Here is a 62129-nt window from a genome sequence, read left to right on the forward strand (position 1 = left end):
GAAATTGATTTTCAATGGTTCGTATAAAAGCTAGACAGATTCAACTAATTTTATATACAAATATTTTCTTATAATTTTGGATGAAAATTTTAAAGGAGAATTTTTATTTCCTATTATGTATGCACATATATGTTGATCAATGGATTCTTATTGGAGATGCAATATGTTGGAGACCTTTAACCAAGAGGCATCATGTCATGGATCACATGGGAGCTCATTTTTTGATATGTTGGATCTAATACGCCTTAGTTTGTATGAAATTTCGGTCCAAACTAGATCATAACCAAGAGTTTTGGCAATTTGAGCCCAACTTAGTGGTAAGGATATAACTTTTATACAAACATTGTATTGGATCCTGAGGAGTATATGTTATGTTTTATCACATGAGGTTGCATGTACAAAAGGCTTTGTATATATATATGTTGCATGAATTGTAATCTTCTACCTTTTCTTGTTACTAACTAATACCAAATTATAATTGTAGTATGGACCAAAGCAAAAGTGTTACACCAAGGAGCAAATTGACGATGTCAGATGTATGTGGACAAGGCAGTTTCAATTTAAATTTTGTAATGCTCAATATGGATTTGTATAATTTTGTATAATTTAGTGTACATAAATTATTTATACTGTTGTATAGTTTTGGAATTATGAGTTTAAAAGACCTCTGTTTAATCTTTCTCTGTTTTGGAATTCTAATTTTAAATGGCTAACAAAATTAGAAGCTAGCCACAAAAAAAAAATGGGAAAAAAAGAACAATTCTACATGGACATTTAACTAAAATCCGTGTAGAAAGGTATTTAAACATTAAAAAAAATTGAAAAAAAAAACAATTCTACACGGACATTTAACTAAAGTCCGTGTAGAAAGGTATTTAAACATATACAAAAAAAATAAGAGAGCTACACGGACATTTAGCTAAATATCCGTGTAGAAAGAGTAATTGTACACGGACATTTAGCTAAATGTCCGTGTAGAAAGGTATTTAAACATATAAAAAAAAAATAAGAGAGCTACACGGACATTTAGCTAAATATCCGTGTAGAAAGAGTAATTGTACACGGACATTTAGCTAAATGTCCGTGTAGAAAGGTATTTAAACATATAAAAAAAATAAGAGAGCTACACGGACATTTAGCTAAATATCCGTGTAGAAATAGTAATTGTACATGGACATTTAGCTAAATGTCCGCGTAGAAAGAGTAATCATACACGGCTGTTTATGTAAATATCTGTGTAGCTCAGTTATTTTGAGAGCGACGCTGGCAAGCGTTTGTACACGGTTGTTTATGTAATAATCCGTGTAGCTCTCGATAATCGCACACGGGTAAATATCCGTGTGTAAATATTCAGGGATTTCTAAACCCTCACATTCCACACGGTAAGAAATCCGTGTAGCTCTTCTATTTATGTCCGTGTACAATCACTTATTCTGTAATAGTGATATAACATAACGATCAGATCATTCTGTAAAACTATTTCTTCTAATTTACTTAATATTCAATTCTATCTGACAATTAAATTATTATAGTAACTATTATATATCTTTAACATTACGTTAATTAGTCTAATTTCTCATATGATTATTATTACATGTTAGACATATATGAATTAGTCAAACTAAATTCAACTTTTGAATAATGTATCAATTATTATAGCTTGGTTTTCTATAGAGTAATTCATACTGAATAATATATCGTCAAATTTATAACATGTGTTTTTTTAATTCATATTGGATTTGTATATTCAAAACATTGATCATTGCTGATCTTTTTTCATAACAATTGAGATTTGTGGCTCAATATATTTTTGGGAGTTAATAATAGTATCCGCACAACAGTATTCGTATTTTACCTGCATCATAACTACTATAACTATTTGAGGGGACCGTAAAAACTCTGGTACTTAATTTTTTTTCTAAAATATTAATACCGCAAGGAAGTATATATACATATACACAGAAGTATTATACTTACAAGACGAACAATATTTACGTAAATAATTGTCTCTCCAATAAAATCTCTCAAATGTCTTCGCACAATAAATACTTATGAGAGGGCCACTCAAAACTAAAAAAGAGAGGTTGCCACTCAAAAAAATTAATTATATAATATTAATAAAAATATATCATGATGCCATCATAGAAAAAAATATATTACAACTAATTTTATTTAATGCATGCCTAAATATAGAGCATATCAGTAAAAAAAAAAAAACTAAATACATCCAGAAGAAGACAAACTAATTAACTGTCATAACTAATTAAAGAAAATATATAATTAACTAGAATAATAAAACAGTTGGCCAACTCATTTGCACTCTCTATTAATTTAAGGTGGAGGTTTTGTCTTAATGGTTTTTGACAAAGTCTTATCTAAAATCGGACTTAAACCGTCTGATTTACATCAAAATTTGTACAGACATTTAGATTAAAGAATCCATTTAAATTTATTAAGTTTTAAATATGTTTGCATGAATCTCAATGCAAATCAAACGTTTAAGCGTACGTAGTTTTAAATAAGACTTTGTCCAAAGCCCTTTGAACAAAATCCAATCCCATTAATTTATATTTATAGATATAGCAAGTATTCTCATAAAATTAAGTTGAAAGGCACCATGGACACCAAACTTATTAAAATTGTCATATGCATTGTAATTTGTAATTCTAATATTTCTTTTAGTTGTTGAGGCTCAGGTAGACAACTGCGACGACATAGATAGATGGCCCAGATGGTGAAATCTTCTCCATTTTGTGCATTGATACCTCACCGGGCATTGTTCAATTCGCAATGTGTTATGTGCTGCTCTCTTTTAAGAAACAACGGTATCCCCGCGCGCATTAAGGGGTGTTTCTGCAAGAGATTCAGGGAAGGAAAGGAAGTGATGGAAAAGTGCCAAATCAAAGATGTCCCACGAGAATGCATGTCTTTGAAAATTAATGCAACTCCTACGTGTAATTAATTAATGCGGAGGACACACACATTCGTCACACCTATTCTTCACATGCAAAGTGTTGTGATTCTAATTATTGGATGATTGTATTTTATATTTTGTGTTCATGAATTGAATTGTTTATATTATTTTTTCTTAAGTATTTTATCATTTTATAAGTCATTCAATTTGAGAAGTTCAATTGTAAAATTATATAATGTGAATAATGATACTCTTAACCATTATAAAAATTAGTATGATGATTAAATTATGATTATGTTTTACAAATCATAGATAAAGAGTTAAAACTCTAAATGAAACATTGTATGCATTGTGATTCAGATTCATGTCACTAAGTGTTTCATGTGCTAATTTTATTTATTTCTGTAAAATAATCTTTAACACCAATTAAATTATGGGGATGTTGGATCATGTGCTAATTTTATAGTTATAATCATCGTTATAAATTATTGAATTAAATTGGTCCATAATAAATTCAAATAAATTGAATAATAATATTTAATTATAAACTGCATAATATATAACACCATTAAACTGAATAAATAGAAACACACGTATTACATAATTCTGTCAAAATTAATTCTAATATGAGAATTTAATTTCAAATTTGCATGTAATTAAGATTACTCTCTCCTATCTAATTATAAATCATAAGCAATTAATAATCAACAAAAGAAATCCCAATTCAGTAACAAAATTTCAATCTAGTTGCTTTATTACATCCAGTCATATATACAAACTCGAAAATAATACCAAAAGTACTAAAACTTCACATGAAAATAACAGAAAATAACAGGTATAATAATATAACAACTCTTATCTGTTCTATCTGTGGTGTGAAATCACACAAAAAAAAGAAAGAATATGTAGAATGGAAAAATGAACTCACAAATACTTGTATATACAAACAATCAGATAATCAGATATATCATGGATTGTTCATGGTTGCCTTAATCAACTGTACACGTGCTTTGAGAGCATCCATGTCGAGTGGAAAAGTTAAGGGAGCAAAAGTAGGTAGTGAAACGCTCGCCTTCTCCTCTTTCTCCTCCTTTTTCTTCCCTTTGCTTTTGTCAACTGGTGATGATTTGATTGGAGCCTCCTTTTCCTTTTCAGTTTTCTCCATAGGAGGTTCAAATTTTCTAACCTCCAATGGTTCCTCTTTGGTTGTTCGTGTTGGCCTCGAATCTCTGACACTGTTGCCAACTACTCTCCTGTTAAATTCTACTGGCTCCTGGTATGGTTCCTCTTTGGTTGTGTGTGTTGGCCTTGAATCTCTGACACTGTTGCCAACTACTCTCCTGTTATATTCTACCGGCTCCTGGTATGGTTCCTCTTTGGTAAAGCGTGTTGGCCTTGAATCTCTGACACTGCTGCCAACTCTTACAGGCTCCTGGTAATCTGATTTATTATCACGAAAACCAAGGGAACCTTTTGAAACCCTAGATGAACTCGGTGGTTCCTTTGATTTTATTTTAGCTGGCCTGAGCACCTCCTCTTCATCTTCCGAATTGCCATAATCTGGTACCCTCAAAGAACTTGGTACCTTAACTTTAATTTTGGCTTGCTTCGCCATCTCTTCTTCCGATTCTTCTTCTTCTTCTTCATCAGAGTTCCTTCTATTTGGAGTAAAACGAAGCGCACTTCGCCGTGGAGCTTCTTTCCTTCTATCATCAGATTCTCTACTGTTTGAATTATGTCGTCTGTAGATACTCTCTTCTTCCGTTTCTTCTTCTTCTTCATCAGAGTTCCTTCTCTTTGGAATAAAACGAATGGCACTTTGCCGTTGAGCTTCTCTCCTTATATCCTCAGATTCTCTACTGTTTGAATTATGTCGACCGGAGATCCTCTTTTCTTCAACCGACGAGTCAGCCATGGATTTCATAACACCATGTCGGTTTGAAGGTTTAGGTTCCTCTTCTACGGGTTTTAAACTGTAAGGCGGTTGTGAGTATCTAGGTCTATTTCTACGGCCACCTATTATCATATTTTCAAAATCCAAGGACTGCTGCTTTCCAGAGGCATCATCGTCATCGTCAGAGCTGTTCTCTTTAGGAGTATACTGCAACGGGGCATTTTCTGCTTTAGCCCTTGGTTCTTTTGTAATTATGGGCTGTACCATTTCACTGCGCTTTGTACGCATGCTTAGTGCTGATTTATTTGTTCTCTCATTAAGAGACCGAGAAGTGCTGGCAAAAGATTCTTCTTCTACTACTACTTTCTCTTCCTCTACATCAGCAGAAAGCACATCTGAGTCAAAATTTGGGCCGTTGTCGAATTTCGGGCCGCTGTCGAATTTCGGTCCAGAATCTTCATCAGCTTGAGACTGAGGTCGGGCCCGCCCACTCAAAATAGAAAGAAGAGTTGAGTTCTCATCATCAAATAAAGAACTGCTGCTAGGTGATTTCAGGCCTTTGTCGAACTTAGTACCTGAGCCCTTGTCTACTGGTGATCGAGGTGGGTCCCATTCACTAGTGTTCGAAGTAAAGAGAACTGAAGAGTTATTCTTACTTGTAGAACCACTTCTAGGCAGTTTAGGGCTGGAAAAGTTGTCAGAGGAGTACCAAGCGGCACCCCCTTCATTAGCAAAAGAATCTTTGCTTTCAAACTGAGAAAATGATTCTTCCTCGTATACTGGCCTATCATATGTATCAAACCTCGAATCATCCAAGGAATCAAATCTTGTATTAGAAGTAGAACTGAAAATGTCGGGCTCTTCGTCATATCCATTATCATCATATGTGGGCCCTTGAAAGGCCTTACTCTCTTGACTATTGGTATTGTTGTATCTGGTATTAGTACCAGAAAAATCGTACTCTTCCACCTTTTGCACCACACTTTTTTGCTTAGTGAAAGGACCTTCATTAGAGTATTCTGGAGATTTACGGGAAACTGATCTCGGAGATACCTCGCATGACTCACCATAGCTGCTAGAAGAGATGCTCGATTGAGGAGATGGTGGAGCAACAGATGACCTGTCAGGGGTACGTTTGAAGGGGGGGCCCACTTGGGGGCCTTTAGCATCCCATGATGTATTTGTGTTGGAACTCACCTCCTCCATGTCATGTTTTCGAGGTGAATCTCTCGAGCTGTAAGATTTGATTGAGACATTGGATTGCTCTCGTGAAAGACTACCGTGCCTTGCCATGGCAGCAGCAGCCTTGGCTGCCTTGCTGGCCATTTCTGCTGACTTGGCAGCTGCGTCAGCAGCCTCTTCTATACTCGCATAATATGCATTATGGTCTGGTAAATCTTTAGTACTCTTTTCAGCTTCTTCTTCACTCGCATACTGGCTATCTACTCCAGGAAAAAAAAAAATTCTTTATTAGGTGAATGAAAGCAAAATAGAAATAAGGAAAATTCAATTGTCATGTAAATTAAGGAATAATTATGAAAATAATAGCACCTCTGATATTCTTACCTGAATATCTCGAGTTAGACTGAGTTCTGACGACTTGTACAGGAGGATCCGGGGTCCCACTGGAGGAGTTATTGAGTCTAGTCGGCTGATGATGTGTATAATTTTGTGGTTGATTGGTTGTGACAGGTGGCGGCATTTGGGTAGGGCCAGGTTGTGCTGGTGCCACATTCTCAGGATGTTTATAGTTTTGTTGTTGATAGGTTGTGACATGTGGCGGTGTTTGTGTGGGGCCAGGTTGCACTGTTGCCACATTCGCATGATGTGTATAGTTTTGTGGTTGATAGGTTGTGACAGGTGGCGGCATTTGGGTGGGGCCAGGTTGCACTGTTGCCACATTCGCATGATGTGTATAGTTTTGTTGTTGATAGGTTGTGGCAGGAGGCGGTGTTTGTGTGGGGATAGGTTGCACTGCTGCTGTTTCACTCACCTTTAGAAATTTCGAGCTCCCATCCTTTCATATTAAAAAAAAAAAAAAAAAATAGCTAGTCACGGTACTGGAAACATACTACATTGATACTTTATAAAATATTATCTAGTTAGTTATTGGTCAACAGTTGATGATTAATCCTCAATTCAAAACAAAATAATCAGGAATTATAAATAAATAAATAACTACAATTAGATAAGAATCAGCAGTGCAATGGAACTTACCAGTCGCACAAGTTGTGGAGCTTTTGCCTCATCCTCAAATCCTTTTGCTTCCCACTTGACATTGTTTTCTTCAGCAATTGATTTTAGAACTTTGACTTTCATTTCTATGTTTGCCGAACTTGCCGATAGTTTGTCGATCATCTACATTTTTCAATCCAAGTATTAAACATAAGATACTAGATCAAAGACTGCTATTTGGGATTAATATAAAAAGAGATATCGTACCAGTGGGGAAACACCGCTTCCTGGTCGAATTTCAAGAGCAGCATTAATAAACTCTTTCCCATATTTTGCTTGAAACTGTTTTGAAACTTCTGACAGTTCTGGTACATCTGCACATCTTGGTGCAGCAAACACTACAGTTGCTATTGCCTCTTTCAAATCAATTGGGCAGATCCTAAAAAGTTAAAAAAAAAAAAAAAATCTTTTACTAATTGCCAAGTATTTTAAATAGAGGTTTGAAAGATTTTCTTAAACTTTCAAGTTTTCATCTGTAAGATGGTTCATTTGGAGTAACCAAATGATAAAGATTTTATGAGAAACTACATAGTTGTAACAGTAGGTACACAGTACAGTCCCAAATTAGAGATTTCAATTCCTATTTTTATCAAAAAAAAAAAAAGTGAAATTACCCTATCTGTGGCTCAAATTACTAAAAAAAAAAAATTTTTTTGGATTAATCTTAATATTTAGTGATATGATTTGTATGTGTTTACTATATAATACTGCATTTGTAGTTTATTTAATATTTCCTAATTTACATGAAAAAAGAGAAATTATTTAAATTTTGACTCACTTTTGCGAATCGATGATGTGCAACCGTTGTATAATCAGCTCACAGTATACCTCCAGCAACTCATATGCTGATATTGTCTTCTCATCCCTTATCACATGGTCAACCTAAAGAGATGCCAAGTAAAGAAAAGGTTTAAAAAAAAAATTCATTGTGGCATTTCATCGAACACCTTGTAAGCAATTTTGAGAAGTAAATTCAACAAACCCGAATTCGAGCAGTGTTTTCATCCCCAGATTGTAGAAGCTGAGAAACATCACGCCTGATTCTCTTCACTTCCACATCTCTCTTATTTCTCATCAGCTTCATCCGAGCCATCGATAGTTTTATTGAGGTTTTGCTGAAATTATTTCAAAACAAAATCTCTCAGCATACAAATTCGACTCAAAATCAATCAATTGAGCTCTAAAAAAAACTATATCTGTTCAAGAATATACTGTTCAAGAATATACCATTTGTCCGATTTGAATCCTTTGGAGAGAAACCCTTTCACCTTCGCTGTCTTGGAACCCATCTAGTAGCTCTCTCTATATGATCAATTTTGAGATCCAGAACTAATTTCAAGCGTTTGTTTGCGTTTTGGTCGTCCTTCTCTCTCTCTCTCTCTCTCTCTCTCTCTCTCTCTCTGTGTACCCGTGTCTGTTGAAATTTTAGAGAGAGAGGCGAGGTATAGAAGGAAGGAAGAGAGCGCAGTGAAATTTCGCGGCGGGGACTAGACAGGCGACTTGTGGTTTTCTTGTTATCTATTCTAGAATTCGCATTCTCTGAGATATCTCATATTTTGCGTGTTCTTTTGGAAACTCTCAATCGATCAAATATGTTCCTCACGAATCTCAAAGCACAAGTAAGTCTGGTCCCCACGCTATCCGCCAATAGACACCGGACACGTCGGTCACGCAAATTATGAGATATTTCCGAGGATACGCTCTCGAGACATTGAATGTATACAGGGGGCGTCCACTTGGCAATGGACTAAATTAGGTCCAACGTCAGGTCAGAACCGTTGGATTTTTATTAAGATTCGTGCAGATTGTGACGCGCAAAATTTAACGCGAATAGACCGGTTCGGACCGTTTGTTGTCCGATGCCCATCGGACGAATTCCTATTGTCGATTGGATTAATCTGAGCATCTCCTTTTTATGTTAAAAGTACGGTCTGTTCAAGTTATCAACTCCCACTTGATTTAAATCGTATGGCCAGGAATAGAACTTTATCTATCCAGTGCTATTTTTAATGGAGAGGATTTGGGATGAAGTAATTAGGAGCGATTCCTTGCCGTATTGTAAAATAGAAAAGTAAAAAACGAGTGAAGTTGAAATATTAACGTGATCATCACGCAATCAATAGAGTAGTTTAACAGAGATGTGTTGACTTCATGCAGCGCACGAACCATATAGCACACTGTTTGATTCTATACTCTGTGCGCTGCACGAAGCTAAAACTATGCTGCTAAAATCTTTACCCAAATTTATAACATTCCTTTAATATTTCCTTTCTTGTCAAAAATAAGAAACAACGCGTTCTGTACTTCTGTTCGTCTCCTTTATGGGTGAATAGTTGTTAAATAAAATAATAAAATGGTGCTATTATTGAAGTGTATATAATATGTAGTCATAAATAGAATTGGATTTAATGCAAATGAAAAAAATAGAAAATAGAGCGTAGTCAAGTCAACTGCCGGGTGAGAAATCGTCTTCAATAATAAATTGATTGAATGATTAAAATATTAAATTCAGATTTGTGAATCATCTCCAGTACATGCGAAAATGGAGATGATTTGAGCTATTACTGCAACAAGAAGAAGACGGCTGCTATTTGTGGTTGGGTCTTCGTTGACTCTTAAAAATACTCAACCATTCCGAAAGGTACCGCACTTGATAAATTGAGTTTACAACCGAGTGATGGGCTTTAAGATTCGTGTTAGAATTAATCGGACAACTCAGATTACATTTTACCCAGTGAGGTGTTGCATGGATCTGACTCCCCAAATTTGTGGTCGTGCATTGCACGTGCTGTAACGCTCGTAGGCCCAATTGCATTAAATATAAAATAAAAAGTACAATTGTGGAGGCAAGTCAACATCATCAAGGTGCAATTTTGATAATAATGAAATTAGAAAATTTTCCATAAATAAGATAAAAACAAAACAAAACAAAATTGGTCGTGATCACGATAGAGTCGAAAATTTTATTTATACCATATTTTAAAAAAAAAATTAAAAAATCACTTTTTTTAGAGAATTCTATAAATATGGTATAAAAAATCACTTTTTTTAAAAAAATCACATATATCAAGATCACTAATTCAATATGTGTTCTATTCTTAAGGTTTTAAGGGTTGCAGATTAAATTGGAAGATTCCAAAACCTAAATATATACATTAATATTTAGATTTTTGAGTGGCCACTAATTCAATGTGCGCCTTTCAAAAATAAAGTATGTAAATTGCAGAGTCAAGTCAATATCATGAAGTTGCAATTTTGATAATAATAAAATTAGGAATATTTATATATACAAGACAAAAATGATATATAAAAAAATTAAAAATAATTAGGCGTGTAAGCCCGTAATACTACAGTATCCTCAATCAATACTAATGACCATATCTTTGTTTTTTTTTTTCAGAAATATTGGTACTCTATAAAATGACACATCAGCTAGCACTAACACAGAACGAAATAGCACAGCATGTGTATCGATTATGTATCATGATTGGCATGTTACGTGTTGTGATTATTCACATATTATGATTAATTTTTGACAAAAATAGACACGATAGTAGATAAATCATCTTGATCACGGCACAACATAACACAAAACACGACACATAACGACACGAGGACACACTAAATACCCCATGACATATTATTTTTCAACATTAGTTTTTCATTTAAAATTTTCAAGATTTATTCCATAACTTTTTGGAAACTTTTCTGAATTTTTTCTCAATAAACAAATTTAAAATACGGACCGAAATTTTTAAATCCCTCCTCGGTCCGAATCAAACCCTTATTTAGTTTTTTGAATTATATTTTTGATTTGGTTTGATTTTTGAAGATCGAATAACCTATTTTAATTAAGTTTGGGCTGAACTGAACCGATAAAACACCCCTGTTCGAGCATAATTAAATTGTATGGATTCGCTTTAAGATTCGTGTTAGAATAAAACCAACAATTGAGATCTCATTCTACCCGGTCAGGTATTGTACTGGATCTGAATTTGCCAAAATTGTGGTCAAACATAAAATAAAAAATACAATTGCGGAGTCATGAAGTCAACATCATTGCAAGTTGCCAATTTTGATAATAAAATTACAAATATTTCCAAAAACAAGACAAAAAAAAAATAAGATGAAAAATAATTGAACGTGTAAGCCCGTGATCTTTGATGGAGACATTAATTAATAAATTAGTTTGGGGACCAAAGTAAATTAATGTTAGTCGGTTTTCTCTCTAGTCTCTGCTAATTGACCAACTAATTAACACTCATAATTAATGAACGGTTGTTTTGTTCAAGCAATGATTCATTATTATAAACAAGGTTATATTATTAATATAGTATGATAGCTAGTGAAAATGTTATTAATATAGCTAGGATGCTATCTAGTATAGTGGGAAAAATGCCACAGTGAAGTTGGCTTTGTCACAGAATAGCATGATTATGACATGCAATGACACGGTATACGTGTTGGTTACGTGTCGTGACTTGTGTGTTCCGTGTAGTAACCATTCGTGTGTTGTGATCATCTTTTGAAAATTTGACACGACACGTGAAATATCTAATTATGACACGATACGTGGTCACATGAGTCACACGAAATCGTGTTTAGTCATGGCATGACCCACGTGGCTTGATCATTCGTGTGCCATGACCACCCCTTGATATTTTGGTCATGATGTGACACGTGAAAAATTAACTTGGTCACAGCACGACACAATACTAAAGTGACAGCGTGTTAGTCACGGTACGTAACGGAACAACACATTTTTCCCAATCTACTAGCTATTAAATACTACTAGTGTTGTGCTCGTTCAGCACACGCTGCACGGAGAAATATTATAAGAGAACAAAAATAATCTCATATAAAATGACATATTTTTATTAAAAAATAGATTAAATGACAAATAATATTTTTTACATAATAATCAAAAACTTAATGCAGTGACACAAGCTCTCGTCTTTATTTACGATTTTTAAGAAGGACATCTAAAAGATACCAGAGTATCAAGATTCTTTAATCATAAAAAATATAAAGACTGTTTTACTCGGACAAAAAAAATCATACATGAAAAGTGAAATTTAAGAATGCACTTGTGCGAGAACAAGCACTTCATCAAGTAACGAAAATTAACACGCTTCGTATGAGAAGTTGTAGAATCGAAACTCGAATGAAATCTTAATGAATGTTAGAATTTAGATCCTAAAAATCTCCATCTTTCTAAAAAAAAAAAAACACCTCTATTTTTCTGGATTCCGCGAATATAAACGACTGAAACAAACAAACTATTCTAGCCTTTGTGTACTACAATATTCTTTATAGCCCATGAAGAAAGGCCCAGTAGAGGACTGATATTGGGCTTTATCTCCTCAATGTTTAAGTTGGATCCATTTTGGGCCGGATGAATTTGCAAAAAGCCAGTGGTACCTTTTGATTGCCAAGAACAAGAGAGAAGTGGAAAGTGAAATTGTGCAAGAAATTGAGCATACAAAATTTGCTTTCACAGCTAAATTATTCAAACCCTAGCTATTCCATTTCCTGGTTTCACTATGGTGATTCTGGCAATACCCACTTGTTAACCCGTTCCCGGGCAAGCTCAACCTGTTAACGTGCACAATTTACACAAATTAGATGTGTTGTTAACTTTTGATAGTATATAATTATTTTTGTTTTTTAAAATTTTGGGTTAAGGTTTTGTACCTGTTTGCCCCAGTCCATTTTCCAGGTGATGTAGCAGAGAACCAGAGTCTGGATTAGTGTCCCCACAAGCATGCCAATCCAGATACCCTTCACCTGATAACCAATCAAATAACCGAGAATTACTCCGAGCGGAACCCCAACCAAGTAGTAACATGCGAGGTTCACGTAAGCTACCGTCTTTTGCCATCCAGCTCCTACTGCTACCCCTGTTAAGTCATAATTAATAGTATCAAAATAAATCGCGTTTAATTTAGTTGTATATATATGTTTCTTATCAATATGAACAGTAAAAAACACAATAGTAATATCTAAATAACCTGAAAGCACAGGCTGAATGCTTTGCAATAAGATCATCAAAGCTAGCAGAGGGGATAACTCAACAACTGCTTCAACTACAGGCTCGCTATCAGTGAATACATATGCTATGTTTCGCTGAAATACCAGAAACAATACGAAGAGCACAAATCCAATTATACTTGAGGTTGTTACAACATTAACAATTGCAAATTTGGTGGCTTTTGCATTTCCTGCTCCGAGCTCATTTGAAACTCGTACTCTGCAAATAAAATATAGTACAAGCTAGTGTTATGTCCCACATAACAGTGACATATATATGTTCTTTACTAATCTTCTTACAAGTAATCAAATATTCTTCTGTTATATTTACAGGTTAATCTTTTTATTTCGTATAAGTTATTTCAAGATGGACAAAATATAAAATAAAAAGAATATGAAAATGTACCCAGCAGCAGCTAACAAGCCAATAGGGATCAAAATTTCTAATCCAGCTATGTTTAGACTGCACATGAAAAAATAAATGTTGGATTAGAGAACATTAGACAAATTAATATAAACTTTAAAATGCTATATTTTAAAAGCTTGCATAAGAAATTAAGAATGCATACCATATAGACAATGCATCAAGTTCAATCTCAGCATTTACCATATTTCCAGTTAGCAGTACAAGTACTGAATAGTACCAAAGCTCCAAGCTGCATATAATTAATAAGATTAGTTTGTAGATAAATGGTTCTCATAATTTGATATTTTATTTATATATATTTAACTACAAAGAATCTGTTTTATCCGTGAGAGAAAAAAAGTGATTAACATTGTCTGTATCCTCACAAATACTCATGTCGGTAATAGCAATAACCTTAGAAATAACAATTTATGTTGGCTTACCCTTAGCAATAGTCATTTTTTACCCTCGCAGATATATAGTCACAACTTGGCTCATCTAGCACTATTTTTATTATCACTCGTGGCTTCTCTAGCGATTTTTTTTCTTATTAAAACCTTATGAGATGTAATTAATTAAGAGAAACACAAAGAATACCATATCATCAAACCAGATGAAAGAGAGAGCTTTGTAACAACCCCCAAATCGGTGAAGGCACTCCATGAAAAACCCTTCCAAGTTAGGGGGCAACCGCCGCATAAAACATACACAAACTGACCAATCACAGGGACCCACATGGAGAAACACATTGCAATCATTGCTCCGCTAAGCCCCCACGAAAACTTAATCACCAGCAGCCATGAAAGGAAGAGGTGAAACATGATGGAAAATAGCGAGAAGTAGGAGATGACTGCGTTCTTGCTTTGCGATTGGAGGTACATCTGAAAGGTGAAATTGAAGATGTGCGAGAAGATAACCGGGATAAACCTATTACCAATGAAATTTCACAATTATCATTTTTGGGTTTTTTTTTGGGTATTTCAAGCAAATGTGCAATATTGGATTTGATTTACCAGAGACAGATAATCCCGGCTTCTTTTGCAATGGCTTTATCTTGGCCGAGGAGTTCTAGTAGAGGTGCTGCGAAGATGAAGAGCGGTAGGAGAATGATGACACAAGCAAATAGCAGTATCCATGATCTCTGAAGGTATATACCCAACATGCGGTACTGTTTCGCACCAAACGCCTGTCCGCAAAGAGTTTCAAGTGCACTAGCCATTCCTAGCTGTACAATAATTTTTATTCTTTTTATCAGATGATGTGTTAAGATATACTAGCTAGATAGGTCATAAAAGAATTCAGTGTTTTCATATTATGTGTAGTTGCATTCAATATAAATATATAATCTGATTAAAGTTCTCATATGGAGAGATTATATTGAACAAGAACAAAGCTATTGTTAGAAAAGTTAATGATGTGTCAATGAATGTATATAACTGAGGTATGAATATATAGATGAATAAAATTAAGATGTAGCTTAATTACCAATATACTGACGGTGAAGCGGTCGATCACAGTGAAAGACAGTGCATAACCAGCAAGCTCCACGGATCCGACATGACCCAAGAATGCTTGTGTGGTAAACAAAACTCCAACGGTTGCGAGGCGGGTCAATATTGCAGGACCCGCTACCACCCACAGCTTCTTCGACTCTGTGCATATGCGCCTTGTTAAGGTACTCTCTTCTCTTTCTTCCTCTGCTGGAAGAAGGGAAACAAGCCTAGAGTTGAGCTCATCTCCTTCTCCCATCTCTCTCTCTCTCTCTCTCTCTCTCTAAGAAACTTGACAGGGGCTTGCTCTATATGAAGTGTTTTATTTAGTGGTTGAAAGCTTGATCTTGACCCCTGAATTATTATTTAATTTGTCTCTTCCAAATTGAAGGAAGTAAGCACCTCATTAATCACTGTAGAAAATAATGGTATTTTTCCTGGTTTCTCTATAGCACAAACCAATTACAACCTCTCATTGCCCCACTTGCCCATTAATTAATTATGAGTATGTATTACGATATAGCTCTATATATATATGTTTTTTCCTACTTTCAATGAAATGGTACTATATATGATCCCTAGCACATGCATGTGTGTTTTTTTTAAACACGAGTTGCGCGCTTATTATAAACTAATTATAAGGGTTGGACTTTAAATTTTACTATTTAAAATTTGAGTGGTGAGTGGTGAGTGGTGAGTGGTCAGGATGTTGATCATTTTCTTTTCCATATTTATTGGAGCCGCTATTAATACTTTCTGGAAGGAAACATGAATACATGATGTGTGGAAATTAATAAATGTCTTTAATATGATGCTAACAACAAACTGTCTCATGTCCTATATATATATTTGTGCTCCTTTGGCAAATTAAGAACCAGCATATATAAGAAGTGTTTATTCCAATAATAAAAAAGTAAAATAACAGGTGAATATATATATATAATGTTATTTAGATATGAGTTTGGTCCTACATATTTTTACTAATTGAAAGAAATTGATAAAATATTAGTTGAAATAATAAAAAGATGGATTGTATAATGATGATGATTATGATCATGACAATAATTATTAAAAATTATAATGATGATAATAATAAGAGTAGAACTAGGGTGTTCGTAAGTTCATCAAGGCTCTTTGTGAACTCAACTCTAAAACTCAACGGGTTGGCTTCAAATGACGAATCTAAACTATTAAAAGTTGAAACTCATCTACCTTACAAGTGTTGTGTCTAAATGCGAAAAATTTAAATTTCCAAATTAATTTTGTATAGAGTCAAATGGTAAAAAATACGTTCTAAAAATGAACACATTAAAATTAATTATAAATCTTAATATAAATCAAACGGCTATAAACCTCCTAAGTATGACCGCTTGACTTTATACTAAATTAATTATAAATTTTAAATTTTTCGCATGTAGACACATCACTCATAAGCTAAATGGGTTTCAAGGTTCGAATTCGTCAACAATATGATAGATTTTAGAGTTGAGTTCACAAAAAAGCTTGGTGAACTAATTAAGAACACTCTAGTTGTACTCTAGTGACAATATTAACGGTTATATATTATAATATAATATAAAATTACACAAATTATTTCAATATTACTAATAGTAATGATAAATATTAGTACTAGCTACTAACATAATGATATAAAATAATAATAATAATAATAATTATTATTATTATTATTAGTATTATAATTATAATATTACTTACAATAATTATATGAATTATCCTTTTTATGTTCATACAAATAATTATTTTTTTTGGGCCCTTGGATGAACGGTACCTTGCTATGACTCGGTTAAATCAACGAGTGTGAAGTCGGGAATACGAAACTTAAACGACAGAGAACAGAGAGTTATTCATTTGTATATACAACGGATATATCAAATTAAATATTTTCTTTCATGTGCTCACATGTATCTAGAATTTGACTTCAGAATATAATTTACTATATATTCTCTAGTGGTGAAGAGGATGCATGATTTGTTTACCTATTCATTCATTAATGTTAATTTAATACATGTTTGAGCTATATTTAAATTCAGTATGTAGATGTTAAGTCGCTCTCATCCGACCTAATCTAATCATCATAAATAAATAGTTTATGTGATTATGGGCTAGCTCCCTTGATACTTAAATTACTGTTAGGAAAATGGGATTCAAATCTGCTCCTTATCTTAAGAAAAGGAGCACCCTTCTATTTTTCTATCTGAGCTGTTCAAAATCGATCATACAGCTTCAATTACTTTTTTCTTTTATATCAATATAATCTATTAAAACAAATCTGATGTAACTGAAATTTATATGGACCGTTTTTCAGGCATGCATTGTGGGCCCAAGCCTATATATTTTGCTGGAAATTTATATATATTTCATAGATGCCGAAGCAAGAGTGGGAATTATTTAATTTACATGCTCCCTTTTCATTCAACAAACTAAAACATGCATGGTACTTCACTTATTATTTTCTTTTTTTATATAACCTACCTACTATCATTACTTAGTTTGAGGAAAGTGTTCTGTCTAATATTCAACACAAAATTTGAATTTAATGAATATAAAAGTTATGTAGTATAAAATTTCTACCTCAAAATCAACTAGTAATGCTTGTAAGAACTCTAATTGTAGAAAATAATTTACTAAGAATTATTAAATACACTCTGTTTGATGACATGTCTGATGTCTCAGTCGATTCTGGTAACAACCACTTATTAACCCGTGACTTAGCAGTGGCCACCTGTCCAGTTCATTACAAAATTTTGAGTTAATTCCTCTTAACTTGTGTCGGAAACAAATTATGTAATAGAATGAGGTATTTTAATTTACCAGTATTGTTTGACACTGGCATATATGTTTTTCCTTAACCAACTGTTAAGGTACTAAAATTATAAAAGATGTTACTTGCAACTATATATGTAAATATACCTCTTTGTGCCAGTCGAAATAATATCTAATGATTGATCGAACAAATGGAACTACTTAATAACAAATTAAATAATTGTATTTTTTTAATTTAAATTGATCATAATTGGATCATTCAACAGCGTTTAATTGTCATTAATTACAAAATAAACTTTGTTCATCCAATAAATCTTGGAACTTCTAACAAGACAAAATTTTCAAATACTTGTTTCATGAGATTAGCTAGTACTCACAAGACAAAATTTCCATAGGATATTGTCTAAATAATTATCGTCAAATCTCTTTGCTGAAATTCAATAAGATTCTTTATATTTAATCAAACAATCAGTAAGATGTTAATTAATTTAAGAATCTATGGGAATTTCTTTTTAACATATATAATATCTTCAATTAAACCAATACTATATAGCCGCACAAAAGGATATACCGAAGTGGCCACATCCTATCAAAGTTTTCAGCTTGCTATCTCTCTCTCTCTTTTTTTTTTTTTTTTTTGTGTGTTTCTGACTAAGACCAGGAAAAAGAAATTTGTTTTCTGACAATTTAATAACCGATTTTTTTAAAAATACCCAAAAAAATAATTATTTTATTAAAAATAATCAAGTTTTGGATGGAATTTTAAAAATGCCCAGGCCGCAGATTTTTTTCTGCGCTCCGGAATTTTTATTCCGGGCCACAGAAAAAATTTGCGCCCCGAATTTTTTTTTTTAGAATTTTTTATTCCGAGCGCAGATTTTTTCTGCGCTCCGGATTTTTTTTTTTTTTTTTTTAGAGTTTGGAGAAAAAAAAATTCATTATGTATATGTATGTATATGTATATGTATATGTATATGTATATGTATATGTATATGTATATGTATATGTATATGTATATGTATATGGAGTTAGGCTGGGGTGCTATGGATAGCATAGTGGCATCTATGCTACGGCTCAATATTCGAGTTTTCAAAATCCAAACGGTCAATCCGAACCGTTCATCTTATTCTCCATATTAATATATGCTTGGAGACCAAATTTTATAATTTTCTGAATTTTTTTACTATTTATTAAGCCACTTTGAAAATCGCTAATCCAACGGTTTTACTGTTTTGTGCAGCCACCGTTGGATCAACAATTTTGTAAAATACTTAATAAATAGTAAACAAATTCAGAAAAATGTAAAATTTGGTCTCCAAGCAGATATTAATATGGAGAATAAGATGAATGGTTCGGATCGACCGTTTGAATTTTGAAAACTCGAATATTGAGCCGTAGCATAGAGGCCACTATGCTATCCATAGCACCCCAGCCTAACTCATGTATATGTATATGTATATGTATATGTATATGTATATGTATATGTATATGTATATGTATATGTATATGTATATGTATATGTATATGTATATGTATATGTATATGTATATGTATATGTATATGTATATGTATATGTATATGTATATGTATATGTATATGTATATGTATATGTATATGTATATGTATATGTATATGTATATGTATATGTATATGTATATGTATATGTATATGTATATGTATATGTATATGTATATGTATATGTATATGTATATGTATATGTATATGTATATGTATATGTATATGTATATGTATATGTATATGTATATGTATATGTATATGTATATGTATATGTATATGTATATGTATATGTATATGTATATGTATATGTATATGTATATGTATATATGTGTATATAATATATGTATAACTCATTTTTTTTTATAATATATGTATATGTATATGTATATAATATTTATGTTTATGTATATGTATATTTTTTTTTTTAGAGTTTGGAGAAAGAAAATATCCATGGTCTGATTTTTTTTAATAATATATGTGTGTGTATATATAATATAATATGTGTATAATATATGTATATGTATATGTATATATGTGTATATAATATATGTATATGTATATATGTGTATACATATACATAAACATAAATATTATATACATCTACATAAATATTATATACATGTATATTTATATATATGTGTATATATATGTATATTTATATATACATATACATACATATACATATACATACATATACATATACATATACATAAATATACATATACATATACATATACATACATATACATATACATACATATACATAATGGATATTTTTTTTCTCCAAACTCTAAAAAAAAAAAAAAAAAAAAAATCCGGAGCGCAGAAAAAATCTGCGCTCGGAATAAAAAATTCTAAAAAAAAAAAAAAAAATTTCGGGGCGCAAATTTTTTCTGCGGCCCGGAATAAAAATTCCGGAGCGCAGAAAAAATCTGCGGCCTGGGTATTTTTAAAATTCCACCCAAAACCTGGTTATTTTTAATAAAATAATTCTTTTTTTGGGTATTTTTAAAAAAATCGGATTTAATAAGGCAAAGTCGGTTGAGACTTTAGAGAATCTCCTTCCTGTGCTTCTCAATTCCCATAAGTGGCAATTAATAAATGTCAGCGAGATTGCTTCAAATCAGAAGATTAAAACTATGGGAATCTGTTCCAAAGAATTTAGAAATGTTCTTGTTCAATGTCTAATTATAGCCGTTTGATTTATATTAAGATTTGTACCAACAAACTTAAAACCAGTGTTGTAAATAATGGTATGCGCTCATCGGACGGATAGGATACTGTTAAGCGATTATTCGGGAATAATTGAGAATAATCGGGTATAATCAGAAATAATCGGCCGATTATTCAAGAAAATTTGTAACGGCTTGATCACCGCCAACGATTAATTGGACGATTAATCGGCCTAAACGGACTTTTTTACAACGATGCTTAAAATTGTATAAAGTTTAAAGTAGGATTAAAATGTCTAATTATTTTTGTTCTTCAATCATATCTCATATTTTTATTTTTATTTTTAAATTCTAAAGAGTTGATCAAATGTGCTTGAAGATCAAATTTTATATATTTTTTTAATTTTTTTACTATTTTTAAAAATTGATATAGAAGATTAATTACGAACCATTCAAAAACATGAACTTTGTAACTATCTAAAAAATGAGTAAAAAAGTTTGAAAAAATATAAAATTTGGTTTCCAAATATATTTAATATGAAGATCATGATGAGTAATTAGAACTGACTTTTGAATTTTTAAACCAAAAATAAAAATGTGAAATATAATTGAGACACCAAAACAAATAAATATTTAATTTTATTCTGAATTTTAATTATTTGTATGAACTTTCACACAAATCAGACTATTTAGATCCGATCGATCCTGAACAAAACTTTTGGTCAAAGAAATCCACAAAAAGAAACAAAAAATGTCTTCGCATGCGCTAATTGTATGAGAGTTCAGCGGCTGGTGGTCTTCATCGAGTTCAAGTACGGGTCAGATCAGATCGAGCATTAAATGCCACATATCTAATTCCGCTAATTAAATTGAGTATTCACTGCCATGCACATGCACTAGGGGTACGTGAAAACGGAGTGGATACGAAGCGGATAGTGATAAAATTATATCTGTATTCTTTTTGTATTTTTTGGATACGGATACGGATACGGAGCAGAAAATTTTGTATTCATAGAAATTATAAAATTCGGATGTACATAAATAAAAAGTATATAGTTTGTATCAAATATAGTAAAATCAGATTCATTGAGTCCGATTCATAGATTTTTTTTTTTCTTTTAAAAACCACACATAAAATTTGCAAAAAAAAAAATGGATCGGACTCATTCCATAAAAGGGTTGATTTTATGTGGCGCAAAATTATATGTATTTACGGATACAGAGGGTTTTGTGCCGTAGAAAATCAATTAGAAAATTTATGGATCGAACTCGACTCAATGATTCCATAGAAAATCATTGGTTACAGATGATTTTGTGCTGCAGAAAATCAACCCCATTATGAATCGGAATAAAAAAATATTAAAGTTCATAACATTTATTCAATTATAGTGAATAATATAAATTTTCATAATATATATTAAAATATATGATATATATCTACTATTCGAATATGGATAATTGAAACGTAAAACTATATCAGTATCCTTATTCATACAAATATTCAGATATTGGATATCTATTTCTTAGTACGGATTAAGATTTAATCATACTTATATTAATGCCGGCATTAATTGAGATGACCAAGAATATTTTTTGAAGTGCCTATATACAATTAGACATGTAACAAGTGCCAATTATGAATTAATGCATATAAATATATAACCATAATAATACCCAAAAAAAAAAAAAATACACCAACTTAATTATCTGACAAAATGGGCTTAATATATAATTGACATGCATGCCTCTGTACCATGTAGCAATCTAAAAAGTTATCCGATAAACGGAACTCGCATTTCCTAAGATATATTTTTTAATTATAGCGGGTACCAGCCGATTTCATTGAAAATGAAACCATTTAACAGAAAACTGGTACCAAACAGCTGGTACCAGTCTCAAACAATACTTCCTAAATTTAGTTCATACAATAGAAATTAAATCTAAAAGCTAGAAGCATCCTGATGTATGATATCATGATATATATACCAAACAAAAACAAAGAAACATACAGCAAGCATGAGATAGCTAGTAAACATCCCTACTCAAAAATTGCTTAGTCTTAAACTTTTTGCATATCAGTCCCTGTATAACTGTATATGTTTTGTTTGAGTTATAGACTTATAGTTGTATGGTTGTTATATATATATGTTTGTATTTAACTCTTTGTAGATTCTAGGTTCTTTCTTTTGTAAGTGGTACCAGTCGTTTCAATATAAAAAAGGATGTTCTCAAAAGAATTAAATAAAATTAAAACTTTGAAAGTAAATTATATATATGTTATATATTAGACAGAGGGACAGTCTCATAATTGGATTTAATATAGTCGATCTAATGATACATCGATCAAAGTCAAAGATATGATATATGATAAAATATACACAACAGATAGATCTCATCACATTTTATAGATACAATTAATATATGAATACTATAAATTATTTCTTTAATATTGATTTGTATTTTTGAATTTTATATCTTGAGGCCTCAGTTTTGAACATCTAGAGGCGCGCAGCGACAAGAAACGAAGCTATAAATGAGCTACGGAAGCAGGCCGAGGGAACCAAGAAATGATGCAAAGTCTAATTAAAGGCCTTTTTAACTTGTCATAGTTATGCGACAAGGCTTCCTAGAAACAGAAATGCCACATTTTCCCCAATGGCAAAAATTATTACAAAGATGGACACGTACTGGTAAAAAATTGAAGACCACTTGAGGTGCATCATATATATACTCATATAGAATACATTAGCTTTGCATTGATATTCTCATCTAGCAGGATATTGTTAGCTAGATTTGACATCTCTGTGGCCGGTAGATCGGATGGCATAGCTGAAAAATGCAAATAAGCAAGCTCCACAGCCATTTGATGCGCGTTACCAATAACCGATGATGCCATGAAAGTGGTGACAGACAACCATGCAAGTGGACATCTAATGTTCCATTAGCTATAAACTCGTAAACCATGAGAGGCTGATCCAGGTCCACACAACACCCAAGGAGACGGACAAGATTCCGGTGATTGACTTGTGACAGAATGCGCACCTCATTGAGAACTTGGTCCGTGGACTTGGTGTTCCCGAACTTAATTGGCACATTCCCTTGTAATTTGTAAACGTCACCACTTCCACCAGCTCCCAGGAGATTATTGCACAAAAAGTTGTTTGTGGCACGCTTCGTATAGCTAATCGTTTAGCCATCCATCCTTTCCTCACGGTACCGGATTGAGTACAATTGAATCGGACGGTCCAAAATTAGAATTTTTAATACTGCTCTTAATTATGTCATCCCAAGCAGGCACCGTCTGAGATTAAACCTGAGTCGTCCGTTTCAATTGTATTGAGTCAGGTACCTGGGAGGATATGCATGTAACTTAATTAGTAGTTGAAATTCGACTTTGTCATCGTAGAGACCTGGATTCAAATGCCGACTATCATGCATTATATATTTTATGTTTCAGCCCCCTTAATGTACATTTTCTAATTCTGCCCCTGTATATACTAATGCATACAGATGAAGTTCTAAAGAGAAAACCATTTTTTGTTAAATGGCCTAACGCATTAAATAAATAATGAAACTTAAAGGCTAAAGGATCCTTATTATTTAGTTTGCGTTAAATTGGTTTCTGAATTTCATAGGTGCAAAGGACAGATGTGAAGCCACGATGACCGAGTCCCCATCGTGTTTGGTGAGTTTAACTCTCAAATCTATCAAATCGGTTTCAAATGACGAATTCAAACCGTTGAAACCCGCCTACCTTACGAGTGATGCGTCTATATGTGAAAATTTTAAACGTTCGAATTAATTTAGTATAAAGTCAAGCAGTCAAAAAAGGTTAAAAAATAAATGCACTAAAATTAATTTATTAACCTTTTAATTTTGACCGATTGATTTTATACTAAATTAATTCAAATGTTTAAAATTTTCACATGTAGACGCATCATTCATAAGATAGACGGGTTCTAACAGTTCAAATTCGTCATTTGAAAGATTTTAAAGTTAAGCTCACCAAACACTTTGGTGAGCTTAAGAACACCCTAGTTCTACTCATAATATAATATAAAAAAATTATATTATATAATATAATAATATTATAAATATAATAATATAATATAAAAAAATATATAATATAATATAATAATATTATAATATAATATAATATTATATAATATAATAATAATATAAATGAAAATCTCGGACGGGTTTTATAACTCCGTCTGAGCTATTTTTTGTTTTGTTTTGTTCTGGACTGGTCTTTCTATTCCGTCCGGATTTTTTTTTCTTTTCTTCCACGCAACTAAGCTGCTGTTAGCGTTAATTAGATTAAGAAATCCGGATGGGTTAATTAGTCCCGTCCCATGGGACGGGTTATTTGAACCTATTCTACTTATATCTCGACAAATTTCAAAAACAATCCCATATTTCGATATTTTATTTTATTTTTTTCTATTAATAAAAAATTCGGATATATCGCCGTGGCTATAGGTAGGTTTAAACTTTATTCGTTTCACATATTTTATTTTATTTTTATGAAATTTACACATCAAACCTTAAATTTTACATATTCTTAAGTAGCAATTATGCATAATATAAATTTTTTTGTATATATATTTCTTTGAAAACTAACCATTGTTAGTATTATATTATGTATTCTAATTGTCGTTATTTTTTGTTGAAGTGCTTTTTCTTTCATTAGGATATAATTTATTGCTATTACAAAATAATATTCCTAGTACTATTCAAATAAAAATGAAATTTTTTGGTTTGCTAAAATCTTCCGCCTAAATAAAATATTTAGTCATCTTTAATAAAATAATATTTAATATTATTTAAATATTAAGTTTGAAATATATATATATATATATATAGAGTATGGCTAACGCGCTTCCTCTAGCATATGGGCCGAAATGCTTCCGGTGGAAATTTGAAATTTCAAAATCCAAAAAGTCGATCTGAACCGTTCATCTCCTTCTCCATATTAATATCTGCTTGGAGACCAAATTTTACATTTTTCTGAAATTTTTTACTATTTATTAAGCCACTTTGAAAATCGCTGATCCAACAGTAGCTTAACAAAACAGTAAAACCATTCAGCGGGCTCCGACTGGACGCCCTTCGTCTCTCCTCTCCTACCCCTTCTTCTCCTTCCTCCACCAAGGGCGCCTCCTACTCCGGCTCTCCCTACAACCTCTCCTCTCCGGTTGCTGCTTCTAAGCAGTCCTTTGTCATCGGTACGTAGAAGAAGAGATAGAAGAAGAGGGTATTTTAGTCATTAATTATTATTTGTGGCAAAATTAAAAATTAACTAAGTTTAGAGTGGCATTAGGATGATTTCTAATTTCGGGGTGGCATTTTTCAAATTTTAAGGTTTTGGAGTCGCAAATAACCAATTTTCCCATTTTTATATGATTTAAACTGATTAGCAACAGCAACAAGGTTTTGAGTGGCATACCCCAAAAAAAATTGGTAAAAGTGTGCAACCAAGTAACAAATACTATGAAACAACCCTGATGAAAGTATGGTTTAACAAGCAAACGTTTCCTCAACCGTACGTAATACTAATTTTAATTTTATCACAGAATAATCAGCCCAACCGACCTGATGTCACAGAAATGAGTCCCATGAAACTTTATACAACGCCAAAATCTAGGATTGAAACCCAACCATCCAGAAACAAAGTCAATGCAATCAATTTACATTTCATCAGAAAAAAAACATAGTCGATCTATAGGCCTGCGCATCCATACTTGCAAAACACATCTGAAATTGCACTTAGTATAGTCCCCATTTTCAGTTTAAAATTCATCAGGTTCGAGAGTTGGCATCTAACCCCCTCTCATTAAAAATTGATTTTGTATCATCTGGCACAGCCGTACAGGTATTGTACCTAGGGGTGATTAATGAGCGAGTTAGGGTATGCTCATGCTCACTCATTAAGTAAATGAGCGAGTTTAAATGACCGGATAAATGAGCGAGTTGTAAATGAGCGAGCATTTAATGAGCGAGTTATGAACGGCTCACGAGTTATGACTTATGACTCATAACAAAATTATATAGTGTGCCCACGCATAACAAAATTTGTTAAAAGTCATCATAACAAAATCCAACAAATTGTCATAATTCATTTAAATGAGCAAGTTATTATGACTATTACTTGTTTTGGTCTTTAGGCGGAGGTTTTGGTTCTACCAATTTACAAAAAAAAATGAATATGAAACTATGAATATTAATATATTACACAGGATTAAATGTTACATTGTGCTCACTATCTATCAATCTTAATGAGGCAAGGTTGATGTTACACATAATTACATAGGATTAAATGTGGCAGGAATTAGATGTGGCAAATTCTTAATGAGCGAGTTATGAGCGAGTTGGGTCATGCTCATGCTCGCTCATTAAGTAAATGAGCGAGTTGTTAATGAGCGAGTTTAAATGAGCGAGTTTTGGCGAGCTTTTAATGAGCGAGTTATGAGCGGCTCACGAGTTATGAGCGATTTACTCACCCCTAATTGTACCAGACTACTAGTATGGCTACATATGCAGTCTAATTCAGGACTGAACATGGAAAATTCACCTTCTTATTCTTATCCATCTAAAGACGACAACAGATCACTCAGAGAACCCAAACAAGCTGCCCCAACTGGTACCAAATGTCGAAGATACACTAGTGGTACAAAAACCAAAGCAGGTACCACCCACCTGCACCACTTCAAAAAAGGAAATTAAAAAAAAAGAAGAGCAAAAACTAAAGAAAAGCTAAACATAAATTTGGCCACCAACATCAGACACCTCAACAGGGAATTTAAGAAAACTAGTCCCTGATAGAATGGAACTTGTCAGAAATGCAGTTTGGATGCCTTGTAAATTTTGTCCATGTCCTTTGAAACCGTAACTTTTGCTTTTTATCTAGAAAAAATCCATGTTTTCTGCTGTTTAGGCTTAGTCATTTCAGTTCTTTTCTTGGAAACTTTTTATTATCTTTTTTTTTTTTTTTTTAATTTGAATTGCTATCAATCTAAGTAACACTTGTAAATGTGGTAGCTGCTGCAACTGGCTTGACCTAACTGAATCTCAGATCAAATTAATTATATCAGAACCAATTAACAATTAAAATCAAACAAATCATTATGCCCGTAACTAATGCAGTACAAAACAGGATTATTGATTAAATAAGATAATTTAAGCTCAACTGCAATTAGCCCTTCTTTCATATTGCACATTGAATTAATTTGTTTAGAAATGAGAATTAAGTCTACCAGGAGTTGTATTCCAAATAAAATAATATTTCAAAATATATTAAAAAAAGACAGAATTATACTCTGCACAAAGGAATATATGAAGCCACCTTGTCTTGATCCTGACACTTTCGGACAACTCTGAGCTTGTATCACTGTACTATCATCAAAAGTTTGTGTTTGCTACATCACTCGGCTATTGACCCCATGAGGTGGCTTCATATAGTCACTACATTTGCAATTTATTTTCATGTCAAATCCCACAGATATAAATTTAGGAATTTTTTTTTCTTATATCCAAATGGTGTAGGATAATTACTGATTGCTGTTGAATTAATATTTCTAAATCTAGGTGGGCAGCAATATCAGCCTGTCTCTATTCCACCAAAAAATAAATCCTACAAATATCATTTCTCTGTCTTATTCTATGAAATATGAGAAAATGAGAAATTATATAGCAAGTAGATAACGTACCTTTCAAATGAAGATATCTTTAGGACTGCACAGACAAATAAGGGATTTTGAATGATGAAATCAACCGATCGAGTTAGATCTCAATTATTTACAAATTGTATATCAGAGATTAACTGCGAGTACTTGCCGTGCTTTCAGATATCCATTTTTCCAAGAGGGGACACCCAATGATAGGTAAATTATCAAGACTCCTTAATCGCTGTGATAGGCCTTCTGGAAGGATCCTTATTTTGGGGCAGCACCATATTTTAAGATCCTTGAGCGCTTCAAGCCCTTGCATCCCTTCTGGCAGAGATGCTAGGTTGATGCAATTATCAATATAGACCGTTTCAAGAGCAATGAGGCATCCTATGCTTGATGGAAAGGAGTTCAAACTTTCTAATAAATAAATTTTTAGCTCTTTGAGAGCCACCAGACTACCTAACCATTCTGGTAAGCATTCAAGCTTTGGGCAATCACTAATTTTCAATTTCTCAAGGGATCTCGGGAGTTTGGGAATTTCAGCCATCTTCGGGCAATTATCAATTGTAAAATCTTTAAGTTTGGGCAATAGGGCATGCCTTGTTGGTGTCTCTAACAGCGGCTCCGATGATGATCCGAGAAAGTTTATGCATCTACTCACATCCATATCTCGTAGGTAGATGAGATTACTGAGCTCTTCCTCTGGCCAAGAGGTAAAACCATCACAATCATTGATCTTAAGAACTTCAACAAATCTGAAGCACTTCCAAACCCATAGGGGTGAATTTGATGAAATAGGTGAGAACCAAAAGTTGCATGAAGATATCCTTAGTTCAAGAAGAGCTGTTGTATTAACATCAACACTCAACTCCTCACTTTCACTTCCAATTGTTGGTGGTAGGATGTGGTTGAATCCACGGATACGTAAATTCTCAAGAGACACCCAAGGTTTAAAAGAGAGATTTTCACCACTGCCTTTAAGATGAAGTCTCTGGATAGTTGTTATTCCAGTTGTAAGGCTCGGCAGGGTCTTGTTTCCTCGAACTACCATTGTTTTCAGTAAAGGGGTGACAGGTATGGCACTTAGCTTGGGACATTCCACGATCGACAGATAACTTAGCACAGGAAAAATTAGCAGTGACTTATCTCCAATATCCCCTTCGTACCAGCAATCCAAATTTTCCATTTCATGTAAATAGAAGGATTTCAGTGAAGAAAAAGTTATGGCTGAAACTTCACCACAACAGAGTTGCCTCAAATTATCCATACACTTTATGTGCAAGACTTGGAGAAGACTTAGCCTATGTAATGGTGGTAAATTGGTGCACCTTCTACATTCAATTATATATAGCTCAACTAGGTTTTCCAGTATATGATACTCTGTCATCCAGATGGGAAACTTATCACCTATATATCCGTTGATTTCTAGATCCTTTAAATTACTACAAGGTTTAAGAGCATCCAGCACATCAAAAGGATCAACTACAATTGTCTTTGAACCATTAGATTCAGCACATCCAGCACATCCAGAACTGTTACGCTTACGCATTCCCCAACAAAGAGTCAAACGATCCAAATTTTGTTTAGATGCCATATTTGCCTCTTTTGCATCTCTAACATCACTAATTTCCCTTAGATTATACACCTCTAGTCGGCCTCCAAGATTTAAGGTATTGAGCTCCCCAATTTTATTTCCTTCACCAATGCCTACTATGTAATATGATAGTGTCTGTAAAAATTTTAGCTCTCCCAGGCTTGGTGGCATGCACTGCAATTGAGAGTCACCTTCAATGTAGAGATGTCGAAGGCTCGTCATATATCTCATTCCTTTAGGTAGTTGGGAAAGATACACACACATATTGAGTATAAAAGTTTGCAAAAGATAGAGCGTGGTAATTGCATCCGGTAATGTTTCCATATACGTGCAGGAAAGATCAAGATATCTTAGGTGCTTTAACTTTCCAAAGGGTATTCCTATCTCCAGTGTTTGACTGTATGCAGGACGGTCTAATACTCGCAAGGAGTTGGATTTTGAAACTTTAATTTTCTCCCTTGTGTTGTGCAACAGGAAAATGAGACTACGGGCAACAGGAAAGCATTCAATGGCTTCATGAACATCCACATGAAGACATTCCCATGAGATATGTCGCACATTGTATTGTGGTGTATTATGAATTTGTGATGATCCTTGCAACGAAAGACATTCATCTCTCATCACGGACTGAGCAAGGTCGTGCATAAGATCGTGCATTTTGCACATGGTCATATTAGATTGATATCCATGTTTACCTAAAACTTGCTTAACATCTTGGAAGAAGGACCTCCAAGCCAACTCGTCGAAAATATCATTGCCCGTCATTTCCAGGTTGCCCGGCATTTCAGACGGAATAAATCCATTGGCCATCCAATACTGCACCAATTTTTCTTTTTCCATCACATAATCCTTTGGAAAGACCGCACAGTAGGCAAAACATTGTTTCATGTATGAAGGCAAGTGGTCATAGCTTAGCCTCAGTATGGGCAAAACCACATTATTAGCATGCTTATGTTTCCATGTTGTGCTTTGTTCGAGTACTGCTGACCACTCACGTACCTCATGCTTATTACTCATTAAGCCACCGAGTGTTTTAATTGCTAGCGGTAGTCCCCCACAATTTTGCACCAAGTTCTTGCCAATCTCAACCAGCTCTAGTCGCTCCTTTATCCCATTTCTAAATGCCCTCTTGTGAAACAGGTTCCACGAATCCTCCTCACCTAAGCATCCCAAAATGTTACTATGCACCGCACCCATTATAGATGCCACTGTAACGTTCCTTGTGGTAACTAGTACGGTGCTCCCTAAATCACCGCAGTTCAAAAGAACTCTCAGTTGTTCCCACTTATCCTCTTTATCATTCCAAACATCATCCAATACAAGAAGATATCGTTGTCTGCTTATCTCCTGACGTAAACGATTTTGGAGCAGCTCCATGTTGTCACAGGGAATTTTGGAGTCCTCTTTGATCACGGTATCGATGATCAATTTAATGAGATGGGGAACTCGAAATTCCTCAGACACACAAACCCAGATGAGTAATTTGAAATGTTCTTTTACCCGAGGATCATTATAGACCATCTGAGCAAGGGTGGTTTTTCCGATCCCCCCCATGCCAACAAGTGGTAAGACCGTGAGATTATTAGTCGGACTCGCCTCAGTTAATAATTTCACTAATTCTTCTTTATCTTCCCCCCTCCCTACAACCTCCGACTCAATTACATAAGAATAGGTTGGGTCACGATTAACGACTCGCTCTTCTTGCCGACCTTGAACAAACTTAAACCTCTTCATCTCAGTGACAAGATCATCAATTCTCCCCACAACATCATTCAACTTTCTACTCATCTTGTACCGAAACAGAACTGGAACATGACCACTTGCCTTGCCTTCCTTGTGCCCGCGTTTGACAGCATCCTGACGTAGCTCCTCGTAATGGAACTCATCAAGAACATCATCTGCATCATAGGCAGCTGATTTTAGGTTGGCCAGCCAGGATTTCACGGCCGGTTTAGCTTCCCGTTGTTCCTCGGCGTCGGTAAGTACATCCTGGACAGCGAGCAGCTTGTCGTGAAGCTTCTTGCGCTGGTCATCAATGCCCCACATCATGCCAATATGCTGCGCCAGTGAATCTGCTGATTTCTGCATCAGGATTCGGAGCAGAGCTGATAGCACCGGGTCCGCCATCGCTGATTTGGAAATTGGAAGTTAAAGAGATATGGGTTAGAGAACTGTAAATTTTTTGTGATCCACAGTTCTATTCAACCAAAATAGTGAGTGAGAGAACAGATTGAGAATGGCGATAGCAAAATGCAGATGAGAAATAAGCAAAAGTGTTTGACGGATGAGAAATGAGATTTGGAAAATATAAACACGTACTCTACGGCAAGAGATGAGAGAGAGTCCGAAACAGAGATTGCAAGATAGATTGAGTAGAGATGAAGATGAATAGAGATAGCTGGGGATTGAATTTGGCCGAATTTTTTATTAATAGAAATTAAATAAATTAAATATTTAAAAACAACAATACTGTTGAGTTTTATCGAAAACTAAGTAGACCGGGTTGCCTAAACCCGTCCCACCGGACGGATCCAAATACCCCGTCCCGGTTAATCCTAATACCCTTTGCCGTAATAAAAAAAAAAAAAAAAAAAAAAGACACCCGGACGGATTTAGAAGACCCGTCCCGGAAAAAAAAAAAAAAAAAAAAAAATGCGGACGGGTTAAGGCGTCCCGTCCAGACGCAAAAAAAAAAAAAAAATTAACCCGGACGGGTTAAGAGACCCCGTCCTGTCCCCAGCGCGTAAAACCCCCCTCCTTCCCTTTCGCTTTCGCTTTGCTCTCCTCACCCGCTGCTCTGCCTTTTCCTTCTGTCGGACCCAGCCAGCAGCGACGCAAACCGCAAGAACTGTCGGACCAAACCGGACGAGGCTCAAGGACGGACTAACACAATCCGTCCGGATTTCACCTTGGTGGCTGCTGTGCTTCTCCATTCCTCAATTCCTCATTAAAGGTTTGTTTTTTTTTTATATATAACTAAAATAAATTAGTGTTAAAATCTGTTAATTAATAATAATTTATATTTTGATTTGTTATCAAATTATGAATTATAGTAAATTTTATTAATTTGTTAATTGCATTTTTAAAAAACTAATAAATTAGGGTTTTAGAATTTGGAAAAATTGATTTATTTTTAAACTCATTTGATATGGTATAAATTAATTTAGTTTAAATTAGTTCATAGCATAGAATTAAGAGTGTTGATTAGGGTTGTTCAAATGGTAAAAATTTAAAATCGAAATAGATGAACCGATTGAACTTTCATATAATATGAATTTGATCGGAACCACCCCGGTTTATTTGTTAATATCCCGGTTTATGAACACCTCTAGTGTTGATAGCATTATTTTAATTATTCTTGAGATTAACTATCTACTCTCAATTATTAGTTGCAATTTATTAGATATGAATAATTCATAGGATTATTTGGACAATATTCTAGGCTAAAAGTTCATAGTTCATTAATTTTAGATTTTTTGGTAATACAAGTAATTTAGGTAATGTAGGTACTTATTTTTCTAATCTATTATGAAAATAAATTGAATTAATTAGATTTCATTTTATTAGTTTGGTAAGTGTATTTTGCAAGAAGTGATAAATTAGATAATTTATTCAACTCGTATTTTATTTATTTCTCAATTTATTTATTCTTGTGAGTTTTAGAGTTCATAGGTAATTGCTTAATTTAGTAATTTATTTAATAATGTTAGTGGTTAGTAAATTTAGATTGTTATTATTATTTTTTTAAATATCATGCATGCAGAATGTCAATTAGTCGTGATTCGGGTGGCCCTTCACATGCTGCAGCTGCACATGATGATTTTGGTCTTGAATCGGCATGGTCAGCAAATAATTTTAGCAAATTATTATGGATGCCGCATGACCAACATAAGGTCTCACGAATCCATGATGTTGTAAGTTACTCCATGAATCATATAAATTTTTTTTTTATAGAATGATATAACTATTTGAATTACAATATTTTACTTTAATTAAATTGTATGACATTGACAGGATTACAGAGATGTAGGAGTGGACCCTCGAGGTATCTGGACTAAGATTAAGTACAACGACCTTTGCAAACCATTCTTGCTTAGTCTCGGTTTGTATCAGGTTTCTCAAATGGCTCACATAAAGATTGACCCATCACTCCTCGCTGGTCTCGTGGAGCGATGGAGACCAGAGACCCACAGTTTTCATCTTCCCGTGGGAGAGATGACAATTACGCTACAGGATGTTTCTTGTCTCTGGGCGCTGCCGATCGTAGGGTTACCGGTGACAGGTCCTTCAGACCGTACTTGGTCTATCTTAGTGGATCGACTTCTTGGAAATGGAACCGCAAGTGCGGTGCTTAAAAAGAAAAAGAGATCGGGGCCGGACGAAACGCAAGAGGTTCGAACAATTTCTGGGTATGCTATAAGTTTGAAGGAGTTGCGTATTCGATTTGCTGCAATGCCAAATACGAACCCGGGTGAGCCGACAGAGGAGCAGATACGGCAGTACACAAGGGCGTATGTACTCGATTGTTCGGGTCTATGTTTTTTGCTGATTCGTCGGGAGATTCGGTTCCGGCAATGTATTTGCAATTTCTAGAAAATCTTGATTCCCCGGAACAGTACAACTGGGGTGGGGCTGTTCTAGCTTATCTCTACAGAAGCCTTTGTGTTGCGGTTCAGCGTAAAACAAAGCTTATGTCAGGGCCAACTGTGCTTCTACAACATTGGTGTTGGTCTCGTTTACCGACCGGCCGTCCTCGTCCCTTAAATGATTGGAGTCCAAATTGGTCCAATCCAAATGAGCAAGAGTGTCCAGCATTCGGAGATAAGTGGTGTTGTCTCCATGATTATCGCCAAGGTCACAATCGGAGTGGAGTTAGTTACTTCCGCAACGAACTGCAGAAGCTCGAAGATTACATGGTAAATTGGGAGCCCTACAACGCATTGTTAAATCAGATACTGTGTAAGCTGCCATCACGAGTTAATGCCGAAAGGGGTGTATGGCTAGCTCGTGTGCCACTTGTGCACTTTTGGATAATTGAGCATTATTATCCAGATCGTGTGATGAGGCAATTTGGGTATGCACAGCCGCTCCCGCCACCACTGCCGCTCCCCGAGGATGAGGTACGCCGGTTACATAAATTTGTTCACAGTTCCAATGTGGGCATAGTAAATTGGTCTAATGTGCACCAGAATTACGTAAATGAGGCATCTAATCCAGGAGACCACTTGGTTGTTCCAACCGGGTATTGGAGTCATTACGACATATTGGGATATCGAAGTTGGTTCCAGGAAAATGGCATGTTCAATATCTTCTTAGGAAAGCGGTGCATAGAGGGTCTTGATGATCCCATTCCAGAATACAGAGACGAGATTGGCGAAGTAGGGTACATTCCCGGTGCCCCGAAATCTACACGTGATGTAAGTTTTATAAGTTAAAGATATTAATGAGATGTTATTATTCTTTCAATGGACTTATCATTTTTTTTATTTTGTAGACATTACGAGGGATAAAGATAATATCAGCAGCTGTGGGATTGACGAAATCGAGGGCACTCAAGAAAATAGGAAAATTTTTTCTGAAAGCAAGTTGTGGCCTTCTCAGAGACAACGGTATGGAAGCTAAATTGCAAAGTATGTTGAGGGAGGCTGATCTTCCAGACAATATCGATGACATCTCAGACGGTGATAATCCAGAACACATCCCTGACTTGCCACAAGACATAAATCCCAACTATCACGAGAGATGGATAGAAACAAATGATGGGTTAAATGAATATCTTGCAAGCTTTCAACCCGAACCTAGTCATGTTGAGCTGGTAAGTATAAAAAAAAATACTTTAATTGGTTGTCGATTATGTTTATTAAGAAAAGTAATATTTATAGGGAGATGAGGATCATGGCACGGCTGCACAAGGAAACACAGATGGGCAATTCTTCTCAGAGTTGTTGTGTAGCTCGGCATATTCCGAAGATCATCAAGCAGGACCTAGTCAGGTCCATCAGGTATAAATTTCATCACTTATAATGTTTAATTTTAATGCTCGTTGATACGGTTTATTAAGTACTAAATTAATTATTATAGGAATCAGAAGTTCCTATCACGTTCACACAAGACAACACAGGACCTAGTCAGGTTTATCAGGTAATTTTAACTCTCTTGAAATAAATTTTAAATAATCGTTTATTGTGTTTGATACAAATAGTAACATAGTTATTTCAGGGTATGAATGCGCATGTCAGTTGGGACCAGACATACGATCAGGCCTATCCTCCGGATGCGCAATACACGGGTCACACAGGACCTAGTTTGGTCTATCAGGTAATAATTTTCAAATTTTAATTTTTATTTAAATAAGAGTCGATTATGTTTACTAAATGCTAAAGTGAATGTTGTAGGATTCGGATCATATCGAGCTGGCCCCGTTAGATGTTACTGGTGCACAAGACAACATAGGACCTAGTCCGGTCGTTACGCCACGTACACAATCTGTAATGTGTTGTGTACTTTTTTCATCAAATTCTCGGCAATGTGTTGTGAGCACAATCTGTGAACGCACTCGCCACCATCCTCGTACCAACCACCGTATCTGTCGGTGAATACTTTCTTGATTCCCATGTGCCGATCAGAAACAACGCACATGAACTTATTACCAATTACCTCCAGACGAAACCACCTCATGAACCATCCCCATGTCTGGAAACTCTCTTCCCCGACTAATGCAAAAGCCAGAGGAAGCAACTGGTTCTCAGCATCGTAACCGCACGCTATCAGCAATCTCCCTTGATACCTACCAGAAAGGAAGCATGCATCAATACTAATGATTGGCCTGAGATGAGGCACTGCAGCAATGCACGGACCGTAAGCCCACGCAGCTGCCTTAAACAACCTTTCTGTTGGATCATCTGTGGGTTCGTGCGCAACTCCGAATTTTGTTCCTGGATTGTCTTTTTTAATTGCTTCCAACAATGGAGTGAGAAGATCGTAAGATTTTTCCCAACTACCGAATAGTTGTGCGATTGCCAGCTCTCGACCACGCCACAACTTGTTATATTTGGGAATGATTCCCTTGTATTTTTTACGGACTAGCCCTTTAACGCTTTTAATGGTTAAGGCAACATTCTCCCTAATATCTTCTCGTATAACATCGGCGACAATTTTTGCAGTTAATTGTGCATGATCGGTACGAGAAGCATCAGCATGGCATGTATGTGGTCCTGAAATTGTTCTAATTTCCCACTTAGATGAAAATAATCCAGACTTAGCATACAAACGCCACGTACACCTCGTGTCCTTGCAATTGACTACCATGCTAGTTCTATTGCTCCCCGTAATTTTTACTTCAATATTCTTTTTGATGTGATAACTATTTATTTTCAATTGTAGGGCCTCTTTTGAAGAGAACTCATTACCTACAGCAAGTGTATCATGAACATGATTCGGCCTACCGAAGAAGTTGACATCTGCGGGTTGAAATGCTGAGGTGTCATTAAAGCTTGCCACAGGGTGACTTACACCGCGGTCACTTATGGGAAAATGTTCAGCCTGAACGCGTGGTGTTTGGTGTGATTGTGTTGACGTATCATCTCGGACATCCCCTTCTGAATCAGCTTCATTATCCCAGTCAGCGTCATCCTCACATGAGTCAGCGTCCTCTTCATCATCACTTTGCGGCACATCATCAAAATCAGCATTAGGATCAGCTGCCTCCGGTGGATCGATCCATGGGCTATTCTGATTACTGTATTCTGTCTGAACAGACGGTGACAACTCGTTCATATTGGGATAAGGATGTAGATAAAGGTCTCGCCTCGGTGTTTGTTGTGTTGGATAGGGTTCGAAGAAACTGGGACCCGCATAGTTATCACTATATTGGGTCTGTTGAGGGTCTTGCCTCGGTGTTTGTTGTGTCTGATAAGGTTCAAAGAAATTGGGACCCGCATAGTTATCACTATGTTGGGTCTGTCGAGGTTCTGAATTTGGTTCTGGTACCATACTATTAACAAATAACTGCGGTTGTATTTCACCGATGATTGGAACCAACTCAATGTATAAATCAAGAAAAGTATACTGGGTTTGGGCACGCATACTTTGGATATAAATACCTCTCCAACTCTGATCGCACACGATTTCAATTTTCTCATAATAACGTCGGGTTGTTGTACCCACATTAACCCGTGCATGTGCTTTTAGGTTATACTCATTCTCAGAATATCCAAGTTGGCGATAAATTTCACCTTTCACATCATACCAACCGTGTTCATCAGTCACACTCAATGAAAATTGAGGACTAATACTATACTCTACTCCTTTACGACCCTGTCGTATTTCACCACCAAAATAAATCCTCAACATCAACATGATTAATTATTTTTATAAATTAACCTGCACAATAATAAATAAATCACATATTATTATTATTATTATTATTATTATTATTATTATTATAATAACTAATATTAATTAAATTATTCTACAAGAGTTACTAAATGACATATCAGAAAATAACAAAATCATTTAATTGAACAAACATAAAGTTCAATAGTTACGTAAAAACAAATTAAGTTTGATAACATTTTAGTGATACTATTAAATAAAAATTACATAACCTACACCATAATGAATAAATTACATATTACTATTATTATTATGTTAATAAAAACTAATATTAATTAAATTATTTTATAAAAATTACTGAATAATATAACATAAAATATAATTGAGTTACCTGTTTGAAATTTGATTTTGCAATTAACAACTTCTTTCTGTCTCTGACATTCGCTTCTGACGTTCGCTTCTGCTTTCTGCGTGGAGAAGAAGAACTACGCGGAGAATGAGAAATAGATGCTCAGCGGGGCGTTAATTAGTGGACGGGACCCGTCCAGGAAATTTTTTTTTTTTTACGGGTTGGGACGGGATTCTTCAACCCGGCCTGCGAAATTTTTTTTTTTTTTACGGGGTGGGACGGGATTCTTCAACCCGGCCTGCGAAATTTTTTTTTTTTTTTTTCGGGGTGGGACGGGATGCTTAAACCCGGCCGACAATTGTTTTTTTTTTTCCGTGATATTGGTTAAGCCTTTAATTAACCGGGACGGGTTATATAATCCCGTCCGGTGGGACGGGTTATATAATCCCGTCCGGTGGGACGGGTTATAAAGGCCCGATCTACCTAGTTTTCGAGAAAAATTAAAATCATTGTTCTTTTTAAATATTTAATTTAGTTTATTTCTATTAATAAAAAATTCGGTTGAATTTGGTTGGGTAAAAGGTGGATAGAACGCACCAGTCTAGATCTTGACTTAAAAAATCTCAAGTCTTCTGCATTATTGTAGAATGACAGATTTTATGTGGCATTCACAGAGTTACAATCCCTGCTGGATATGAATACAAAACAAGTAGTTGCCTGGTAGCTGGTGTAAACATTATTGTAAAGGCAAAGTGGATGCGTCAGTGACCCGCCACACTACCAATAATGCTGTATTGGATTTTGAAAGAAACGACTTGTTTTGTATTCATATCCAGCAGGGATTGTAACTCTGTGAATGCCACATATGATGTTTTGATCTGGAAGCTACCAGTCGTTTCTTTAATATTGTATTTTATTTTTTATTTTATATTAAAAATTATTAAATTTGTCAAAATAAAATTCTGTCTTGAGTGATCTTTGTTATAATTGTCTAAGAGCAATCCCCAACTTGAAAGGAAGAGTTCTAACAAAATTTTAATACTTCCATGTATCCACAACTAGATAACATTCTGTGTCAAAAATAACTCTATAAAAATAGAGATCAGAGGGGGAAAAAAATGGAGAGAGGGAAATCCAAAGTTAACATCTTGAGGCCTCGGTTTTTGAACATCTAGAGGCAGCGAGAAGAAAAGAAGCTGTATATGAGCTAGGGCTGTAAATGAGCTGGCTCGGGCCGAGCTGCACCTTAGCTCGGCTCGTTTATTTTGGCCCGAACCTGGACCGAGCGAGCTAGACCTAGGTCACCCGAGCCAAAATCCCTGGCTCAGCTTGTGACAAGCCAGTCCGAGCTAGCTCGCGAGCTGACGAGCTGGCTCGCTGGACTTTATTATACAAATTCAAAATTAAAAAAATAAGAAATCTCATTCAAAAAATTTAAGAAATTGTTCAGCAGACACATCTTCAAGCAACTAAAGTCCATATCTTTTCTTTCCAAATTGAAAATACATCAATTTTGCATAATTGCGCCTTTGGCCCAGCTCATTTATTTTGGCCCGAGCCTGAGCCGAGCTGGCTCGTTAACAGCTCGGTCCACTACCGAGCGAGCTGTTAGCGAGCGAGCTAGAGGCGAGTCACGAGCGAGCCGCGAGCTTTTTTGACAGCCCTAATTATGAGCTACGGAAGCAGGCCGAGGGAACCAAGAAATGATGCAAAGTCTAATTACAGGCCTTTTTAACTTGTCATAGTTATGCGACAAGGCTTCCTAGAAACAGAAATGCCACATTTTCCCCAATGTCAAAAATTATTACAAAGGTGGACTCTGGGAAAAAAATTGAATGGTCGTTGTACGTAGGTAGAGGAAGGAAGGGGAGGTGAAAAATAGAAGAGAACAGAATGGAATAGAAATGAAAATTAACACATTTAACATCTTTGTGTTTGAATGATTAATGAAAGAATGTAAATTTAACTTTTTTTTATATCTTATTTCTTATTTGGTTGATTAAAATTTAGAAAGTTAATGAGAAATTTGATGGTTGTTGTATGTTAATTGTGACAAAAAATTTGTATGAGAATTATATAGGTAAAATATAGAATCGGACATTTGTGTTACTTTTTTTCTAAAAATATTTGCAACAAAATTTATTTTCTTCCGTTACACTCCAAATTAGAATAGAAACTAATTCCATTAATTAATTACAATGATAAAAGGTTAAACCCTTCACCTCCTGTACTCTTCACTTCCGATATATATAATTTTGTCAACCAAACACAATTCGACGATAAGTTTCATTTTCTTTTCATTCCCTCCCTCTACTCTCCATCCAAACAAGGTGCTAGGATGGAGAGTAGAGAAAGGGAAGGAACTAAACTCAAGTTTTCTACAATCACAAAATAAACTCTAACCACTAGACTACAAGTAATATATGTGATATTTTATGAGGAGAGCTAGGCTATATAAAAAGTTATACAAAAATAAAATTCAATTAAATTTCAATATACATAACTTAAAATCTTAAAATTATAGAGTGGCTTAGCACCCGTACAGGTGAATGTAGATTCGCCCCTGCTAGGCTTTTATATATATATATATATATATATACAAATAGTTTTCGTGAGTCAAATAGTTTGATAACGAAAAAACAATGTCTTTATGACTTTATCTGTATATTTGACACAAAAATGTATTCATGACTCATGAGACAATGTCTATGTTTAAAAATCGAATCAATATATTCGCGCATATTAATTTCACACCAAAATACCAATATCTTTATCTAAGTACTTGATGAAAATTTGCAATCTAGCTAGGATGTTTCCTTTGTTATGTTTTTCTCCGTTTTTTTCTTTCTTATTTTTCCTGTAAAACATGACATCACTTGTTCTTAATCAATAGAATTTGAAGACGTGTCCTTCATTTTTTTTTTTAAAAACAAAAATGCAAATAATCATATGCTTCATCGCATGCAAATTTAAAATTCAACAGTTGAAGATTCATACGACCAATTTTAAAAATTAATGGGAACTAAATCTTCCATATATATAATTTGGCATCCTTTATCCTTAATTAGACATTCTTGACGAGTTGCAAGTTTTCATAACCATTTTTTTTTTAATCTTTAGCATTATAAAATAAAAAATCTAAAGCACCAAATTGAGCAAAATTCAAAATATAGTACAAACGCATTTTGGGATGTGTTATTCTCCTAAGGGAAATGCAACCCAAATTGTGTTTTCTCTAAGAGAAATGCATGATGTGCTTCATTTATTGACATTTTTTTTTTGTAATTACTGATTGTTTTTTATGTAAAAAAATTATATATTAACCATTAGTAGTTGAATATAGCTTTAAATATTATTGCATATGAAGTAATTAAAAGAAAATTCAACAATGTTTATGAAGTAATTTGATACAATACAACAAACATGTAACAAATACGATTTAAATTTGATTTGCATGCTCTATAATTAAACAGTGTTACAATTAATTAATATACACATAATTAAGTATACTCCAAGTAGATTTGGATATACAAATGACAACATAATTGCATACTCAAGAATGTCAAATTTTAAATAGGCATAAGTGTTGATTAAAAAATTTGAATTAGTTTGTATATATAATTTTAATTCGGTCTACATTTAATATATGTTTTATCTATAATTTAGTCTACCAAAATCCTATGACATATTCATAAAATTTAATCTACTGAAAAAAAAGGAAGATAATTCAATAAATTTAATCTACTGAAAAATTTTTTAATTTAGTCTACATTTAAGATAAACGCATTTCCTGAACATGTGTTATGTTTTGTGAATTTTTGTTCTGAATTTAATTATTTTTTCATAATGCTTAGACTTTGTTCTGCTACACAAAATTTCAATTCTGTCATTTTTCAACCATGCAGATAATTCCTAGTAACCAATCATTCTCTAGTTCTTGATTAAAAAGCAAGAGAAGAGTAATAGATGTACATTTCAATTATAATTCAATAAATTAGTCATATATGAATTCAGAATTCATATATAAAATTAATTTAAGGATAAATAGATTTTACCAACTAGATGCGCATCGTAGAATTTGAGTCCTAGCATCAATCTTTTTATTTGTCGATCTCGTGTCGGATTCATACGATATTAATGGCAATCATGTCTCTATTTGTATCCACACAAAGGTCATGTTTGATTGTGGAGTAAGAGGCGGAATAAATCCTTTATTCCACGCTTAAGGAACCAAACGATAAGTAAAATAGGAGTAAGAGATGAGTTAATCCAAATTAACTTATTTCACATCTTCAGGTGGATTAACTTATTTCATCTGTAGGACCCACTATTATAATTATGGATTTATTTCTCGACATCTTACTCCTTCATATAAATTAATTTAATCCATAACTTAAAGTATCAAACAAAATGTAATAAGGAGTAAGATGGAGTAAGCAATTTAATTTTCATTTACTTTATTACATAACCAAACATGACCAAATAGATTAACAAATAATTGCGAGTCTAAGAGTATCCGATACAGTATTGACGAATAAGTCTTGATACGTCCAATATTTAAAGTTTTCAAAACAGAGCTGTTATCAACATATTTATGTATCACATGTGGGACTAAGGACACGCTAGTATCCGGATTGCTTCTCCATTCCGGACAGTGACGCTGGGTTATTTACTTGTTTTATGAAAAGAAGGCCCAAAATACTAAAAAGCCCATAAGAGTAATTGATTTTAACTTTGAAATTTCCGCTGTGCAATGGTGCTGCCTCTTTCTTTTTGTTCTCCTTCGGTTCTTAATTTTCTTCTCCTGTTCTCCATTTACTTTTCTTTTTCAATTTCTTTTACTTACTTTTTTTTTTTAGTTTCTTAATTAGTGGTTGTATTTCTTTATAATACAATTGTTGAATTATTAATATAATTAAAATAGTATATATATATAATTAGCGTATCGTATCCTATATTTTTGAAAATTATTGTATCGTTGTATCTGTACCCGCATCCATCCGACATAGACGTCAACTGACAATCCCCTTGTGTCTTTCTCTTTCTGTCTCTTGGTTTCTGAATTGATGTGAAATCTAATGAAATGAAATAAGCAAAAATCTGAATTATTGTTGCATATTTATAATCAATATGCACCAGTTCGTTCGAGTCTATTCATTGACAAATTCAGTTGAGTCTCTTCATAAATCCTTATTCATATACATTAGATATATAGAGCATAAATTCGGACTCATATTTCCATACAACCCAATAAGATTTAATTAATTCATATTTCATTTTCATAAAATTAACTAAGTTATTAACTTAGGGTCAAAATATTCTGATATAAATAAGATTTTTTTACAAATTGATCGGTACGAATTTTACAAGTATATATTTGCTAGTATAAATTTGCTCGTGCGCGTAACCCAATATTTTGGATTATGCTAATCAGTTTGCAGCGTAAATACCTTAAAAATAATATATTAAGTAGTTGACTTTTTTATGTTTATCTTGAGGAAGGAAATTTCCTTTTTCCTTGGAGACCAAATTTCTAAGGGAAATTATCCCATCTTATTTTCATGTTTCCTTAATTCTATTGTGACAAGCAACTCATATTCATCACCTCTATATATATAGGCCCCAAGTTCATGACTGAAATATCAAAAGAGAAAGGCAAAAAGAAAAAAAGAGAGAGAGAAAGATAGATAACAAGAGGAAGAAGAAGAAGTGACATTAATTGTTACGTGGCAAAGAGAGAGAGAAAGAGATGGAGATCCTCATCAGTGATATAAGCAATGGAGAAATTGTTATAGGCCCCAGGTTTATTCTTCTTTATATTGTTGATGTTCATTCTATTATTTGTCCTTGGAAACCGATCAATTAGAAGCCTGAACATTTTTCTTACACATACTACGTAATTTTTTTTTAATAGAGAGTAACACGAGTACTTTATAAATTTAAAATAAGTTTTAATTGAAAAGTTAATAAATTGGATAAATTTGTGAGTTTTTGAAATTTCAAATGGTGAATAGAATATTATTAATTTTAAGGGGGAAATACATAATTTTCAGGTTCCTCCTTTTTCTGTTCTTTAATTATATTGTTGGTGTTCATAGATATAATAAACATGTCAAAAACTGATGTCTTGATTTTCTTTCAATTTATGAAAATGCAATAACTGCCTTAATGATTTTGCTAATAGGAGAGAGAATGCTCATGTCTGGGAAGAAGAAACAAATGAATTTGAAACAGAGGAGAGGGAGGAAAGTGACAGTGACAGTGACAGTAAAGAGAACAAAATATATGATGTATGGGTGCAAGGAGAGCGCTTGGTGGTGTCAGAGGAGGTCAGAGATGCTCTCCTCAAAACAGCCGAGTTGTTGCCGTCAGAATGTGTTTGGTCTGTCAATGATGATTTCAACCCGGAATTGAATGAGGCTCTGATTTGAGGCTTTGTTACTAGCATGTAGAAGAAGAGTGATACTGTCATGTCATTGTATTGATGAGTTTCTTTGATTCTCAGTCGAGTTTGATTTGTTTGATTCTTGTGTGAAGGTTTCAATGATCTTTGTAAATTCATGTCAAAAAATTTTTGTAATATATCTACTTATGTATAAATGATTTGAGCATGTTGTGTTATAACAGATTACAACCTTAACATACATTTAGTTCTATAATTTCCTTTCATGAAAAACAGTATCACAGGAACAGAAGAATTAAAACTAAAAGTGAGAGCTATTTGCAACACTTCAATAGCAAAAGGGAATGAATAGTTTCATGCTCTTTCTCTCTCTCTCTCTTGTTTCTCGAGTATGTACTCACGAAATAATAAACAAATGAACAAATATAAATAAAAAAAAAATATGCCGATTTTGTAGGGGAAAGGAGAAAAGACCCCAATTAAAGTGTCCCAGTCCCAGTAAAGGACTGAAAAGAAAAAGAGAGAAATAGAAAAAGTTGCTCCTCTTGCTATAAAAAATTCTCTCTACTTCCCGTTTCCTATTTTCCTTGCAACTGTTCTTTTCCCATTTCCTACTTTTCCCGGTGTCAAAGAGGATGCATTCGGAATTTTACGAGATGGCGAGGGCTTGTGTGCACGACTTGCACTCCTGTCATTTTAACAAATTAAAAGTTATTATTACTCCTACAACTGACCTTAAATATGGGCAATTTTCATCGGTTAGGCAAATCAAACTTTTATTTAGTTTTCAAAAATACAACCGAACCGACTAAAACCCAACTGGTTTGTTCTGTTGAACTGAAATAAGAAGACTAATCATAAAAATAAACATTTTTTGTTAATTTTGTGAATTTTTAAGATGATTTAAAAAATTTGTTTGGTTCAATCTAACCAGTTTAAACCGAACCAACCAATATACATTATGTCGTACTTTGTTTGAATTTTTTAAATATTTGATTCGGATAGGAGACAAGTTTAAAAGTTTCTTCAGTCTAACCGGTTTTAAACATTTCTAAACCGAACTGTTTAAACCGGACCCGGTGAACACCCCTATGAGCAAACTATAATAGATGATATTAATTACAAAATTAATTATAACCTGATATCTGGGCTTGTAGCAATCTTAACCTGGGGCTTCTTCAAGCCCGAAACCTTAGGTAAATCAGAATTCCATGTCATCAACATATCATGCTCTGACGAACAGTAACTTGTGCCGAGCTCCAACTCATCAGAATCATCACTTCCACCAGTCTCCGACCTGGTTACGGTAATACTAGCATCTGATGCATATCTCTGGTAGAAGGAATTTGGTAAAGGTGACATGAGTGTAAGTCCACTTTCATTTACTGACAAACTCAGGGAAGTGCAGTCGCTCATGTTTATGTTTTCGTTGTTACTGTTTTCTATGATGGTTTTGTCTATCCATGAAGCAGAGTCGGTCTCTGAGGCTGTCTCGCTTGCATCAAGATTCAATTTCTTTTGTGCATTCGGAAGATTGCTCGGCACCTTGCACAGTAAAAAAAACGGAAAAACAAGTTATGAATACAGGAATTAATTTACAATAAATAAATTGGTTCCAGCTTATACAACATGCCATATTCTCGTTTTTTTTTTTTAAAATTAGAATTCATGTTTCTTTTTTTTTATATATTTATTAGACCTCAATGTGAACAAAAAACTTTTATTAAAAATAAGTATTTTTCATGCAGATGAAATTTCAAACATGGACATGAAAATTTCATTGAATTTGACTTTTTTTACCTCAATATTTCCAACTTCTTCCATCGGTTGTCTAATAGTTGGATGAGCAGTAAGTGCTGCACAAGATTTTGTACGGTAAATTTCCGGGCTTCGCATTAGATCTCCCTCTTTGGCATCCTTCATTGCTAGCTGAGCCTTCAAATTAGCTAACTAAAGTTTGTAAAACCAAAAGGGGAGGGAGGGGTGAGTAAATATCTGGTTATTAACAGGAACTCAGTACTTGAATCTAGTATCAGTCAAAAGTTACTGGTATGACCAATTAGAAGATTAAATATTTCTCTTAAACATATTACATATTTATTATTTTTTTAAATAAATGATAAAATGGGTACTTTGTGAATTAAAATGAGTTTAATAGAAAAGTCAATAAATTGTGTAAATTTGTGAGTATTTGAAATTTAGAAGGGTAAATATGATATCATGAATTTTAGAGGGGGGAATACATAATTTCAAGGTTTTTTAGGGGTATACATGAAATTCCCCTAAACACTAATTATGGGTCATTATGTAATCAATCACCACTAAAGATAATCAAATCCATTATCTTATTCTTATTCTAATTTCAAGGCTTTTTTGGTTTTTCATTTTCCATGGCACTTTTCAATGAAAACTATGATAATCAAAACTCCAGATAAGAAATAATTAGATAATCAAACCTGTTCTTTGAGGTCTTTAACCTCAGTATTATCTTTGTTTGAGCGGGCCGCACCGAGTTCCACTGTGGCAACCCGTTCTGCAAACTTGAGTGTGCCTAAAGTCTCACCTATCGCATCAAACTCAGGAGCAATGTGTACAAACATTAAGGTTTTTGCTTGACCTCCTGAGACAATATCAAAACATGAATTCATACTATAAGTCCTTTATTCCAAATTTGACTTGTGATATAGTTAAGATATATATAATGACTGATAAACTAACAAAGAAAAGATGCCTCTGATGTCTGACACTTTGACCCTTTTATACATTTATTAGTCAACTTCCATTTTAACAATTTCACCATTTATATCTAGCAACTAGCCATGAAAGTAACCAGAACAACACATACAGTTTCTCTCATTTGAGCAAACAAACTGAAAACTAAGCTAAACTGTACTCAACCAAACTCAATATCAGCATTAAACTGAGAGTGAAACATATGAGTCTGTATCCTCTAAGATATCTCAAATTTCAGTTTATCTAAAGTCGGGTCAAATTTCTTTCAGTGCCTATTCGTAATGCAAGGGGTCAGTATTATTGTGCTTTGAGATTTGTGCAAAAAGAATTTGAACGGTTTGTGTTTTCCACAGGTCAACTCAAAGTTTGAGATATCTCAGAGGATACGAGTTCAAAGCATATGTTGTTGCAAATTACTGCTCAAGATGGTCCAAATATGATAACCATAAAATTAGGTCTGAAGAAATCTTACCGAGAGAGTCTTGCAAGAGCTGAGTGAGCTTGCTGTTGCGGTAAGGCACGTGAGAGTTCTTCTGGGCAAGGGAGGCAATGACGTCTCCTAAGGCAGAGAGAGATTTGTTGATGTGTGTTGCCTCCTTCAAGCACTCTCCCTTGGCCTCTGACTTGTTGACCCTTTCACTTCCTGCCAGGTCAACAAGGTGCATGCTCCCTCTCAGCACTGTCCCACTTGTCAGATCTCTTCCTTGCACATGCACTGTCAAGCAACTGCACACATAACCCACAATCTTTTGTTTCAGTATTGCATCATTTGGAAGTAATTTCAAACATAATATGTATAGAGTGAGGCTATGGTACTATGCATAGCACAGATTAGTCTGTACTATGGATCAATATCCGCCTTTTCAAAGTCTAGATGGTTGATCTGAACCGTATAATATGATCTCTATATGAAAATTTATTTGAAAACTAACTTTTACATTTTTTAGAAAAATTTTACTATTATTTTAAATAGGCAGAAAATCACTACTTTTTGATGATTGATCTAGAATATTTAGATCAAGTGATTTTCTAACTATCTGAAAAAATAAAAAATAAAATTCTAAAATATATAAAATTTGATCTACAAGTACATTTTTATATAAAATTTGATCAACTTTTTAGGCTTCGAAAATAGAACTATTGATCCATAGTATGGGCCAATATGCGCTATGCATATATCATAGCCTCACTCAAATATATATTAAAAATTGTTATGACCTGTGAGAGCGGCTACTTCGGTCGTTAATGGCAGTGGAGCCCACAGCTCGGTTTTTGTGACCAAGATTCATCAACTCTATAACATCAGGTGTTGAATAGACTGGTACGATGTTTGCATCAGGTACGGCTAACCCTCCTTTCTGGGAGCTGCTTTTAATCTCCAATGTATTGACTAGGTCAAGGATATTTCAACCAATAATCTAACAAAAAATAGAAGATAGCTCATTCAAGGGTATACATTTTATCAAAATAGCATGCACTGCATTTTTAGGGTTAAGGGGTTAAAAATTGTCTACCCAATATTTTATGTTTAATTTCTCCAAAAAAAGCGACACACAGAGTGGATTGTACTTCTTAGAATTGAGGTAAGTCTTGCTTAAGAAAATAAAATAAAAATTATAAGAAACATAGGAAAAAGGATATCTCTTGTTGTTTCCGCCATTAATAGCTAGTAAATCACGCACTTGCTCATTGTATATTTCAATCATTTGCACAGAAATCTCATATGCAAAAGTGTCCTTTCTTGTCTCTGACATGTAGAACAAGTCATTCAGTGCCCTATAGTTGACCCCTAGGGTCTCCTCCGTCAGCACTCTTGGCCCCGTCTGTACTAACATGATACACTCCATTTAATACATTATGTGTGGCAAATGAAAAGGTTGGTTCAAAATTGGACCAATTTCTCTCAAAATTTGGTATCTTTTGCTAATATGTAAGAAATACTCAGAAAAAAATGATCTAACCATAGTATGAGTTTTTCCTGAGCCGGTTTGGCCATATGCAAAGATGCACACATTGTAGCCATCTAGAACAGATCGGATCAAAGGTTGCATATCTGAAAATACCTCCTCTGCACAAGTACATAAAGGTTCAGTATCTACAACTGTTTTATTTGACTTTCAAGATTAGACCTAAAGTCATTTTCATTTGGTTTAAACTAGCTAATATTCAACAGCAAAATTTTAAAGCACTAATCCACCCACATGTTTCAACTATCTAATTCAAAATTATATTTTAATCACTTGTTTGGAAAAATTACCTTGGGTAGCAGATGGACCAAATACTTTGTTGAATTTGAATGATTTGCGTCCCTCTTTACCATACTTTGAAGGGGTTAATATTGTAATTTGCCCATCTTCAATACTTGCAACAGGAGTCGGAATATTGCCTTTCAGTGGCCTGACACGGCAGTACACCCTTATATTTCCTGAAGAAAGCAAAAACCAAAAACAAGAAGAAAATGTAAATAAGTATACTGAGAAATACAAGTTGGGGGAGTTTCTGATTTGAGGTTTTTTTACCTTTAAGATCCTGCACTATATTATATAGCTTTCTGTTTTCCTCTAAGACTTTATGATATCCTGAAGCAGCATGAGAAAGCTTTCCCAAATGTTTTCCTATATCAAATAATGAAATATATATAATTTTATTTTTGTCTAATAAAAATTTAAACCAAGAAAAAAAAAGAAAAAAAAGATCTCTCTCTCTCTCTCTCTCATACCAAGATTGATAAATTCGTCATGATATTGTAGCCTCATGTTCTCCATTCCAGATTTGACAGTGTAAAGCATTTGTCTCAATTCCTACATGGTAATTAGATTTTAAAACTTCATCACTGCACATATTAAAAATGAAGAGAAGAAATTAGAAGTAACTTCTGAATACTATATTGCAAAATACCTGAATTTTTCTCTCTTGTCGATCAAAATTTAACTTTTTTAGGGCTACTTGCTTCTCCTTTGATGCCTTATTCCCATTATTTGTTTCTTTGCAAATTTTCTCTACTTCCTTAATCTGTCAAGATTTATGAAAGCAACCATAAGATGGTGATTAGTCAACCATAATAACTGAAAATAAAATCGTCATGTCAAAAATTAGTTAGTACATAAGACAGTAAACACAAGGTATTTTCCTTACAAACTAGAGACAAATTACAAAGAAAAAAAAGGATTTAAGAGTCTGAATCAAACAGGAATTGCCTATCAAAGTAATGCTTGTTTAAAGTAACTCTATTGCATTTTTACATTATATCACTTTGATTTAGAAAAAAAAAAATGAAAAAAGGGAATCTACCTTTGCTTCCTTACTACTGGCTGAGAAAGGAGCATTGCTTGGTTGAATAGAAAACTGGGACTCATCCATTGTTTTTTCCACCTTCATTAAAAAGAAACATTAATATGTCAAACTTTTGAGATATGGGGATCAATCATAAAAAAAAATCATGCTGAATATGGGGTAAATTTTACAGTACCCATAACAATTTCATGCTGAATATCGGGTCAATTGACCCCCATTCACTCCATATAGGTCCAACCCCTTGTTAATTCTATCACTTTCATTTAGAAAAAAAAAATGAAAAAACGGGATCACCTTTGCTTCGTTACTACTGGCTGATAATTGAGCATTGCTCGGTTGAACAGAGGTCTGGGGCTCAGGCATTGTTTTTGCCACCTTCATTAAAAAAGGAACATAAATTATAGGCCTAAGTAATAAGGCATCAAGACAAAAGATATCAACAAAAGGAAAAACTCAAAAGGGGAAAAAAAAAATCAAGTAATAGTAATACCATCTCATTTTGTGTTGGCATGCGTTTTTCGAATTCTTCAACAACCTTGCTTATAATGGACCCCACTAGCTGCATTAAAAGAACTTGAATTCAATAAGAATAAACATTTATCTCAAAAACAGCAATTTATCTAAAATGAAAGAAAATGAAAAATGAATAAAAAAAAAATTGACCTCTGGGACCTCCTCTGGCTTCTTGCCTGACAACATTGTGTTCACCAGCATATGCAATGAATGTGATGCAGTCTAACAAATAAAGCAGTAAAATATATTGAAAATCAAAGTAAAACTATTTACTGGTATACTTATGAATTAGAAAATGTAAGTATGTAACCTGGTCAGAAATGTTTCAATGTAACACAACTTTTTTTTTTTGTGGAGATCAATGTAACACAACTGATACTAAATAGTATGTACCATTTGAGAAGATTCAATGGAGACATCAAGGCTGAGATTCTGCTCAACAGAAAGGGCCTCTGACGATTGGGACCGAAAGAGGGAGTTCATAAAAGGTTCTGAATTCTTGCGCACAAAATACTTGGTTGAGGAAGAGGATGAACATGTAGAGGTGCCATTGCCATTGTTTAAAGAAGAAAAAGACGAATTTGACCTTGTCCAGTGAGATTTTCCTCTCCTCTCACTATGTGATTTTAATGCTAGTATGCAGTTAACTACTCTAGCCGCTTTTCCTCCCTAAAAACAAAGCCAAGAAAGAGTTAGAAAAAATTTACCAAATAATCATGATCTTACTAGAGAGATAGAGAGAGAGAACCAAAACCTTTTGAAGATCAGAGGCCTCAAAAGTGGGAAGATGCAAATCTTCAAGGGCGACAAGGAAATTTCTAAGATTTTCGAAGTACTGATATGCACAGAGAGCAGCCCCATCAGGAGGAGGGGTAAAATCGGAAGGTGTTTCTACAACCTACAATGTAATACAAATAAATTATCATTTAAATGTTTTTGTATAACCTATCTATCCGCTGTGTTTGTTCAGTATTAATCATCATTAGAGTTATATTGCAGTCAATCTGTATTGCAAAGTTAGTACAGTTCGGTACCAGTTTATATCAGTACAGTTGAGAAGAAGAAAAGAACAAAACCCAAGTATACCTTTGGGATGGTGCCGGGATTGAGCTTGTTCAGAGCATTGCAGAGAATGATACCACTACGCAACCCGAGACAAAACTCCTCTTCTGATGGCTCCTCAGGTAGGTCCCGCGCTGCCACTACTCCTACCATTCGTCTCAGCCAGGCTGCAGCCTCATACCTTCTAGAAGCTGTCATTTCATACATGTTTATTTTTGCACTTTTATATGAAAATCTAAGTTGATCAATATTTGACAACTACTAATTAAGCCAAATTAAAATTCATTGATGAAAAATCCTATTTTAAATATTAAAATCACATATCCACCCGACATTATTCTTTCACACACAATAATAGTAAACAGTTAAGAATGTCTATTTATATAATTTGACAATGCAGTTAGAACCAATTCTATCTCAAATTGGTTCTGGTTTTCAAAAGTGAAGTTTGCAACAAAATCTGTTAGTCTTTTAAAACAAAATCCACTTTGAAAACATGTTCAATTTTACGACCTTCAAATGAGATATTCTTCGAATTTGTAATTGAAGGTTCAATTTGATAATCATTCGGAATTATAATAAAAAAAGAGATTAAATAACGCATAGAGATAGATACCAGCTTCTTCTTCACGCCTGGAAACCAAATCTCTGTCTAGAGATAACCTCATCCCGTTCTGATTCAATACATCTTCTACCACAGATGCAACCGTCATAGGAAGCAACCCTTCCATCGCCATCTCTCAATCGATCGATCAATAACCAAGGTTTCCTCCCCCCAATTTGAAATTGGAGATGGTGAAATTGGGAGGATTCGGTCGTGGAAGGAAACCTGAATTCTACCAAATTGGAGGCAAATGAAAGGAGAAAAGAGATATAAGAGGTGGAGAGAGAGAGAGAAGGTGATTCCAATTCCAAGAAAGGAAAGGAGAGAATTTTGGTGAGATGGTTTGTGTTGCGAGAGAGGTGGAGGAAAAAGGAAAGAAATGAGAAGAGAGCAACAACTAACGAACCTATTCTTGCTCCGGACCTCTTTTCGAATTCGTACAGCTTAAGTAACAGAATATTTAGGTTTAGATCCAGACCGTTTAATCGGAATCTGCACGATTTTTAAGGGGCTGGATTGGCCCGAATTTCAATCGAAAGGTCGTGATCCAAAGAGATATATTTTGTTACCTCAGAGGAATGGATTCTTTTCTCTCTTTCGCTTTGGAACCACAACGGTTTGTTTTATTTGAAACCAACGAGAGGGAGGACGCTCAAACGGATCCTCTCATGTAACTCAAATTTTGGGTTTAGATCTGACCAATCCGGTTCGAGGTGAAATCACATTGGACGGTCCGGATTTCAACTTAAAACTTGAGTTACTTTAATGACACTGGATTTGGAGACTAGATCTGAGGTAAAAATTTACAGAGCTGTTTCTACTTCCTGTAGCGCACTAACCAGATGCAACTCTGTTTTGGTTTTATAGTCTGTGTGCCGCATGAAGCGAAAACTGCTCTGTTAAATCCTTTTCTGGGGGAGGAATTTAGTTTTGAAGTTCTAATAAATAAGAACCAAATGAAAGGGCTTAATTGCATTTATGAGGCCTAACAAAAAAAAATGAAGTTTTTTAATCTATTTTTTTTTCATTATTTTAGCCACTAGATGAAATGTTGATTCTCGAATTTATTATATAATCATGAAAAGAAAAAACATGATTAAATTGCCTGAAATAAGGATTTTTTTTTTATATATAGAAAACTTCTTATGAAAAAGAAAAAAATAAAGAATTGAGGAAATTGTGCTATGAAGGGTGAGAAAAGAATAAAAGGAAAGTGAAGGGGCTGAATGCATAAAGGTAGGAGGTGCTCATTTTAGTGTGCAATGATGAGGTTGGTGGTTTCAATTAACAAGGTAGATTTTTATTGGGATCCAATAGATTTTTGAACTGTTGTTTGGTCTCCAATTTCTGTATTTAGAATATTGAAATTGATATTGATCTCCGGCCTAATTCATTCACAAATTTATCCCCACCATAATAATTTAAATACTTATTGCATGTGCTGTGTATATTTTAATTTTAGGACCTATTATTATTTTATGAGTTTTCTAAGAAAATTCTTTGAATTAAGATAATTTTTGTCCTTCTAAAATACAAAATATTAGTATGTTGCGTAATATTATTCAGATGTAATTACTATACAACTCATATTATTTAATATGAATGAATTAAATGTACACATGATATAATAATATTGTACAGCTATGGCTTCTTAGAATTGGACTTGCCTTTTCTAAAATAAAATTGAAGAATCAAACAGAAAAATAAGTGTTCGACGCGATAATTAAAGATAATCTTAAAACACTCTTAATAAAGGTAAAAAGTCTAATTAATAGCATTGATTGTTCTTTACAATTTTAACTATCACAAAAAAAAAAATGTGTATTGTTACTGCATCGTATTCATGACTATTGAAAATATTCGAAAATAAAACAATTTATATGCTTAGAACTATTAAAACTAAATTTGTAATGCATTTTTGGCAATAATATTTAGGACTCGTTTGACAAAACATATGTTTATGGAAATTTCAATCTAACAAAAATTAAATGTTTGATAGATAGGGGTGTAAACGGAGCAGATAATGCTTATCATATCTGTATCCGTCTTGTAATGAGCGGATATGGATACGGATAGGGGTGTTCACTGGATCCGGTTTAATTAGTTTTGAACCGAACCGAAATAATTTGGATCAAACGGTTCGATTTTTTTGGTTAAATGGTTCGGCTCAGTTTGTTTTTTAAAACCGAATTATAACTTCGATTCGATTTGGAATTTTCAAAACCAAAAAACCGAACCAACTAAACTTTTATATATAATTATGAATTTGATCCGGACCATCCCGGTTTATTTCTTATTTAATTGCTTTAAATACTTTGGTTTATTTCTTAATATCTCAATTTATTTCTTAATACCCGGTTTATTTTTTCGGTTTATTATAAATCAATTGCTTTAAATAAAAAAATAAATATATTTCGGTTTGAACCGAACAAACCGAAATAAAACTTTGGTTCAGTTCAGTTCAATTCCAATGCTAAATCGGTTCGGTTCGGTTCTATTTTTAAAACTGAATTATAACTTTGGTTTGCTTAGTTCGGTTCGGTTCGAACCAAACCAAACCAAACCAATGGACACCCCTAGATACAGATAGTAAACGGATATCAAATTTTAAAACCATATCTGCGTTAAATGGATACGGATATAGAGCGAATAATGTACGGATATGGATTCGAATACGGATGCGAAATGAATAATTGTCGGATAATTGAGTTATGTACTTTAAGATACAAAAGAGTGACTTGTTGTTTTGAAACAATAGCTAAAATCAATTTATGAGAGACTAAAAACACACTATATTCATGGACTAAAGTCTTAAATGGAAAATAATTGAGAGCGAAGAAATGGAGATAAAAATTAAAGGAAATTGCGTAATTGTAGCACCATCACCAGCTAAAATGAGATTAAATTGAAAATCATATTGTATTATCATTTATATCATAATCAAGACTAAAATGAATATGAGATAATATATAACAACTTCTATCCGGAGTACTAAAGTCAAAGCTAATTAGGAGTAATTTTGAATCCAGATAATTGCAGATATGGATACAAATGTTCACCTTCATGAAATTATCCGTATTCGTATCCGTATCTATATCTGTATCCGTATCCGCAATTAGCCGTATCCATTTAATTCGAATTCGGATAATTCGGATATGGAGCAAATACGGAACAGATTATCTGTATTCTTTTTCCACTACACCCCTAATTATTGGTCTTTTTCTTCTTTTTCCTCGTGTTTTAAACTTTCAACGTAATTGATAGAACGTTTTTAAATATCATTTAAATTGAATTTGCAGCACTTTCTAACCAATTCTCTATTTAATATTATGTGAATAGACAAATGAAATGAAGTTCCTAAACTAGAGATGTTCAAATATGCAACAACAAATTTTAAAATTTAGGTCTAACAATGATTCTTAGAATGGAAGTTATATTATTGGATTCAATAAAGTTCTTGTTAAGAGGAAACTTGGTAAGGGAGGAATTGAGAAGGCAATCCATCAATATCAGCCTGCCACGTGTCACAAAATTGGAAGGAAACGAAAAGAAAAGATGGCCCCATAAACTTACACAAATGCTCCCCTTTAATTTGCATCATATTAAAATAATTAGTATATCATGACAATAAGTTGTTTCTCATTAATTAAACACCTTATTTAAAAAAAAATTATTTATAATTGATCATGTAAATTAATAACCCCAATCGGATCTCCACTAATTAAGTCCATGCATCAAGGGATTGAATGCAGTCAACATTTAATGAGACAGACACATTTTTAATTGAAAATTTGAAATGCTAAAAAATCACTTCAATTTTTTTTTCCTTTTTTTGAATTTTTGTTGTATTCAGATTTCATCTATTAATTTACCATGTGGCAATTTTTTAAGTTATCTCCTATGAAAGTTCATTATTCTTACTTTATCGTGTCAATTAATATATATAATTAAATTCTCCGGCCCTTTGGATTTTTTGTTAGGTTCTATGTTAAGAAATATTATAGCTACATTTTATAGAACTATTAATTGTCAAAATGAAATTTAAGTAATGAAAAGTATGCAATGTTAATTTCAGTAAGCAAAAAAAAACCGAGAAGAAAGAAAGCGACTTGTCAGCTAGCTGCTACATACAATGGCACAATGTGGGTAATCATAGCAATTCCCCTTAAGAAAGCATACTTGACTACACTGAATCTATGATGCATGCTTTGTTACTAGTTTGTGTTTCTAATCATTAAAATTTGATAGTTCAAACCAAACAAAAATATATAATGAACAATAAAAAAAAATTAAGGCATGCCTTTTAGGTAACATAAAGTGCACACCAATCAATGATTATTTCAATAAAACCATTATATACTTGCATTAATATATGATTCTTCTTTTAATAAAATCTATAGAAAAAAGGAATTCTAATTATTTCTTAAAAAATATATTGCACCCCTGACCCTTACTTAAAGATAAATTGTTTATTGTAAGGTATGATAAAAAAAAATTAACATTGAATTAGTTCATGCAAACATGCTGATTCAATATATGCATGTTTATATATCTGCCATAAAAAGAAATAAAAAAATAAAATAAAAAAATATATAAATAAAAGAGAGGAAGGTTTATTTTGCAATGCATAGATCGGTCCGTACTATGAATTTATGTCTTCGTTTTTAAAGTCTAAATAGTTGTTCTGAACCAATTGACATAATTTTCATATGAAAAATATATTTGAAGACCACATTTTACATTTCTTATTAGGATTTTTTTAACTCTTTTATTATATAGGTGGAACATACTACTTTCCGATGGTTCAGAATTTTTATATGAAGTGATTTTCCAATTATCTAAAAAATAGTAAAAAATTATAAAAACAAATAATTTGATTTTGAAGTATATTTTTATAGAAAAATTACATCGTTTGGACTTTGAAAATTAAGAAATAAATTAATAGCACGCACCAATCAAAATATCATAGATATATATTTTAAAATTTAAGTTATATATGTGGAAGGGCAAGGAGTAAGAGGGGATGAATGGAGTAAGAGGAAAAGCTACGTACTCTCCAAAGTAGAGATTGAAGAGAATATTTAGTTTTGTGTCTTGATTTTTCTTCTCTTTCCTTCTCTTTCCTTCTCTTTCTTTGGTTTCCTTTTAAATTTTTTAATTTGTGACGCAAGTAAACACTATTCAGACAATCCAGTTACTCCTATCCTCTTCCCTCTTTTGGAACTTCTGGTTTGAAGGATCTGTATCCTCTCAGGTACCTGACTCAACACAATTGAAATGGACGACCCATGTTTAATTTCAGTCAGTGGTTGATCGGAATGACAGTAGGGGACAGTACTATTTGTACTTTGAGATGCGTGCCAAGTTAAAATTTTCATTTGCGGACTGTCTGATTCAATTCTACTAACCTGAGGGGATACGAATTCCTGGTTTGAATGGCTTTCTGATTTGACTAAGTTGGAAGTAATAATTGTAGAAGTTGGATAAATTAAGTTCACCATGATTCTGTTTCTGTACATCTCCAGTATTTGAAAAACTGGAGAAATCCAGCTCTACAGATCAGCGGAGATGGGCCTTGTACTGCTTAGCTGTCTGCATCACATTTAACTGGAGCCATGCTGGTTGCTGTAACGAATTGCGTAAACGCTCGCCTCAACGGACCGCTCTAACGGTCGATTATTCAAAATAACAGGCTCGGCATCCGAGCCTGCTGGCTCCGAAGGTTGTACAATTTGCATTTTAACCCTCCATATATATCATTTTTTCAATTGTATATAACGTCAATTAAAATATTATTAATAAATCATACTTCGTTATAATTATTTATAACATTTAATAAATGTAAAATTCAGTTTCCAGATACATTTTCATATAGAAATCATATTTAATTGTTCCGATTGACTTTTTGAAATTAAAAAAAAATAAAGAAATATAAATCTATGGTCAGGTTGCTGTGTAATATGCATATTAGCCTCATTACTTTTAAGTAAGAGTGTCGCTGTGAAAAATTACACAAATAATTGAATATAACAAAAAGAATTATATAAGAAATTGTATAAAATGTTTCAGATCTGAGTTTTATTATTTTATGTTAGTATATAGATGGACGACATCTGAACCGTTAATTACAAATTTTAAAAGACGCTCACTATGTAAAAAGAAAAAAAAATATATACATGAATGAACTTAATTGTTGCCATGTTATTATTATCTTTTGTAAGAAATTTAATTAATTTTGAGCATGAAGTTTATTTTAATATAGAAATTTGTGGAGTAATTTGCATGATGAAAATAACATGAGCAAAATTAATTTGAAAAATGTAATGGTAGTATATATTGTGTGCTATATATAAGTAGTTGGAAGTTATATAATGCATGAGAAAAAAAAGTTGTGAATCATTTCTCAACATTATATATAGTTTTTTTTTTTTGAGTTGAAGCCCATAGGCAACATTATATATAGTTGATTTTCCTCTATTATTATATATTGCATTCTTCTCTATTATTTACTCTTATTACTTGAAAGTTTGGAGGAAACTAAAATCAAGATATGCTCAATATACACTCCAAATATGGACGAATTTTATGTATATCCCTCAAAAACTTTAAAATTATGTATTTCCCCTCTAAACTTTGAAATTACCTATTTCCCCCTCTAAACTTCAAAAACTCACAAATTTACCTATTCTATTGTCTTTGATATTAAACTCATTCTAAATTTATAAAATACCCATTTTACCCTTTATTAAAAGCATAAAATGTCCCATTTTACCCTTTATTAAAAGCATAAAATGTCCCATCGGACTCAAATTTAAATTATAAGGGTTCCTCTACCGTCCAATCCGTGCGCATCACTTGAAGATCCGTGCTGATCTTGCATGCACAAATCTTAAAGCAATCCCGTTCCACACACATCGCATAAAAGTCTGTTCACGTTGCTTCAATGTACGTGTGTGTTCGCAAAAAGATTCGTGCTGATTCAGCAGGTACGGAACTTAAAGCAGTTCGGACAGAGGAACCCTTCAGATTCAAATTTGAGCCAAATGGTTGTTTTATACTTTTAATGAAAGGGTAAAATGGGTATTTTATAAATTTAGAATGTGTTTAATATAAAAGATAATAAAAGGGTAAATTTGTGAGTTTTTGAAGTTTAGAGGGGGAAATACATAATTTTAAAATTTAGAGGAGAAAATACGTAATTTTTAAGTTTTTGAGGGGTATACGTGAAATTCCTCATCCGAATATTACAATGCAATGAATACACTGAATTTGATTGAGAGTTGCCACACTGACCAGCCGTCTGGGCTCTATGGACTAAGTAGGCCGAAGAGTAATTGATATAAATGGAATACATTATGGGCCTTAGGCCGGCCCAATTAAAAAGTTAACCAAATGAAACCACTAGAGATTCACACGTGTGCCGAGAATATGACATAGAAAGGATAGTTGAAGTTGAAGCTACTGGAGCGAAAATAAATGCTATTTTATTTTGGCAGTACTAGTAAATAGAATTTTGTTTTGAGTATCGTTGTATTAATTAGACTGACAAATATTTTTGTCAATTTTACTCGACATTAATCCAAATTTGCAATTTCTCAAATTATCTGACGTCATTTCCGGCAATTAATTACCATTACAAATTTATCAATTTAGTTTCATAACAGGTGTTGGTGGATTTTTATAGCAGTGAAGTGGTGAAAGTTTGATTTCTTTTCTTATCATATATGATGCTGATGATGTCATCGACCTCTGTCAAATCAAGGCAAACGAGTGCCTTACTAGTTCTTGTTCAAATGCCCGTTGTGGCTTCCCTTTGCTCTCTTGCTTCTGTAACCCAGTCTTTGCTCATGAAATTGGTTCAAAAATCAAGGATATCAATTCCAAACTGGAAGGGATTGCTAAGAGAAAGGCTGATTTGGGTTTGATTGTTTAACAAATCTCCCCTGGTCCTTCCGACCGAGTTCGCCGAGTGGACTCTATCATCATCCGTAAAACTGATTCCTTGGTTGTGCTAGATGATATTGTGGGAGAAAAGATTGAAGAAGATACTGAGTTGCTAGTGAACTGGTTGACTGAAGAAGAGAAGAGTACAAGAGAAATTGTTCTTGGTGTAGCAATTGCGGGGATGGGTGGAATTGGAAAGACCACTCTAGCAAATTGCGGGTTTATGTGTACTTGTTTTATGTTTCTGTAATCTACTTTTGCATATTTGAAAATTATTGTTGCATTAAATTGGCAAAGAGGAGGGTTAAAATACACCCTCTCCTCATATCTTTATTTTCAAAGTTCAAATAGTTGATTCGAACCTTCCAACATGTTCTTCATATTAAAATGTGCTTGGAGACCAAATTCTATATTTTTTGGAAATTTTTTACTATTTTTTCATAATTTTTGAAGATCATCACTTTGCTGAATTTTTTATTATTGTTTAGTTTAATCAAAAATTCTGAAAACATAGTAAATTTTTTTCAAAAAATGTAAAAATTGATCTCCAAGAATATTTTAATATGAAGAGCACATTGGAAGGTTCGAATCGATTATTCGAACTTTGAAAATGAAAATATGAGAGGAGAGTGCATATTAGGAGCACAAAAAGAGAGTGCATTTTAACCATCCTCATTGGGAATATGGTCTTGTTAGTATTATGTCTGATATTATTTGCAATTGTTTCTGGGATTTGCATGTGTTAATCATATGTATTGTGCATATCTGACTGACTATATTTACTAGAATTATTATTTATAATTGAAGTGCTGATCTACTGTGATCCTCTTCCTCTCTCTCTCTCTCCTCTTTGAAGAGAGAGATAGAGAGAAAAACAAAAAACACAGGGTTATGTTATATGTTGAGAATATAGCAAATTCAGTCGAATAAATAAATAAAATATTAAAATAGGAGTAGGATTTGGTGAAATTTTGAAATATTGGACGAATGGGATCGTTTATCCCATCCCATCACGTCCAGCTAATTCCCTCAATCATGCAAACTCACTAATTAAAAGAAAGTTTTCCTGGACGGGATAATCCATCCTGTCCTTGATTTTTTTTCTTGAGAGTTGGCAGAACAACAGAAGAAGAAGATGAAGAAAAAAATATGAATAGTGCTGGAAGTGCTGGACGAGATGGACTAT

At 33.6% G+C, this 62129-nt stretch overlaps 4 protein-coding genes and 1 long non-coding RNA gene across 5 annotated transcripts in view; 1 reads left to right on the plus strand and 4 right to left on the minus strand.

Moving 5' to 3' along the window:
• The window catches only part of LOC144563895 (uncharacterized), a 900-nt gene extending 225 nt beyond the window's left edge, over window positions 1-675 (plus strand). Inside the window, exon 2 of the long non-coding RNA XR_013514496.1 lies at window positions 485-675. This is a non-coding gene — a long non-coding RNA (uncharacterized LOC144563895). The remainder of the gene's footprint in view (window positions 1-484) is intronic.
• Window positions 676-3637: 2962 nt separating this feature from the next.
• On the minus strand, window positions 3638-8486 carry LOC144562740 (uncharacterized). The gene is made up of 7 exons (XM_078311989.1): window positions 8271-8486; window positions 8026-8158; window positions 7822-7925; window positions 7251-7422; window positions 7026-7166; window positions 6375-6825; window positions 3638-6250 (listed from the first exon to the last, which is right to left on the minus strand). Exons 1-7 carry the CDS (start codon window positions 8330-8332, stop codon window positions 3882-3884), a joined length of 3432 nt encoding a protein of 1143 aa, XP_078168115.1. The 5' UTR covers window positions 8333-8486; the 3' UTR covers window positions 3638-3881.
• A 4036-nt stretch (window positions 8487-12522) lies between these two features.
• On the minus strand, window positions 12523-15279 carry LOC144562747 (protein DETOXIFICATION 20-like). The gene is made up of 8 exons (XM_078312002.1): window positions 14965-15279; window positions 14493-14704; window positions 14077-14406; window positions 13643-13729; window positions 13480-13536; window positions 13055-13293; window positions 12738-12943; window positions 12523-12638 (listed from the first exon to the last, which is right to left on the minus strand). Exons 1-8 carry the CDS (start codon window positions 15226-15228, stop codon window positions 12585-12587), a joined length of 1449 nt encoding a protein of 482 aa, XP_078168128.1. The 5' UTR covers window positions 15229-15279; the 3' UTR covers window positions 12523-12584.
• A 10567-nt stretch (window positions 15280-25846) lies between these two features.
• Window positions 25847-32109, minus strand: LOC144562756 (disease resistance protein RGA2-like). The gene is made up of 5 exons (XM_078312013.1): window positions 32027-32109; window positions 28153-31836; window positions 27762-27907; window positions 26959-27142; window positions 25847-26327 (listed from the first exon to the last, which is right to left on the minus strand). Exon 2 carries the CDS (start codon window positions 31832-31834, stop codon window positions 28262-28264), a length of 3573 nt encoding a protein of 1190 aa, XP_078168139.1. The 5' UTR covers window positions 31835-31836; window positions 32027-32109; the 3' UTR covers window positions 25847-26327; window positions 26959-27142; window positions 27762-27907; window positions 28153-28261.
• A 13113-nt stretch (window positions 32110-45222) lies between these two features.
• On the minus strand, window positions 45223-53340 carry LOC144562762 (kinesin-like protein KIN-14Q). Its single transcript, XM_078312025.1, has 20 exons — window positions 53012-53340; window positions 52420-52586; window positions 52088-52231; window positions 51727-52002; window positions 51484-51555; window positions 51311-51379; window positions 51115-51195; window positions 50818-50898; window positions 50425-50538; window positions 50246-50327; window positions 50046-50141; window positions 49784-49951; window positions 49488-49594; window positions 49166-49349; window positions 48745-48907; window positions 47999-48252; window positions 47250-47413; window positions 46594-46743; window positions 45932-46338; window positions 45223-45481 (listed from the first exon to the last, which is right to left on the minus strand). The coding sequence occupies exons 1-20, from the start codon at window positions 53130-53132 to the stop codon at window positions 45358-45360; spliced, it is 3024 nt and encodes a 1007-aa protein (XP_078168151.1). The 5' UTR covers window positions 53133-53340; the 3' UTR covers window positions 45223-45357.
• Window positions 53341-62129: the final 8789 nt, after the last annotated feature.

This window comes from Carex rostrata, chromosome 1 (genome assembly GCF_964058835.1).
Source record: "Carex rostrata chromosome 1, lpCarRost1.2, whole genome shotgun sequence".
In the NCBI taxonomy this organism is placed as follows: Eukaryota; Viridiplantae; Streptophyta; class Magnoliopsida; order Poales; family Cyperaceae; genus Carex; species Carex rostrata.

What these genes read in the sequence shown, in the direction of transcription:
- LOC144562740 (XM_078311989.1), bottom strand. Translation starts at nt 8,332, where the DNA reads ATGGGTTCCAAGACAGCGAAGGTGAAAGGGTTTCTCTCCAAAGGATTC. An exon ending in CACATCATCGATTCGCAAAA is followed by an intron (nt 7,423 to 7,821) that starts GTGAGTCAAAAT and finishes TTAACTTTTTAG; the next exon opens with GATCTGCCCAATTGATTTGA. An exon ending in GTCTAACTCGAGATATTCAG is followed by an intron (nt 6,251 to 6,374) that starts GTAAGAATATCA and finishes TTCCTGGAGTAG; the next exon opens with ATAGCCAGTATGCGAGTGAA.
- LOC144562747 (XM_078312002.1), bottom strand. Translation starts at nt 15,228, where the DNA reads ATGGGAGAAGGAGATGAGCTCAACTCTAGGCTTGTTTCCCTTCTTCCA. An exon ending in GCTTCACCGTCAGTATATTG is followed by an intron (nt 14,705 to 14,964) that starts GTAATTAAGCTA and finishes ATTATTGTACAG; the next exon opens with CTAGGAATGGCTAGTGCACT. An exon ending in GGCTTGTTAGCTGCTGCTGG is followed by an intron (nt 13,294 to 13,479) that starts GTACATTTTCAT and finishes TTTTATTTGCAG; the next exon opens with AGTACGAGTTTCAAATGAGC.
- LOC144562756 (XM_078312013.1), bottom strand. Translation starts at nt 31,834, where the DNA reads ATGGCGGACCCGGTGCTATCAGCTCTGCTCCGAATCCTGATGCAGAAA.
- LOC144562762 (XM_078312025.1), bottom strand. Translation starts at nt 53,132, where the DNA reads ATGGCGATGGAAGGGTTGCTTCCTATGACGGTTGCATCTGTGGTAGAA. An exon ending in CAGGAAAAACTCATACTATG is followed by an intron (nt 49,350 to 49,487) that starts GTTAGATCATTT and finishes ATGTTAGTACAG; the next exon opens with ACGGGGCCAAGAGTGCTGAC. An exon ending in CGAAGTAGCCGCTCTCACAG is followed by an intron (nt 48,253 to 48,744) that starts GTCATAACAATT and finishes TTATGTGTGCAG; the next exon opens with TTGCTTGACAGTGCATGTGC.